At 40.9% G+C, this 55,732-nt stretch overlaps 3 protein-coding genes and 1 long non-coding RNA gene across 7 annotated transcripts; 3 read left to right on the top strand and 1 right to left on the bottom strand.

The window, feature by feature from the left end:
* Window positions 1-13,251: 13,251 nt before the first annotated feature.
* LOC112215147 (serine/arginine-rich splicing factor 3) lies at window positions 13,252-21,334 on the top strand. Its single transcript, XM_024374100.2, has 7 exons — window positions 13,252-13,350; window positions 13,773-13,826; window positions 14,030-14,240; window positions 14,374-14,520; window positions 16,204-16,242; window positions 18,761-18,847; window positions 20,863-21,334. Exons 2-7 carry the CDS (start codon window positions 13,820-13,822, stop codon window positions 20,888-20,890), a joined length of 519 nt encoding a protein of 172 aa, XP_024229868.1. The 5' UTR covers window positions 13,252-13,350; window positions 13,773-13,819; the 3' UTR covers window positions 20,891-21,334.
* A 491-nt stretch (window positions 21,335-21,825) lies between these two features.
* Window positions 21,826-32,172, top strand: LOC112215087. 3 transcript variants are annotated; one of them, XM_024374091.2, is made up of 9 exons: window positions 21,826-22,132; window positions 22,902-26,491; window positions 30,413-30,563; window positions 30,753-30,887; window positions 31,018-31,099; window positions 31,266-31,380; window positions 31,512-31,616; window positions 31,802-31,878; window positions 32,034-32,172. In XM_024374091.2, exons 2-9 carry the CDS (start codon window positions 22,910-22,912, stop codon window positions 32,122-32,124), a joined length of 4,338 nt encoding a protein of 1,445 aa, XP_024229859.1. In that variant the 5' UTR covers window positions 21,826-22,132; window positions 22,902-22,909; the 3' UTR covers window positions 32,125-32,172. The 3 variants fall into 3 exon arrangements, with proteins under 3 accessions (XP_024229859.1, XP_024229857.1, XP_024229858.1); XM_024374089.2 differs by having other exon boundaries at window positions 22,858-26,491; XM_024374090.2 differs by lacking the exon at window positions 21,826-22,132 and adding an exon at window positions 22,262-22,347 and having other exon boundaries at window positions 22,858-26,491.
* Window positions 31,478-43,581, bottom strand: LOC112215123 (ectonucleoside triphosphate diphosphohydrolase 8). 2 transcript variants are annotated; one of them, XM_024374093.2, is made up of 10 exons: window positions 43,468-43,581; window positions 42,635-42,791; window positions 41,306-41,423; window positions 40,616-40,766; window positions 39,289-39,448; window positions 35,169-35,399; window positions 34,324-34,590; window positions 33,595-33,705; window positions 33,208-33,339; window positions 31,478-32,841 (listed from the first exon to the last, which is right to left on the bottom strand). In XM_024374093.2, the coding sequence occupies exons 1-10, from the start codon at window positions 43,473-43,475 to the stop codon at window positions 32,632-32,634; spliced, it is 1,545 nt and encodes a 514-aa protein (XP_024229861.1). In that variant the 5' UTR covers window positions 43,476-43,581; the 3' UTR covers window positions 31,478-32,631. The 2 variants fall into 2 exon arrangements, with proteins under 2 accessions (XP_024229861.1, XP_024229862.1); XM_024374094.2 differs by having other exon boundaries at window positions 43,342-43,564.
* Window positions 43,582-46,604: 3,023 nt separating this feature from the next.
* Window positions 46,605-49,434, top strand: LOC112215158. Its single transcript, XR_002948204.2, has 4 exons — window positions 46,605-47,045; window positions 47,158-47,243; window positions 47,360-47,532; window positions 48,110-49,434. It is a non-coding gene; the product is annotated as an uncharacterized LOC112215158 (long non-coding RNA).
* Window positions 49,435-55,732: the final 6,298 nt, after the last annotated feature.

The following is a 55,732-nucleotide window of genomic DNA, read 5'->3' as shown; positions in this document are numbered from 1 at the left end:
CACAGCAGTGTGTGTGCAAAGTTTTAGTCTGATCCAGTGAAGAATTACATCACTACACAATATTTTGTGTGGCGCCATAGACAGCAGTGGGGTCAAACTGTAGAACCCAGTTCCTACATTTGAATGTAAAAATGGATTTTATCAGACAAAACTATGGTACATTTTATCTGGGACCCTCAGGATGACAAATCAGAGCAATATTACTGAATGTAAGTACATTATTTACCTTCAGAGGTGAATGTATCAAACCAGTTGCTGTGATAAAAGTGTTTTGGTGTTGTGCACTATCCTCAAACAATAGCATGGTATTTTTATGCTGTAACAGCCACTGTAAATTGGACACTGCAGTTAGATTAACATGAATTTAAGCTTTCTGCCGTATAAAACATGTCTATGTCCCAGAAAGTTCTAGTCACATTCCCGCACATTGAGCAACAACTATCCCGGTTTAGGGACACCGGTCCCGTAGAGGTTAATTTCTATGTAGTATTTTTCTCATGTTTAATCTAAGTATAGTTTTAAATATCTGTCTATATATACATATAGATACACATCCAGTCAAACATTTGGACACATCTACTCATTCAAGGATTTTTCTTTGCTCATTTGAGTTGTTCTTGCCATAATATGGACTTGGTCTTTTACCAAATAGGGCTATCTTCTGTATACCACCCCTAATTTGTCACAACACAACTGATTGGCTCAAACGCATTAAGAAGGAAAGAAATTCCACAAATTAAAGATTAACAAGGCACACCTCTTAATTGATATGCATTCTAGGTGACTACCTCATGAAACTGGTTGAGAGAATGCCAAGAGTATGCAAAGATGTAATCAAGACAAAGGGTGGCAACTTTGAAGAATCTCAAATATAAAATATATTTTGATTTGTTTAACACTTTTTTGGTTACTACATGATTCCATATGTGTTATTTCATAGTTTTGATGTCTTCACTATTATTCTACAATGTATAAAATAGTACAAATAAAGAAAAACCCTTCAATGAGTAGGTGTGTCCAAACTTTTGACTGGTACTATATACACAGTGCCTTCAGAACATATTCACACCCCTTTACTTTTTCCACATTTAGTTGTGTTACAGCCTGAATTTAAAATGGATTAAATTGAGATGTTTCGTCACTGGCCCACACACAATACCCCATAATGTCAAAGATGTTTACAGATTAATAAAAAAGGAAAAGCTGAAATGTCTTGCATCAATAAATATTCAACCACTTTGTTATGGCAAGCCTAAATAAGTTCAGGAGTAAACATTTGCTTAACAACTCACATAATAAGTTGCATGGACTCACTCTGTGTGCAATAATAGGATTTAACATATATGTTATTTAGCAGACACTTTTATCCAAAGCAATTTCCAATCATGCATGCATATTGGTGGTCCCGGAAATCAAACTTACATTCCTGGCATTGCAAGCACCATGCTCTACCAACTGAGCCATACATGACCGCATGATGGTTTAATGACTACCTCCTCTCTCTATCACACACATACAATTATTTGTAAGGTCCCTCAGTCGAGCAGTGAATTTCAAACACAGATTCAACCACAAAGACCAAGGAGGGTTTCCAGTGCCTCGCAAAAAAGGGCACCTATTGGTATATGGGTAAAAAATAAAAAATGGAATATTCCTTTGAGCATGGTGAAGTTATTAATTACACTTTGGATGGATTATCAATACACCCAGTCAATAGAAAGACACTCAGTTGCCGAAGAGGAAGGAAACCGCTCAGGGATTTCACCATAAGGCCAACGTTGACTTTAAAATAGTTACAGAGTTTAATGGCTGTGATAGGAGAAAACTGAAGATGGATCAACAACATTACAGTTACTCCACAATACTAACCTAATTGACAGAGTGAAAATAAGGAAGCTTGTACAGAAAACAAATATTCCAAAACAGGAACTAAAGTAAAACTGCAAAAAATGTGGCAAAGCAATTTACTTTTTGTACTGAATACAAAGTGGTATGTTTGGGGTAAATCCAATACAACACATTACTGAGTACCACTTTCCATATTTTCAAGAATATGGGTGGCTGCATCATGTTATGGGTTTGCCTGAAGACAGTGAATGTTCCTGAGTGGCAGAGTTACAGTTTTGACTTATTAAATCTACTTGAAAATCTATGACAAGACTTGAAAATGGTTGTCAAGCAATGATCAACAACCAATTTGACAGAGCGTGAAGAATTTTAAAAGAATAATGTGCAAATGTTGCACAATCCAGGTGTGGAAAGCTGTTAGAGACTTACCCAGAAAGACTCACTGCTGTAATCACTGCCAAAGGTGCTTCTACAAATGATTGACTCAAGGGTGTGAATACTTATGTAAATAAGATATTTATGTATTTCATTTTAAATGAATTTGCTACATGTTCTAAAAACATGTTTTCACTTTGACATTATGGGGTATTGTGTGTAGATGATTGAGAGAAAAAAATCAACAAAAAGTGGAATGAGTTAAGGGGTATACTGTATATATGTTGTATAGGTGAATCACAGCCCTTTTGAATGTTTACCAATTATGTGTGCCCTGTTAAATCTATTTATTTCTGATCCTGATAGGTCTTTGTTTTAATTTGCCTAAATAATGGTAAGCAGGACTAGAGGGATTAAAAAAGTATCAGCCTAATGTAAAAAAAAGAGAGAATCAATCACTGTGTTGCTCAAGCATTATAACAACATGTTAAGGCCAATGTTTTATAAACTAATGTCTAAAAGATATATCCCATCACACCATATTTTAGGAGAACCCACAAAATAAAGTAGCCCATTACCAGAGAAACCACCAAGGCATTTTTAGAAGTGACATCTGTAGGCTATTTTAAGAACTACAGATGACCTGTTACTCAACTGTACCTGACATAATATATTTGTAGCTAGTTTATACTGTTTGTAATTCATGTGAGTAAGTTGCAGTATATATATATCATGTCATGTTTCCCCTAATTTAACATTAGACTACTCATTTCAGGTGGTATTTAAATGTATATTTCACCTACATTTCATAATTTGGGAGTCTTTGGGAGTAATGATGATCTATAGGCCATGGTGGACTATAACAATATGGGTCCGTCAGTTCTGCCCGTCTAGCAATATTTAGTGTGCCAAAATCAGCTTGGTTTCTCAGCGACATAGGAAGTTGAGGATGTGTATTCCAGTTGCTACAAACCACAGACACAGTTCTTTGTTTGCCTCTGGGCAGTCTGTGAACAGGAATGTTACCAATGTTGCCAATTGACATCAGCAGTTATTGAAAAAGAAAATGGCACCTCACTATACTATACATTGATATGGCTATAGTTAAAATGACATGCCTCCATGCTTTCAAGAAACATTTGCACAACTTCCTCTGGGATTGGTTTGATGTCACTTGAGAGGGAAATTCTTGCATGAGATCATGCTATAAGGCCTCCCCCCTCTGTCATAGCCTAAGGTCAATGATCTGCTACTCTGCTGCTCAAAGTCTAGCCTGCATTCACATCGCTTCCCATATCAGATTCAATCAATGTCCTGGGAATTGTAGAACATACTTAACACACAGCAATTGACAAGAGCTATGTTTTGTTTCACTTTGTAACCATTGTCCAGTTAATTACATTATATTGTAATTTAAATGTAGTTAGTTACTCTGTTACTAATGTTAATAGGGTTATGTTTCCTTAATACACAATTCAGTGGAGGGGGTTTGTTTTAATTCTAGACTGAGAAGTAGCGGGGATGGTGATCAAAGATGTCTGTCAGACTAAAAGCCTGGTCTGGCAGAGAGCCACGAGTTATTGGATGGAACATTATGTTCTTGTTAATTATAACAGTGACATAGCACAGGTGGAAATGACTAGGCTGACCAAACCCACAGGGATGCAACCAACACTGTGTACTCTGTGGGGAAGGAGTTCTCTTACAAGAATATATAATGCAATAACCTATTGCGTTAGGTTCAGATTAACTTGCTTATTTGATACTTCATGTGTGGCATTATTACATCCTCAGTCATGACTCATTGCTTAAACCCATTTGAAGTTGTCATCACTTTTGTGATTACTAAAAGCAGCTAGGAAAGAGTGCTACTCAATATAATTTGGTTTACATTGTATCACTAAGCTACATGTTATTCTGTAATTAGTGCATTGAGGTTTCTGGAAATGACAAGTATGGTATCGTGCATTAGCTATGACTATGAATCATAATCCTCTGGCACTATTCTTATTACCCCATCCATCACAGTCAATGTCACTTAATATGTTGAAAAGTAAGTTAATCAGCATGGTCATATTCTGTTGCTCTACTAGAAAAATGCATAAGGACTTACATTTTGAATAAGTCTTTTGTGTCTATTTCACAATAAGCTGTGATCATGTGTTGACTGGTCTAGGTAAGATGCATAGACAATCAGGAAAGCCTACTTCTGTACTTCGTTTGCTTTATATCCCCCAGCTAAAAGCAGTCAAGCCAATGGATAGTCAGTCCAATGAAGTAAGTTCTTTATTGGTCCTGTCCGGGTTCTGTTTTAGCTATGCAATGCCTACTGCTGGTTTGGTTACCCAGTTGGAATGAAACTACGCCTATACACAAATGTTGACATTGCACATTGCTCACCAGAATTCATTCCAAAAAAGAACTGTGATGCTCAGATAGTTTTGGGGGGGGGGTTGGTTGAAAAAGTTTTTCCCAACACAGCAGAAATGTATTTGTGAGTATGTGAAATTGTGAATCTACATGTATTTATACAACAGTTATTACAATGAGCTCATTTAACTTTAGTTGTCCATTCAATGTACACTACATTACCAAATGTATGTGGACACCTGCTCATCGAACATCACCTTACAAAAAAATGTGCATTAATGTGGAGTTGATCCCCACTTTGCTGCTATAACAACCTCCACTCTTCTGGGAAGGCTTTCCACTAGATGTTGAAACATTGCTGAAGTGACTTGCTTCCATTCACCACAAGAGCATTAGTGAGGTCGGGCACTGATGTTGGGTGATTAGGCCTGGCTCACATTCCAATTAATTCCAAAGCTGTTTGATTGGGTTGATGCCAAGGCTCTGTGCAGGCCAGTCAAGTTCTTCCACACCAAACTCAACAAACCATTTCTTTATGGACCTTTCTTTGTGCACAGGGGCATTGTCATGCTGAAACAGGAAAGGGCCTTCTCAAAACTGTTGCCACAAAGTTGGAAGCATGTTATTATCTCAAATGTCATTGTATGCTGTAGAGTTAAGATTTCCCTTCACTTAACTAAGGGGACTGGCCCGAACCATGAAAACAGCCCCAGATCACTATTTTTCAACCACCAAACTTTACAGTTCGCACTATGCATTGGTGCAGGTAGTGTTCTCCTGGCATCCGCCAAACCCAGATCAGTCCATCGGACTGCCAGATGGCAGATGAAGAGTGATTCATCACTCCAGAGAACACATTTCCACTGCTCCAGAATCCAATGGCGATGAGCTTTACACCACTCCAGCCGACGCTTGGCATTTCGCATGGTGATCTTAGGCTTGTGTGTGGCTGCTTGGCCATGGAAACCCATTTTATGGTGCTCCCGACGTCTTGTGCTGACATTGCTTCCAAAGGCAGTTGGGAACTCAGTAGTGAGTTTTGCAACTTGGGGACAGACGATTTTTACCCGCTACGCGCTTCTGCACTCAGTGGTCCCATTCTGTGAGCTTGTTTGACCTACCACTTGGCAGCTGAGCCATTGTTGCTCCTAGACATTTCCACTTCACAACAACAGCACTTACAGTTGAACAGGGCAGCTCTAGCAGGGCAGACATTTGACAAACTGACTTGTTGGAAAGGTGGCATCCTATGACGGTGCCACGTTGAAAGTCACTTCAGTAAGGCCATTCTACTACCAATGTTTGTCTATGAAGATTGTATGGCTGTGTTCCTCGATTTTATACACCTGTTAGCAATGGGTGCATCTGAAACAGCCAAATCCACTAATTTGAAAGGTTGTCCACATACATTTGTATATATAGTCTATATTTGTGTTGACATTTTAAGGAATTCTTGTTATTATGGTATTCTTGCTGAACTATTCCTTTGTTATCGTCAGCAACAACAGATGTTTAGAAAATAATATAGCCTACGTATTCTTCTCCAGAATTCAATGCCAATATTATAAGAAAGAGTGTGTGTGTGTGTGTGTGTGTGTGTGTGTGTGTGTGTGTGTGTGTGTGTGTGTGTGTGTGTGTGTGTGTGTGTGTGTGTGTGTGTGTGTGTGTGTGTGTGTGTGTGTGTGTGTGTGTGTGTGTGTGTGTGAGAGAGTGTGTGAGAGTACAGTAACTGTAAGCACGAGGACGGGTTCATGCAAGGATACCAAGTCATCAGGAAGTGAAACAGAACAGAATGTGCTGTACTAATCTGATTGAAAAACACTGTGCCCTGAGTGGTCGGAAGAAAAAAAAAATGTTTTATTTCAGCAGGCTAAAAGAGAATACTGTGTCACAGGGGAAGAAGAGAAACAACAATAACAAAACAAAAAAGTTTAACCACAGACACAGTGTGTTGGCCCATAGGTGAGAGAAAAGCTGCCTAGTACACTCAAACATGATCACAGAATGAAAATAAAGCTGAGCAACATCATGCTCTTTGTTTGTCGAAGAGCCATCTGTGATACAGAACCTCATCAGTTTAATTTCCTGTCCTAATCCTTTTTAGCTGTGGACTTTTGGCCTACAAAGGTCAGAGGGGGTGATAGCTGAGGAACATGGAAGTTGTCTGGCTGAACCGTACTGCACTCTAATTCATACATTCCGTTAGATATTGTGTCAGAGCTTAGAACTGTAGGCCAGAGTCAATGTCTAAGCCTTGTTTTTTGAATGAATAGGTCAAGGCCAAGCACAGTGTGGCATAAATAGGGTAGATGGAAGGAGCTGGCTGTAGGAGGAGGATGAGTGAAAATAAGGAGATTTTATTTTTACCTTTATTTAACTAGGCAAGTCAGTTAAGAACAAATTCTTATTTTCAATGACGGCCTAGGAACAGTGGGTTAACTGCCTGTTTAGGGGCAGAACGACAGGTTTGTACCTTGTTAGCTCAGGGGTTTGAACTTGCAACCTTCCGGTTACTAGTCGAAAGTTCTAACCACAAGGCTACCCTGCCGCCCTGCCATAATATGTTAATTGCATTTGGAAAGTATTCAGACCCCTTGACTTTTTCCACATTTTGTTACGTTACAGAATTACTCTAAAATATAGTTTTTTAAAAAGATGTATCATCAATCTACACACAATACCCCATGACAAAGAAAATACATTTTACCTTATTTAGTACATAAGAATTCAGACCCTTTGCTATGAGTCTCGAAATTCAGCTCAGGTGGATCCTGTTTCCATAGATCATCCTTGAGATGTTTCTACAACTTTATTGGAGTCTACCTGTAGTAAATTTAATTGATTGGACAGGATTTGGAAAGGCACACACCTGCCTATATAAGGTCCCACAGTTGACAGTGCACGTCAGAGCAAAAACCAAGCCATGAGGTCGAAGGAATTGTCCGTAGAGCTCCGAGACAGGATTGTGTCGAGGCACAGATCTGGGGAAGGGTACCAAAACATTTCTGCAGCATTGAAGGTCCCCAAGAACACAGTGGCCTCCATCATTCTTAAATGGAAGAGGTTTTGAACCACCAAGACTCTCCCTGGAGCTGGACGCCAGGCCAAACTGAGCAATCGGGGAAGCAGGGCCTTGGTCTGGGAGATGCTGTGGGGATGTTTTTCAGTGGCAGGGACTGGGAGATTCATTAGGATGGAGCCAAATGTATTTTTTAAATTTTTTTATTTAACCTTTATTTAGGGAATGTACAGAGAGATCATTGATGGAAACCTGCTCCAGAGCACTAAGGACCTCAGACTGGGGGCAAAGGTTAACCTTCCAACAGGACAATGACCCTAAGCACGCAGCCAAGACAACGCAGGAGTGGCTTCCGGACAAGTCTCTGAATGTCCTTGAGTGGCCCAGCCAGAGCCCAGACTTGAAACCGATCCAACATCTCTGGAGAGACCTGAAAATAGCTATGCAGCAACGTTCCCCATCCAACCTGACAGAGCTTGAGAGGATCTGCAGAGAAGAATGTGAGAAAGTCCCCAAATACATGTGTGCCAAGCTTGTAGTGACATACCCAAGAAGACTCGATGATGTAATCACTGGCAAAGGTGCTTCAACAAAGTACTGGGTAAAAGGTCTGAATACTTGTGTCAACGTGATATTTCAATTTTTTTATTTGCAATACATTTGCAAAAATGGTTTTGCTTTGTCATTATGGGGTATTGAGTGTAAATTGATGAGGTTTTTTTTTAACATCCATTTTAGAATAAGGCTGTAACGTAACAAAATGTGGAAAAAGTCAAGGGGTCTGAATACTTTCCAAAAGCACTGTAGATATTGATTTTAGAACCTACCTATACACCACTGGTTAGCACTTCATGCTACACTGTAAAAATGAAGTGTTTTGTAACACTAAAACTAGTGGCAACTGAGCTGCATACCTTAAAGGAGATGAAACCTTAACTTTGCTAGAGTATTGAAACACATGGTTGTGAGGGCATTGTGACAGATTTGAGGTGTACTGAAACATTCATCCTGAGGTGTTCTGAAACATGTCATGGTGTGTTGTAACATCACATAAGTGTTGTGCAACACCTTGCCAGAAGCTGGGAACCCTGACCCAGAAAAGGTTGAAAACACTGGTGTTTGGATTCCTGTGTGGTGCAGAATTAGATCCCTTCTCTTTTGGTGTTGTTTCCCCCGCTCTAAAGCTTGAAAACACTGATGGTGTTTCGAATTCCGTCTAGTGTATAATTAAATCCCTTCTTCTGGAGTTTTCAAATACTGTAAATGAGAGTATCTCATCTTATTGTGTATTCCCTGCTCTTATAAACTCCTCATCAGTAATTCCAAATGGTCATATGGACAGCATTATCTTCAAACAAAGGATCCAATAATTTTGTTGTTGTGAAAATACAAATTACTACGTTTGTCCAAGATAATAATTAATGAGTACAAAATTACTTTTTCAAATGCTTTATCTTTTATTATCAAATTATCAAATGACAAAACAGTAAAAGGTCTTAAACATTTTTAGATTGATAAAGACAGTTCAAAGATCTGTAAGGCATTTATCATATTCTTTAAGATCAACAGAAATGTGGCATTATATTTCACGTTCATGGAAAAAATGCAGGCAATGACTAATGTTAGAAGTAGCACTCATACAAAACTTGTAAAAAAAACTTCAGCCCAGGGCTCAATACGACCCACCAGTCATCCATTGTGCTAATGACCTGACCTGAGTCTTTATATTCTGATAGTACACAGCATGGAAGATTGCTTAGATCTATTGAATAACAGACAGAACAGTTGCGCCGTGACTGGGAGACCCATGGGGCGGCGCACAATTTGGCCCAGCATCGTCCGGGTTAGGGCAGGGTTTGGCCTGCAGGGATGTCCTTGTCCCATGGGTCGTCCTGCAGGGATGTCCTTGTCCCATGGCACTAGCGACTCCTGTGGCGGGCCAGGCACAGTGCATGCTAACACGGTCGCCAGGTGTACAGTGTTTCCTCCGACACATTGATGCGGCTGGCTTCCGGGTTAAGTGGGCATTGTGTCAAGAATCAGTGCGGCTTGGTTGGGTTGAGTTTCGGAGGACGCACGGCTCTCGACCCTCGCCTCTCCTGAGTCCGTACAGGAGTTGCAGCGATGAGACAAGACTGTAACTACCAATTGGATACCACAAAATTGGGGAGAAGAAGGGTTTCAAAAATAAACAATAAAGCCTACTTATCTCAAGTCTGAATCGGGCCCAATGTGATCAGTGTAACAAGGGTGGTTCTGCACAATGGTTTACTCCTGAAGACGGGCAGTGTTTTGACAAGCAACAGACCTGGGATCACATCCACCTTCTCACATGAATACAGGTTACCTTATACATGTTGCCTCTGCTATAATTTACATAGCCCTAAACATTTTGATTGTACATTATTTATAATCTCACAAAGTTGCCTGGCAACAACAGGTCTATAATTAGTGCCAAAGTCTCCCATAGGAAAAGTATTAATTTCCCAGTGTCTTCTTTAATGTTAACAGAAAATTGAATTTATATTTATAATAAATATTTATGCTGTAAACCCTTCGCAATTTAGAAACATTTTATTAAATGAGAGACACAGTCTGCCAAAACATTTTGTGTTTGGATGCTACATTTTACATGCACTGAAACACAAAAACACTATTCAGATTGAAGAACCACTTTGGGTGGCTCAGAAAACTTCCATTCTGTTTTGAAATACATTCAGTGTATTATAACACTTACATTGGTTTTACATTCAAACACACTCCAAACACCAGATCTCAGCTTAGGTGCACTACTTTTCATGGTTTAACTACCCAGTGATGGTGTTTTGAGTCTTTCTATTTTAACAGTGTAGGTCTACCAGGGTGTTTGAAGTGTCAAGTTTTTATTGTCACGTGCACAAGTACAATGCCTTTTTTGCTTGCTCTTTCCCAACAATGCAGTAATCAATATCAGTGGTACTATAAAAAATACATCCAAAGTCAAGTAGAACAAAAACACACAAGAAAAAGTGCCAATACCATATTTATAATGTGCAGGGATACTGGAGTGGTAGGTTTAGATATGTATAGGGGTAAGCTGACTAAGCATTAGGATACTCTATATGATAAACAGAGTAGCAGCAGAGTATATGATGATTGTATGTGAGTGTGTGTGCATGTGTGTAGAGTCAGTATGAATGTGTGTGCGTGTTATGTGTGTGTGAGCAAATTAAGTGTGTGTGTGTGTGAGTGTGTTGGAGTGTCAGTACAAGTGAGTCTAATTGAGTGTGTAGCGTGTGCATAGAGACAGTGCAAAAAAAAACATATTTTTATTATAGAAAGATAAGTGCAGATTGTCTGTGTAGCCATTTTGTTGGCTATTTAACAGTCTTATGGCTTGGGTATACAAGCTGTTCAAGAACATGTTGGTGTCAGACTTCGCGCTCCGGTTCCACTTGCCATGCAGAAACAGAGAGAACAGTCAATGGCTTGGGTGGCTAGAGTCTTCAACAATTTTCTGGGCCTGATATAGAGGCCCTGGATGGCAGGGAGTTCGGCCCAAGTGATGTACTGGGCTGTCTGCACCACCCCCTGTAGCGCCATGCAATTGAGGGCAATGCAGTTGCCATACCAAGCAGTGATGCAGCCAGTCAAAATGCTCTCAATGGTGCAGCTGTAGAACTCTTTTCAACCTCTTGAGGGGAAATGTTGCGCCTTCTTCACGAATGTTTGCATGTGTGTGGACCATTTTATGTCCTTATAATGATTTGGACACCGAGGAACATGAAGCGCTTGATCCACTCCTCTGCAGCCCTGTCGATGGACAGTGGTCCACAATCAGCTCCTTGGTCTGAGGGAGAGGTTGTTGTCCACAGTCCACCACAGCGCCAGGTCACTGACATCCTCCCTGTAGGCGGTGCCATCGTCACCAGGGTTTCAGGCCTACCACAGTTGCATCGTCAGCAAACTTGAAGATGGTGTTGGAGTCGTGCATGGCCACGCAGTCGTGGGTGAACAGAGAGTGCAGGAGGGGACTAAGCACATACCCCTGTGGGGCCCCCGTGTTGAGGGTCAGCATGGCAGAGATGATGCTGCCTACCCTCACCACCTGGGGTTCGTCCGTCAGGAAGTCCAGGATCCAGTTGCAGAGGGAGGTGTTCAGTCCAGGGTCCCAAGCTTGTTGATGTGTTGAACACTGAGCTGTCAATGAACAGCATTCTCAAATAGGTAGTCCTCTTATCTAAGTGGGTGAGGGCAGAGTAGTGTGCATTTGAGATTGTGTCGTCTATGGATCTGTTGGGGTGGTATGCAAATTGTAATGGGTCTAGCGTGTCTGGGATGATGGAGTTGATGTGTGCCATAACCCGCCTTTCAATGCAAATCTAATCAAATTCATTTTTATTGGTCACATACATATATTTAGCAGATGTTACTGTGGGTTTAGCGAAATGCTTGTAAAAGTTGCTTAGGAGTTAGAAGCAGAGCTGCCATATCTGTCGGCTCCAACTTACTTGATGATTACAGATGTGAGTGCTACAGGGCAGTAGTCATTGTGGCAGGTGGCCTTAGGAAGGATGGTGGTCATCTTGAAACATGTGGGGATTACAGACTGGGACAAGGAGAGGATGCAAATGACTGTGAATATGCCTGCCAGCTGTTCTGCACCTGCTCTGAGAATGCCCCCTGGAATTCCGTCCAGCCCGCAGCGTTACGAGTGTTGACCTGATTAAAAACCTTAGTCACGTCGGCCTCAGAGAGCAAGATCACGCAGTCCCCTGGGTCAGCGGGGTCGCTCATGCACAGCTAGGTGTTGTTTTTGTCAAAACGCACATAAAATGCATTGAGTTCGTCTGGTAGAGAGGCATTGTTGGGCAGATCATGGCTGGGTCTTCCTTAGTAATCTATAATGGACTGTAGCCCCTGCCACAATCAGCAGGCGTCAGAGCCCACTTAATAGGATTCCACCTTGTTCCTATATTGTCCCTTTACTTGTTTGATGGATCTGCAGACGTCGTAGCAGGACTTCTTGTTCGTGTCCTCAGCTGTTACTTCAGGGTTGGCTACGATAACCCTGTGAGTGGTAGCCCTGTCCTTTAGTTTAGCGCTAATCCTCAATATTAATCCAGGGCTTTTTGATTGGGGAAGCAGCGAATCTTCACTGTGGGGATAATGTCTGCAATGTATTTGGTAATGAAGCCGGTGACACGGAGGTGGTTAGCGATGTTCTATCTAATACCACACCCCCTTGGGCCTTATTGATTATAGACTTGGTGGTTTGAGTCCTGAATGCTGATTGCCTGGCAACGTTGGTAAACAATTTATTATAGCAATAAGGCACCTCGGGGGTTTGCGATATATGGACAATATACCATGGCTAAGGGTGGTGTCCAGGCACTCCGCGTTGCGTGGTACATAAGAACAGCCCTTAGCCGTGATACAGTATATTGGCCATATAACACACCTCCTCTTGCCGTTTTGCTTAATTATACACCATGCTGAATAAACGATATATCACGTACCATGCAATGTATTCTTAAGAAGAACCATTGTATAAATAAATACATGTTATTTAGGTATCTGGTCTCGACACAGCTCTTTAAAAAAAAAAAAAAACACACTTGGTCAGGTAGTCATAATTCTCCACTCCAGTAGACGGCGATAGGCCACTGGTAAAGCACTTTACTGACCCCGAGCTGTCGAGATTATTTATTTCATTTCAACGCCATTTTCCAACACCGTGTGGAGACTACTGCTCGCAGGTAAGAATCGTCTGAGCGTGTTGGGAGACTTTGGCGCAGATATAACGAGTACAATTGTGATTAATGGATGTGGGAATGAAAACGGTTTACGATTTAAAAACATCATGCACTGTAAAATGGTTTTGCTTTAGTCGAATAGTTCGATTGAACCGTCAACAAAAGCCAGCATCTTGCTAAGCTAACCGCAATGCTCATCCACGGCTAATGGAAGCTAACAATGAGCAGCACTGCCAGATTAATACAATACATGTTTTTCCTGTCTAATTTATCCATGCACTTACTTAAAGCTGTAACTAACTAGCGATCGTATTAAGTTACATTTAAACAATCGCGTTGTTGGTAGCTAGCTAAGCACGTTAACTTGCTAGCTAACAATATAGTTAACTAATCAATGCTAATCAAGTCTCCCTCCTTTCTTCCAGATTGATATTTTTTGTCAACCCTTCAACGGAAACAAGTATCCTTCGAGATGGGAGGTAATTACCTAACGTGATATGCACCCAACGTCTTTTTCGGTCTTGTTTCTTATATGTTAAAAAAAAAAAAAAAACGATTAGTTTGGTTAGGGGCCACTTAACACAGCGTTGTCACAAATTACGTCGATGGGAGTGATGTGAATTGTGAATGACTGGATGTAGTACTTGTGGTATCTTATTTTCCTCTTTCCTTTCACTCTTAGAACCTGCTCATCTCAGAGATTGTCCTCTTGATTGTAAGGTATATGTTGGGAACTTGGGCAACAGTGGAAACAAGACTGAGTTGGAGAGGGCGTTTGGGTACTATGGCCCCCTGCGTAGTGTGTGGGTGGCGAGGAACCCCCCAGGCTTTGCCTTTGTCGAGTTTGAGGACCCCAGAGATGCAACTGATGCTGTGAGAGAATTGGATGGGAGGTAAGCCACTACTTAAATACATTATTGTCCACCAAGAATGGGAAATTCGGGTTCATTACTTGAGCAAAACAGTGAGTCATATGCTGTATTCCAGTCTAACTAGTATGCGTCTGCAATTACTTTATGTGAACAGGACTCTGTCTGGCTGCAGAGTGAGAGTTGAGTTGTCCAATGGTGAGAAACGCTCGAGGAGCCGCGGACCTCCACCCTCCTGGAGCCGTCGCCCTGGACGTGATGACTACAGCAGCAGGCGCCGTGGTAGCCCGCCTGTCAGACGCCGGTATGATACATCACCTTTCACCTAGATTTATTATCACTTATCTTTAACATGTAGGCCAACAAGTGTTTATAACCTACCTACCTTGCCAGTCAACCCCACACCCTCCCTTCCATCCCTTCCAACTGTATCATATGTCCTATCATTTCAATTTAGTGGGCTGGATTTGGCAGGTAGACACACACACCTGCACTGTCTGTAGGTTGGTTAGTGCTGTGATACATTATAACATTTTTACTATGGACACAATCAGAGCTGGGAAAGGATCATTTACTCATCTGAGGGATTGGGTCCCTTTTTCAGGTCAAAATTTAGGTGATTTCAAAAGGTTTAATTCGGGCATCATTTGTTGATCTGGGCAATACATTTAAGGTAAATTCTTTAAGATAAACATTTATCACCCATCAAATTTCGGAAGAAGGGGGCACTTGTTTGATCATTTAATTGCTATCTGGATGTCAGTTTTGTTTCATTTTCTCAGTTTCGTTTTTTGCCTTCGATCTATATTAATAAAAATGAACCCCGTTGCAGAGTCATCACCATGCCTCTTCTCACCACCCTCTGAGACAGTCAGTCAACTAGTCCTCTTACAGCATCATGTGACCACTGACCAGCGCCAGCACTGTGCCCCACCCAATCAGCTTCGCTGGTGCCGTGTCACTAGACCCAGGCATGGCCAGTCGTCATGTTCCGCTCCAGCCTATTGGTTCCTGAGCATGCAGCTCTCAGCTTCCTCCTCCTCCTCCAACCTTAACCCAATCGTCAGCGTCGCAGCCCACCTCACAATTCTGACCAGTCAGCGATTTAACTACTTTCCCCAATTATCAACACAACTACCTACAAGCAGCACAGCAGGCCCCGGCTAACCACACAAAGACAGGGAAAATCTACAACTACTGTACCCCCTCCAGCCAACCAACTCCATAACTCCAACATTTGCAACATGTGGCAAATCCTCTCTGCAAATTCTACCTCCCTCGCCATCAGTCTGACTTCCTTGCGTCATTTCTATCTTGTGTCCAAACCCCCAAAAAATAGTAAGTTGCTTTTCTCCTGCTTTTTGTAGTGTCATGCTTACCACAGGTTTGGTTTAACAGCTGCTTGACGATATGCAATTGGCAGTCATAGAAAGTGTGGCTTGAATTTAGTTTCAAACAACTTGTGAGTACAATTATTATCATTTAGAATCTCCCTCTCATAGATTACAAATAATGCTTTTGTCCTGAAACTCAAAAGTTGTGGGGTCTTGGAGCTGCCCTGGTTAGCATTAACTGTGTATTACCAATTATGAGGACCAATATAGGTAGTGATTTAAGAAATGTGCCCTTTGTTTGTACAACAAACAGTACAGGTATGTAGCTTTTAAGTCTGCATACTTGTATTTTATAGCTTCTAATTCATTGTCTCACTTTGTTTATATGCTTGTGTTCATTTAAACTTCCCCGGTCTCCTGAGTTTATAAGAGGTCTCATTTTGACCTCAGTTGGTTGTCCAGGCATTCTGTCCTCTAGCAGGGGTGCAGAGGATCCCCTGATCTGTTCCGTCTGCAGAAAGAGGAAGGCTGTGTGTGGTATTGTGTAATGATTGGAATGATGCTTCTTCGGGAATAAGGAATGTCATGTTTGACAGGTGTTATTGATGCAATAATACCCTGTATTAAAACGTTTTTTTTCCTTCTCCGTCCAGCTCTCCTAGGAGGAGGAGCTTCAGCCGCAGTCGCAGCAGGTGAGCGTAGATGCCTCTACTACATTCTCCATAGTGTTCCTCTTTGCCCAGCCTCCACACCTTAACCTGTCTGGGATATGTGGGACGGTAGCGTCCAACCTCGCCAACAGCCAATGAAAGTGCAGGGCGCCAGATTCAAAATAACAAAAATCTCATAATTAAAATTCCTCAAGCATACAAGTATTTTACACCATTTAAAGATAAATTCTCATTAATCCAGCCACAGTGTCAGATTTCAAAAAGGCTTTACAGTGAAAGCACCACAAATGATTGTTAGGTCACCACCAACTCACAGAAAAACACAGCCATTTTTCCAGCCAAAGAGAGGAGTCACAAATGGAGAGAATTAATTACTAACCTTTGGTCTTCATCAGATGACACTCATAGGACTTCATGTTACACAATACATGTATGTTTTGTGCATATTTATATAAAAAATATATAATTTTACATTTATGTTCAGTAGTTCTAAAACATGCAGTGATTTTGCAGAGAGCCACATCAATTTACAGAAATATTCATCATAAATGTTGATGAAAATACAAGTGTTACACGTGGAATTAGAGATCTAGTTCTCCTTAATGCAACTGCTGTGTCAGATTTTTTTTAAACTATGGAAAAAGCAAACCATGCAATGATCTGAGTACAGCGTTCAGACAACAAAGCAGCCAAAAAGATATCCGCCATATTGTGTAGTCAACATTAGTCAGAAATAGCATTATCAATATTCACTTACCTTTGATGATCTTCATCAGAATGCACTTCCAGGAATCCCAGTTCCACAATAAATGTTTGATAAAGCATATAATTTATGTCCAAATAGCTTCTTTTGTTAGGGTGTTTGGTAAACAAATCCAAACGCACGTGCAGGTCCAGCCGAACGTCGGATGAAAAGTTCCGTTACAGCCCGTAGAAACTTGTCAAACTAAGTATAGAATCAATCTTTAGGATGTTATCATAAATCTTCAATAATGTTCCAACTGGAGAATTCCTATGTCTGTAGAAAAGCAATGGAACGAGAGCTAACTCTCTTGTGACTGTGATGAGCCTGTGGCACTCTGTGGCACACGTCATGAGCCTGTGGCACTCTGCCAGTCACCTGGCCAATCCCCTCTCATTCGCCCCCACCTCACAGTAGAAGCCTCAAACGAAGTTCTAAAGACTGTTGATATCTAGTGGAAGCCGTGGGAAGTGCAATATGACCCCATTTACACTGTATATTGGAATGGCAAAGAGCTGTATAACTACAAGCCTCAGATTTCCCACTTCCTGGTTGGATTTTCTCAGGTTTTCACCTGCCATATGAGTTCTGTTATACTCGCAGACATAACTCAAACAATTTTAGAAATGTCAGTGTTTTCTATCCAATACTACTAATAATATGCATATATTAGCATCTGGGACAGAGTAGCAGGCAGTTTACTCTGGGCACATTATTCATCCAAGCTACTCAATACTGCCCCCCTGTCACCAAGAAGTTAACAGATTTGTGGTAGCTATCTAACTAGTAGGGATGTAAAGATTCACCAATCTGCATCGGTCCCTGATTTTAAAATACAAGTTCATATTACATTCTTTCCACCTTCCGAAAATACCTCATCTTTTGTGACTGACCACTAACGCATCCTCTCCTTTAGTGGCAAACTGCATGTAACTGTTGCCAGTCATTGATCTAGAAGTCATTTTGCATGCCGAACAACCCCAGGCAATATCAGTAGCCTAGTCAAACTGCACTGTGCCCAGCTTTACGTGCTGACCAACATGAGTTAGTTGGCCTGTTCCTGATCGTGCACATCTGCTCGGCACCTTCAGCATTCAAATGCTAAAATGGCTTTGCTAGATTGTTGTCTCTGCAAATGTTAAATGGTGTTTTACTGGAATAAACACTTATCTGGCTATACCTGCTGAACAGGGCTTACTATAGATTTGAAATTTTTTTGTTAAAGTTCACCATTGGCAATAGTTTGGGATAAAAACATTTGTACATCTTAATGTTAAGTCCCCTATTTGGTTCTGGGCTGGGCGTTTTGGTGTACAAAGCACTTTATGAGTGTTGTAGGGTCCTGTGTCTTATAGTGCAAGAAAGCCCCATCTCTCCACTCCTGCTCTACCAGCGGGGCTGAACTGAAGTGTCAGGTTTCAGATGCTACATTTGCTGAGTGACTTGTCACATTTCTGAGCCTATCTAGACTAAGGAATTATTTCCTGTCTAGTGTTGCACAGTATACCGGTTATATACCGGTTATATCACGGACCCAAAACAACATGGTACTTATGATACCAACTTTTTAGAATACCATAGTACTGTTTCATATGTTACTCCAAAAATGTTCGCCCTCCCAATCTAAAGTACCCACTGCCGCCTGTTATAAAATGTTTATACATGGCTCTGACGTGGTCAATACTAATCGATGCTCTATAGTTTAAAGTGACCACTGTTCAAATGTACAATTTCTGACCGTGTGAATACATGCGAGTACATCGGGAAACGCACTCTAATTGACTTGTTCTTCTCTAGGTCTCCGTCACGAGACAGAAGGAGAGATAGGTCTATCTCCAGAGACAGGAACCATAAACCTTCAAGATCCTTCTCAAGGTCCCGGAGGTAAGTGTGCGTTCATGACGTTAAATGGCGTCTGTTTCTTGTCTTTGTTTATCCACGGGCGTCTTCCTATATGGATAGGTGCAGTGGGGTTATTGACACCCTTGATGAAGATGCACAAAAATGTCTATAAAATTGTTGTAAATTCTATTAATACAATTGCACGTAAATAGATTTTGTTTAACAAGTAATAAAAAAATAAAAGTTGTGTCAATTATCGACAACCCTGTTTTTAATTTCCTTTCAATACCTCACCTAGTGAGGATGATGCCACTGAGCCTTTTTCAGAAATGTTTTATGAGTTAACACATTAGAAGGAATCTTAGACCGTTCCTACATACAGAGTCCTTCCAGCGCCTTTGTCTGCTCTTATGGGCTTCAGTCTGCAATTCAAACTACAGGTTTTCAATGGGTTTCAAGTCTGGAGACTGAGATGGCCATTCAAGAGCATCATGAACTTTACCCAGTACCAGGACATATTAGCCAAAAACCCAATGTGTTTGAATAAAATGATCTATATGCACTGAGTGCCTGTGACGTCACAGGCATTCAAACAGGTAGCACAGTGTTGTACGGGCTGAAGCTGCAACATAATTAGAGCACGTTCATTTCTTGTTTCTGACTGAAAAGTGCTGTTACCCAAATAGCTAATTTGTCTAGAAAAAATATTCCTTGCTCTCTTTACATGAAACATGTATGCATTGCATGCACGTCACCAGTAGGGCCTCGACTATAGCATATCATCACATCAATAAATTAGTTATAACAAAGTCCGAACATCGCAACAGCAAAATGGATGCGGAGGACGCGGGGGGGAAACTAGAAACGCAAATGTTTACTGGTTGCTCAGGAGGGAAAGAGGAAGTTGAGGTATGAAAGACATCTGACTTAATTGTAGAAACTACTGGAAATCAAGAAAAATTAGGGTGTAGGAGCAAGTGCTGCGTTTGTATTGTTTGCCAAACAGGTGCTGTTAGATGAATCTATTTCCAAAGACCATTTGGAACCATGTAAGCAACATTAAGTAAATTATAAATGTTCCAGTCTGTTCGAACAAGAAAATAAAATTTAAAAAATATATATTTTAAAGCCTTTATTACAGCAGCGACTATAAACAGTTTATTTATTGTTTAGGCTAATTATCCAAAGCTCCCTTTTTATTTCATTTTAAAGCAGATGCTTGATAGCATACGAGCCATTCATGCTTTGAAATGCAATGTGATGAAATTAACTAATAAATGATTGCTATGAAATATAGGCCTATGTAAGTTACGGTATTAAGACTAAACAGGACGCGCTCTTAGCCCTACAACACGATGGTGGTTATACAGGGCCACAACTATAAGAAGCCTGCTAACAGTTAGGCTATTGATTATGGACCTAATTAAGTTGGTATCTTCTGTAATCAGTTTTCTTAGACAATTAAGGCAAGGGCTGTTTCCTCGTCTTTTTACTCCGCTGCTGCCTCTGCCACATTGTTGGGTGGCAGGTAGCCTAGTGGTTAGCGCATTGGACTTGTAACCGAAAGGTTGCAAGATCAAATCCCCGAGCTGTCAAGGTATAAAAAAAATATTTAAAAAAACAGTTTGTTCTGCCCCTGAACAAGGCACTGTTCCTAGGCCGTCATTGAAAACAAGAATTTGTTCTAAACTGACTTGCCTAGGTAAATAAAGGTAAAATATTGTTCAACACCAATATGCTGGTTAACCTCGCTGTTATGCACATAGCAACAAAAAAATCTATTTGACTGCTCGCCTACAGAAATCTCGGTCGACCAACAGTTTTTGACCAAACAATCGCGAAGTCGACTAAATTGGGTCAGCCCTAGTTTGCACAATACTGGACGTCGCTCTGGATAAGAGCATCTTCTAAATGTAAAATGTCTTTACGCAGTCATTTTTGCTCGTCTTTATCAAGGGTGTCAATAATTTCGGACCCCACTGTATTTGTAGGGCTGTGGACATTGGATTGTAGTGCAAGTTATTATTGTTTCTGACAGATACTTGTTTTTCCCCCAGCCGCTCTAGGACCACGGAGAGAAAGTGAGTGACAGTCTGAAGTCCAACCCTGAGGATGTCTCTTGTATTGAATCAGGTTTTGGATGAGTGCGTTTCATTTTTAAATAATCTTTTAGATTTGTTTTTTCTTTCTTCCTTTTTATGAAGTGAAACGGCCGTGTCTATCCATCTTTGAAACAATTCCGTCTTTGCAAACTGTATCATTCACAAATTACTGTCTTTATTTTACCAAATGTGTCCTGTTTTAATTTGTTTAAATTTACATGACGCATTGTCAAATGAGTTAAAGGATTGATTTAGAAAATGTTTTCAGTCCACTTGGCAATTATTTCCCCCATAAATTCTGAAGTAGAATTCATACAGGAAGTAGCTGTCACACTGCATGTTGAGTAGAATGTGGTAACTCAACTACTTTGTATTTGTTTCTGTTAAACTGTTTGAAGTGATTGAATTAAACATTTGGTAACAGGTTTCCCTGGGTATAACTTTTTGGATTGTTTTGAGTTATGTTTAATTTACTTTTGATTGTGGCTCACTGAATGCTAGATTCTTGGATGGGAGATGGAGGGATTGATGTGTAAATCAAAGCTTAGTCATTAAATTGTTCTTAAGATGGAAATTTGTGACTCGGGTTGAAAATCTGAGTCAGAGATTGAATGATTTGGGTAGCTCTGTCTGCATTGCAAATGTATGTCTTTTCAATTTATTCTAAGTTGAATAACTTGCAATCCCTTAAGTCATAGTGAAATAGGGCTGGGAAACAATGACCACTGCTAATTCAGAGCTGTATTTGGTTAAACAAAATTTGACTGATATTCCCTTTCACCCATCCAGGATTTACTGTAATCATAACGCCAGTTAAACCATGAAGGGTAATAGGCCCATGTATTTACACATCACACACATCACTATTGGTTGGTAACAGTAAGAATTTTTTATTTTTTTAAAATTTCGCTGTAACGTATTCACAGTGAAGTTCTCATGACCAGAACTGCCTCAAAGCTATTAGTTTAGCAGTTTCAGGAAGGATCTTTTTTGCTCAAGGATGTTTGCGCAGTTCAGTTTGTTTCGACATAAGAGGTAGTCTCAATTACACAGGAAGTCTTTGGTCACAGTTGCTGAAATCGGAAACGGTTTCAAACAGAAGAGTTAAACCTGGCATGCAATACTAGCTAGGACTTGACATCATACAGTGTTTTTTTTGGCGACGTTTTTAAAGGATTTCCTGAACATCTCATCTGAAGGTAGAAGTCACAAGTGGATTCTGGAGGTGAGTACATAAAGTATTGTGGTTGTTGGTGGAAGGCGTATGTCAGGTTAATTTGCATTGGAAAATTTCAAAAGATTAGGTATTACACTAATGACTACAATTATTTTAAACACATTTGTGATGACATGGTTTCAGCAATGAAAACACCAGCATCTACATTTACTCATGTCTGCAAATCTCCACCTTTTTAAAAAGGACATTTGAATTTGAGAATTGTGAGTAGTCACTTTCATCTGCATTTTAAAAATGTTTTCTTATTAGTGTAACTTCAAACCAGATCCTAGGCGATAAGCCGGAGCAGTTGAAAGTCGTGAGGCAATGCGGATGTCTAGAGGGACTGTTCTGTGTGACACTCTGGGGTGTTGTTGACATTGGAAACAGGAAATTATTCATCATACAGTGTTTAAAATGGGGGGTAGTTGCAAACCTATTGTTTGCATAACTTGCATGTAATTGATAACCCCACTGTGATTATTAGCTGGTGCATTTAATGTAAATGTGTATTCGCCTTAGCTTTTGTGAATATCGTGTCTAATCTTGGCTTTGAGTTAAATAATTTTTCAGATAACAACATTTGTGTGTTAGTTATGCATTAGTTACATAACTGGGAGTGTCGGCTTAAACATCTTAGTGCCTAAACATTTGTGGTGCCTTCACAATAAGTTAATTGCATTGTATAAAAATTGCAAAGAGCATATCATAACTGGAAGCCTTTTTAATTCCAGCAAGATTTAAGGATTAACAACCTACCATCTGTGTGGTGATATAGGAAGAACCATGTCTGACAAGAAATCAAGAAAAGTGAAAATGGGGTCGTCACGAAGACGCCCTCGGAATCTAGATGAAAATGAGACTAAGAACGATGAGTCCGAAATGTCGTCAGCTCAAAGGAAAGGAGTTGATTCGGTTTCGTTAACCATACAAACAGACCTTTTCTCATCGAAGGGCTTATATTCAATAACACCACAATTCATGGAAGATGTTAATCCATCACTAAATGACCTTGCAGAGTCACAGCTGTCTCAACCTGGAAACCCATATCTGCTACAATCACCTGACACTGCAGGGAAGAGGAAGAAAATGGGGTCTACTCGTAGGAATAAAGGCAACCGAGAAGAGACCGACTTTGGGGAGAAACAGGACGAAACTGGAGACACCGAAACATCCTTAGAACTTCAGGCATCCGTTATGGAATTTGAGTCCCACAGCAACACTGAAGGGCTTCTGGGACCAAACAAAATTGAAATGGACACTGAGAGAAGTCAACGTGAGTTTCTTTTGTTTGCTTCTAACACACCCGACCAATCAGATGACAAATGTAAAGAGGAAGTTGGTGAGGATACTGAACCTAATAGTGAAGCTGTGGCTAGTTATAGGAGTGAATTGCTTCAAGATACTCCTGGAACCGACTCACTCCCCCATCTGTCTCTTGACCTTGCATTGCAAGCTGTTCAAGTATTCGCTGCTGAACCCATAGCAGAGGACTGGAAAAAACCGGAAGAGGGGAGGCAGGAAAGTGAGCATGCTGAGGCGAAGTCATCCACATTAAACATGTCTAGGCATTCATCAGATCAATACCTTGAGTCAGACACTTCAACCATCACAGAAGATTTTGAGTCATTCAGTAACACAATAGTCCTCCAAAGTGGAGAAGGTGAAGAGAAACTTCAACCTGATCTAAATGAGTCCAAAGTCCAAGATATTAACTCTATTGGACCAGGCAATCAGGAAGCATTGCACCAAAGAGATGAAGCAGAGGACTTTGTTGATCTGATAGTTGAAGAAAATATAGTACTGGCATATAGGCCTCATTTTAGACAACTAGACAATGTAGAAAGCTATCAACCTGAGCGAAGTGAGGATATTACCTCCTTTTTAAAATCAACCCCCTCGGATAGTTCTTTCGGTCACGACGAACGTGCTCACACAGGATCCAGCTTTCCAGGGAGAAGAAGAAAGATGGGTTCCACTCGCAGGGTGGAAGAACTTGGAGAGAGTAAGATACGTAAATATCGGTATCTTTATGGTGAGGGTGAAGAGGCCATCGTGGGAAAAGAACAAGTGTGTGGCATCGACGAGACTGAGTGTCAAATGTCTATGGAGCCTAAAGGCAGCGCCAGTGGAGACGAGCAGATGGGAAAGGGGAATTTCCAAACAGAGGAAGACACAGAAAACATAGAAGCGATAGGAGAGCATTTAGAGTGGGAAATGGGAACAGTGGAAGGATTCGGTGTTAAAACATTGGAAAAGCCTCTGTTATTGGAACCGGAGCATAGAGCAGATGATGAGAAAGGAGAGGATGTTCTGATTGAACCAACCCCTTTTGACCATGTCATCTCTTCATTTAGTATTGATGATCAATTGTATAACAAAGACAACAGAGCCACTGTGTTTATAGAAACTGGCCATATAGAAACTGAGAGCAACAGTGAAGCAAGCATGGCTCACATAGTTGACCCATTGTTCCAGTCCAACACTGAAGGCCTAAAATCAGGAGACCCTTTTCTCAGCGAGGAGGAAGTTGGTGATTATACGTTGCTTGGGAATGATTCTGAAGTGAGTGACTGCAGCCAAATAATATATAATCATGCTCTTACAATAGAGTCCGATGACACCTTGAGCACTGATCCCAATATCTCTCCTAGTCAACTCATCCATACTCCATGTGTGGAAATCACTAACCCCTTTCTCATTCTCAACCCACTATTACTGCAGAGTATTCAAGGGAATGAGGAGGATGCAAACACTGACTCCAATACCACAAGCGGACTGGACACATCAGTCATATTACTCAGTGAGGGGGAAGTTAGTGATCACGTGTTGCTTGTAAATGAAGTGGGTGTTGGCAGCCAAATTACGTATGATGGCGCAACTCTCACAACAGAGCCCCGCCAAACAGATGAGCCTTTGAGCACTGATCCTAATATCTCTGCTAGTCAACTCGTCCAAGCTTCATACTCCGATGAACGCACCAACTCCTTTCTCAAACCACCCTTACTGCAGAGTGTTCGGGACCAAGGTGATACTGCAGCAAACACAGACTCCAATCAGAGTTCCTCTCCAAGCAGGAGGAGAAAGATGGGGTCGACTCGCAGGCATCCTGCACAAAGAGAAGGGGGCACAGAGGAAAAACAAGAAGAAATAAAAAAAACTGAGGTGATAGAAGACAAGGGAGAGGACATGGAGTTTGAAATGTTGATGGAATCAAAGGATGGAGCTGGTAAAGAGAAGAACGAAGGAGAAAAAAGAGATGAGAAAGTCCTGACTGACCTCAGCTTTTCGGTCCGTACTTCAAATCAAAAGGGACGAATGGATGGTAACAAAATAGAAAGTAAGAGACAGTCAATCGTAAACGATGAATCCATGGCAACACAACTCATTCTTCAAAGTGAATCTGAGTTGACTGATAGTAGCCAAACTCTTCACCACCCTGATTTTCCCACTGTAGAGTCCTACCTGACCAATGACACACCGTACTCAAATCCTAATGTCTCTGGTTTGCAACACAAAGAAACATCATTGGAGGTAACACTCTGTGAATCAAGAGAAAACACTGACTCCCCTCCAGATCCCCCCTCACTGCAAAGTTTTCTTGGTCCGAAAGAAACGGCAGGCGCCCCACGGAGAAAAAGGAAGATGGGTTCCACTCGCAGGGCTCCTCGAGATAGACAAGGAGAGGAGAGAGCAGATGGAAAGGAGGATGAGAAAGAAAAAGACACAGATGTTCTAGAAGATGTAGGAGCAGTCATGATAGCAGTAGAAATTGAGTCTAGCATAGAAAAGAATGAGCTTGAGGAACTTCTAGAAAAGGTGACAGTGGGGCAGGTGACAGAGACCATAGTAGAAGGAGAATCTGCCTTAGAAAAATCTGAGTTTGTAGAACTTAAAGTTAGAGAGGCGGAGGAGATAGAAGTGAAAATAGCCGCTGAGAGCGAAAGCAACCAAACTTCCTGTGGTTTAGCAGCCCAAGAGTCAGGTGATATGGTTTGTATAGATTCTCATAGACTCACCCAAACTGCTTACATGGAACGTCTTTCAGCACCAAGCCCCAGTCTTCCTTCGAAATTATCTCTCTCTCTGAGTTCCCAATCTCACAAGGATGTTAATCAATCCAAAGCTACAGGGAAGAGAAGAAAGATGGGCTCTACCCGTAGGACACCAGGTGGACTCCACTCAGAGGAAGAAAAGCAGGAGACAGGAGACAAGGTAACGGGGGAAGAGGTTAGAGAGGAAGCCATTGGAGATCTGGACGTCAATGTTATTTCGGAACGATTTCAAGAGGAGCGCAGGGTTAAAGCTGTCAGTCTGGAGGACCAACAGGAGATGAAGAGCACAGAGAAGGAGACAATATTCATAGAGGTACTGTGGCATTCCTTACAAATGATTCTCATTCTTGAAAAATTTTATTATAAAAAAAAGAGATTTGTCACAACTAGGAATTTGATGCGTTTATTGGAAGGCTCGTTGGATTTATCTATTTTTTAACCTGTCAAGTCAGTTAAGAACTAATTCTTATTTACAATGACGGCCTACAGTGGGTTAACTGCCTGGTTCAGGGGCAGAATGACAGATTTTTACCTGGTCAGCTCGGGGATTCGATCCAGCAACGTTTCGGTTACTGGCTCAACACTCTAAACACTAGGCTACCTGCCGCCCCAGAAGAACTTGTTTGAACTTCTACCTTTTGTCTGTTTTTTTTTTTATATACTTGGAAATTGTTCATAGGCTGTAAGTCTGACCTCGGCCCTAACCTTTCAAAATGCAGTGCCTTCAGAAAGCATTCATACCCCTTGACTTTTTCCACATGTTACAGCCTGAATTAAAAATTTATTAAATAGGTATTTTTTTCCTCCCCCATCTACATGCAAGACTCCATAATAACAGTGAAAACATGGTGTAGGATTTTTTTGCACATTTTGGGGAAAATAAAATGCAGAAATATCTACAGTATTCACAACCCTGAGTCAATACATTTTAGAATTACATTTGGCAATGATTACAGCTGTGATTGTTTCTGGTTACTGACCAGACCGCTCGCAGGACTTGCAGAACGTCAAGCCTCACATTTAACCAAGTTCTATATTAGCGTCTGGCTACGCAGATTAGCACGAGCAGTGTGGTGATTGAATAACATATATCTGTACATTTATATTGCAGCGCACACGTTGCAAAATAAATGTATAAATGTTATTCAATCACCGCACCCACACTGCTCGTGCGTAGCCAGGCGCTAATATAGAACTTGGTTCTATTTGTGAGGCTTGACACGCTGCCAGTCCTGCCTCTCCCATCTCCTCATTGATTTTTAGGAGCATTTACCCACCTGGGTGATTGAAATATGAATTGAGGTCCAGTTGGTGGTGGTAATGCACCTTAAAGTTTGTTGCCAAATGTCCCCAAATGAATATAGTTGGTTCAGAGTTCGTTTTGATATTTCAACCTGCGTGTCCTGATTGCATTTCGTGTGGGTGGACGAATCAACATGTGCGCGATGGCACACGCAGACGTTCTGGTCAGCATAAGCTTTGTACACCTGGATTGTACAATATTTGCACATTCTTTTTTAAATTCTTCATGCTCTGTCAAGTTGGTGGTAAATCATTGCAAGACAGGCATTTTCAAGTCTTGCCATTAGAATTTCAAGACAATTTAAGTCAATTTTAACTACGCCACTCACTCAACATTTACTGATTTATTATTGTCTGGCTGAAAAGTGAAATTGTCTCCGTGTCTGTTGGAAAGCAGACTGAACCAGGTTTTCCCTCTAGGATTTTGCTTGGGCTTAGCTCTATTCCATTTCTTTTTATCCTAAAAAAAACCTCCTCAGTCTGTGCCGATGACAAGTATACCCATAACATGATGCAACCACCATCATGCTTGAAAATATGAAGAGTAGTAGTCAGTGATGTTGTGTTCGGATTTGTCCCAAACATAAAGCTTTGTATTCAGGATCTAAAATAATTTCTCTATCAGTTTTACTTTAGTGCCTTATTGGAATATTTTTTTTAGTCTGTACAGCCTTCCTTTTCACTCTGTCATTTAGGTTAGTATTGTGCCGTAACAATGTCGACCTTTGCCTCTCCTGAGTGCGTTGCAGCGATGGGACAAAAAAAAAGGCTTTCCATAACAGGGGTTGAATAGTTAATGATTCAAGACACTTCAGCGTTTTATTTTTTATTAATCAGTGAACATTTCTAAAAACACAATTCCACTTTCACATTGTGGAGTATTGTGTGTAAGCCAATAACACGGGAGTGGAAGAAACAGGAAGAGAGGAGGCAGGAAAGTGAGCATGCTGAGGTGGTGTCCTTCACATTTCCCAGCTCTGGGCATTTGTCAGATCATTTCTTTGAGTCAGATGCTTTGACCATCACAGAGGATTTTGAGTCATTCAATAACACAATAGAAACTTCAACCTGCTCTGTTTTAAATTCAGGGTGTAACGCAACAAAACCTAGAAAAAGTCAAAGGGTGTGAATACATTCTGAAGGCACGTACAGTGGGGCAAAAAAGTATTTAGCCAGCCACCAATTGTGCAAGTTCTCCCACTTAAAAAGATGAGGCCTGTAATTTTCATCATAGGTACACTTCAACTATGACAGACAAAATGAGAAAAAAAATCCAGAAAATCACATTGTAGGATTTTTTATGAATTTATTTGCAAATTATGGTGGAAAACAAGTATTTGGTCAATAACAAAAGTTTCTCAATACTTTGTTATATACACTTTTTTGGCAATGACAGAGGTCAAATGTTTTCTGTAAGTCTTCACAAGGTTTTCACACACTTGCTGGTATTTTGGCCCATTCCTCCATGCAGTTCTCCTCTAGAGCAGTGTCGCTTTGGGGCTGTTGCTGGGTAATGCGGACTTTCAACTCCCTCCAAAGATTTTCTATGGGGTTGAGATCTGGAGACTGGCTAGGCCACTCCAGTGGAAACCTTAATGTTTCTTACGAAGCCACTCCTTCATTGCCCGGGCAGTGTGTTTGGGATCATTGTCATGCTGAAAGACCCAGCCACGTTTCATCTTCAATGCCCTTGCTGATGGAAGGAGGTTTTCACTCAAAATCTCACGATACATGGCCCCATTCATTCTTTCCTTTACATGGATCAGTCGTCCTGGTCCCTTTGCAGAAAAACAGCCCCAAAGCATGATGTTTCCACCCCCATGCTTCACAGTGGGTATGGTGTTCTTTGGATGCAACTCAGCATTCTTTGTCCTCCAAACACGAGTTGAGTTTTTACCAAAAAGTTGTATAATTTGGTTTTATCTGACCATATGACATTCTCCCAATCTTCTTCTGGATCATCCAAATGCTCTCTAGCAAACTTCAGACGGGCCTGGACATGTACTGGCTTAAGCAGGGGGGCCAGGACATGTACTGGCTTAAGCAGGGGGACACGTCTGGCACTGCAGGATTTGAGTCCCTGGCGGCGTAGTGTGTTACTGATGGTAGGCTTTGTTACTTTGGTCCCAGCTCTCTGCAGGTCATTCACTAGGTCCCCCCGTGTGGTTCTGGGATTTTTGCTCACCGTTCTTGTGATCATTTTGACCCCACAGGGTGAGATCTTGCGTGGAGCCCCAGATTGAGGGAGATTATTAGTGGTCTTGTATGTCTTCCATTTCTTAATAATTGCTCCCACAGTTGATTTCGTCAAACCAAGCTGCTTACCTATTGCAGATTCAGTCTTCCCAGCCTGGTGCAGGTCTACAATTTTGTTTCTGGTGTCCTTTGACAGCTCTTTGGTCTTGGCCATAGTGGAGTTTGGAGTGTGACTTTTTGAGGTTGTGGACAGGTGTCTTTTATACTGATAACAAGTTCAAACAGGTGCCCTTAATACAGATAATGAGTGGAGGACAGAGGAGCCTCTTAAAGAAGTTGTTGCAGGTCTGTGAGAGCCAGAAATCTTGCTTGTTTGCTTGTTTGACCAAATACTTATTTTCCACCATAATTTGCAAATAAATTCATTAAACATCCTACAATGTGATTTTCTGGATTTTTGTTCTCATTTTGTCTGTCATAGTTGAAGTGTACCTATGATGAAAATTACAGGCCTCTCATCTTTTTAAGTGGGAGAACTTGCACAATTGGTGGCTGACTAAATACTTTTCTGCCCCACTATGTTAAACATCTAATTTGTTACATTTAAATGTTTTACGAACCGTGTATACCAGATAGTATGTAGGATATTGAACACACAACAGTATCACACATTTCACGTTGAAGAGATTAGCATATCCTTTTATTTTTGAGAGATAACGTTTTCTATTTGTCTAAGGTTGTTCCCTCAAGCACTGCTTTGAGTGGAGGAGGGTCTGAACAAGTGACTGCAGCTCCACAGCCAGGCCATGGGAATAAAAGAGTTCAAGAAAAGGCAGAGCGTATGGAGAAGAGCCCGGTCACCAGAGAGAAGAAGAAACAGCCATCTGGTAAGAATAGAACTGCAGCAGTGAAGGGGGTACACGGTGTATAAGTTTAGTCTTGAGTAAGTAAATCGACTTAGAAATAATTTGCTGGAGATGCGTTGTTGAGGCCCTTTGCTCCGCTTGACTTTGAGTGAGATCAGAGAAGTGATAGTGACTGTAATAGACCAGTCTCTCTGATCCCCTTGCCTCCAGGTACCTTAGGAAGCAATGGCTCTCGATCAAACCCCTACAACGTGGTGATGGTTGGAAACAGCAGTGTGGGCAAAACGTCCTTCATGAAGCGCTTCCAAAGTGGCGAGTTCTGTATGGACCACTATGCTACCATTGGTGAGTATCATTATCCTATTTGTATGTTTGGCACCATGCCCTTCATGTCGTGTGAAGAAACAAGCACCATGGTACAATGTTACTGTGCTGCTCATTCGTCTGGTTTCTTGTTTGTTTCTGTTCCGAACAGGTATTGATACCTGTATACAGCCTGTGACAGTGGATGGCAGCCCAGTGACTTTACAGTTATGGGACACTGCAGGTCAAGAAAGGTGACACTAGCCCTAAGTTCATCACAGTTGGTTGTTGTACATCATGCATTCAATACAGAATCTGTTCCTCTGTTCTTGAACCCATCGTGTGTGTTTTTATTTGTCAGTATATAATTACATCCATATTAGACTATTGTAACATCTTATTATTTACTGTCTTCCCCAGGTATCACAGTATCACCAGGCAGGTGTTCCACAGAGCCCAGGGTCTAGTGCTGATGTATGACATCACTTCCTCTCAGAGCTTCTGTGACATCCGCTACTGGGTCAACTGTGTTCAGGTAGGGGGCATGCCTTTCATTTTTAGAAGCAAAGAAAAACTATGTAACAACAAAAACAATTGTTTTGCAGGATTCACTGTTTTTTTCCATTGGTATCCATTGTGCTGTCATTTAACTTTTGGATTTTGTAGGAAGGGGCCCCAGATGACGTCATCGTTATACTTCTTGGGAACAAGGCCGATTGTGCTGATCTAGAACGAGAGGTTCAAGCTCGTGAAGGGGAAAACCTGGCAACGGTATGTTACTGTAACTTGAACAGCCAGAATTTGGGCAACTGGGCTGTAGGATTAACATGTGGTAAGGGATGTGTTCTAAATGGGTACTTTAAAGTTTTGTAGCTGGTGCTGAAATTGAGGTGTGTACCAACACAGGATTTAAATAATTCATAAGTACAATACTAATATTGATGTCACTCTTACAGGGTTACGGCATGCTCTTCATGGAGTGTAGTGCTGCCACAGGTGACAATGTGACTCTGTCTATGGAAACGCTGGCAAGGTAAGACATGCAGACTGGTGTTTAATGTGGAAGCTGTTGTTGGTATGCGTAGTGTGGATTTGGCTGTTGTCTGTTTTGCGTGTTGTCCTCTTCTGCTTGTGGAAAGTGACTCTCTGTGAATAGTCGAGCATATTGATTTGGTGTGTTGCTTCAAGGACGCTAAAGCAGTTGGGAGAGGAGACTCGACAAGAAGAGGGAAGCTTGGTGTTGCAGAAAGAACCCCCGAAGAAATCCGTCTGCTGCTGAAGATTGAGAGATGTACCAATCTGCAGCACAGTCGCACGCACACATTTGTGCCTCATACGCCCTTATGATTGTATTTTTATTTCTAAGTGTAATATATCAAATGCATTTAACAAATCATGTAGTAATAGTGATGTGACACTTGAAATTATCCTCCCTTTGGTACTTCCTTCAATTACTGCTTATGGGGGAAAGATATAAAATCATTGAGGTATACGTTCATACCAACACTATTCATTTATATTAGGTAGTTATATATTATAGTTGTAAGGTTTCTATTTGCATGAAAAATATCAAGCTATGCAGCTTATAAATGCCTAATAAATTCATAATGCATTCAACAACCTCCATAATTAGTCATATTGACAGAAAATATGACTATTTAACTATTACTGGGAGTTCCAGGAGCTGCCACACTCTTCCGATCCGTTCTGATCTTATTGATCGCTGCTGTTACATCACATTGCATCTCATCATCGGTGACTAGAAGACTGAGACATTCATCGATTGTCATTTGTTGCCTCGTCCGTCCTGTGGGCTCCAGAGCCACAGTAGGACCAGTACCATCAGGCTGAGGAACACGGCAAACACAATGAAGAAGACCTCCGCTGCCCACTGGCTGTGCTGCACACCCGTCACCACCAGGGGGAGCTCTGAGGGGATCAGGTTGGTCAGGTTCAACATGTAGCCCAGCGTCCAGCCAATGTCTGTGTCTGCCACCTGATAGACACCGATGATGTGTATATATAAACATATACTGTATCACAAGAGGTTGGTGCCACCTTCATTTGGGGAGGATGGGCTCGTGGTAATGGCTGGGGTAGAATAGGTGGAATGGTATTGATGCCATTCTATTTACTCCGTTCCAGCCATTATTTTGACCCGTCCTCCCCCCAGCAGCCTCCACTATCCTGTGTGTATGTATGATGCACACAGCTTCATTAGGGCAGCACATCTATTAATATTGACTGCCGCACAAAAATACTGAGTTTATTCTGTGGTATAATTTCATTAACTTTGTGTCCTGAAGTTAAATCTTTCAATATGATGTTGACGTTTTTACATATGCTGTATGGTTAAACACACCTGTCTCTGGAAGTATATGTTTCCCCAGGTCTGGTTGAACTTGTAGCCGTCTAGTAGTACTGTCATTATGTAGTTGGCTGAGGCACAGTAATCACGAAGGTACTTGTCTTTTACAGTGTACTCTTTCTTGAGCTGCCAAAAAAGTAATTACGTACGTTGTAGCAACATTGGGAATTAGATCATTACGGAGTAAAGTTTGTAGGCTACTGTGGATTGATATCTGTGCTAAAAAGAATGACATGTTATGGATGCTCATACTCATTGTTCATTCTCAATCACCTGTTTAGCATGTGATTGAGTATGATTCGATGAATCTGTGTACAGCTATACAGTTTTAAGGAAGTGTACTGGCAATGTGAAAGGTCAGCAGAGGTCTCTATATCTCACCGAGCTCCAGGTCCTTTTGCAGAAAGTGTCTATAGTGGTGGTAGCCTGAGACAGAGAGGACTGAGGTGCCAGACCAAGGAAGTCAAAGGTGTAATAGTATGCTGAGAAAGCCTGGGGAAAGGAAACAGAATGATGGTGATGATACACACTGAGTGTACAAAACATTAGGATCTCCTTCCTAATAATGAGTTGCACCCCCTTTTGCCCTCAAAACATTGTCAATCCGTCGGGGCGTGGATTCGACAAGGTGCCGAAAGCATTCCACAGCGCTCCAATGGTTCCCACAGTTGTCAAGTTGGCTGGATGTCCTTTGGGCGATAAACTATTCTTGATACACACGGTAAACAACCCAGCAGAGTTGCAGTTCTTGACACAGTCAAACCGGTGCGCCTGGTATGTACTAGCATAACCCTTTTTAAAGGCTCTTAAATGTTTTTTTGTGTTGCCTATTCACCCTCTGAATGGCACACATATACAATCGTCTTAAATCCTTCTTTAAGCTGTCTCTTCCCCTGTACTGATTTGAAGTGGATTTAACAAGTGACATCAATAAGGGATCATAGCTTTCACCTGGATTCACCTAGTCTGTCATGGAAAGTGCAGGCCTTCCTAATATTTTTGTACACTGTATATACTGTTAGACATCTTTCAAATAATTGGAGTGTTCGATTGAGCCTGCCTGGAGTGCCAGTTGAGTGGGGTTTGCATAGATATGGGATGAATACTCACAAAGAAGTTTCCACTGACAGGGGGCTGGTAGACCCCGTTGAAGCCACAGTCAGGGGCCAGGGAGCAGGCAGCCAGGTTCGTGATGTTCTTTATCTGGTTGAGACACTGAAGTGGCTCACTGGTCCCTGTGAAGGTGACCACTGAGGCTGGGTCAAAGGTCATGGGTCTGGTTACGCAGGGGGAGTCATAGAGGTCACCCAGAGTCAGGGTTAGGTTGTCACCCAGGTGGTAGCAGGGGTGGTTGACTGGGCGGGTAGACCCACTCATCTGGTAGAGGAGGAAGTTTGCTTGAATCGTACAAGAACTTACCTAAGGCACCCATGAAATGCTTCTGACTCCGACACATTCAGTCAAACTGCTTTAGGGCAATTCTTCACTGAATTGACTGAAATAAATGTATGATGTGTCTTAAAGAAGGCCTGGGTGAGGCTGAAATGTCACATACTGTATATCCCAACTTTAATGAAATCTTATTTTTTAATGAATTCTTAATTCTTTAATGAATTCTTATTTTTTATCCATATTTCAAAGGTATGCCAAACATCCTTTTCCCAAATGATCTTTCTTTGGATTTCATTTCAGGAAGATCCAAAACATATCTTTGTTTGTTCAGTATATTTCTTTAGAACACTACCACCTGTTTGCTTTTTCTTCCTGAAAACTGGTTTTATACAATATCTACATGTATGGGGAATTTACCTGGTATTAATACCAGCATTTTGCTACACCTGCAATAACATCTGCTAAGCATGTGTATGTGACCAATAAAATGTGATTTGTTTTACCTGCAACCATTCTGCAATTCATTCAAGTTTCATCGAACTGGTGACCAGACAGCTACTTACCTTGAGAAGATGAACCTGTAGCTGCCTCATGGTCTGCTCCTTGCCATAGCACAGGTAGCTGTGTGTGTACACCTCATATTGGTAACCATAGAGCTTGGGTCCCAGGGTGGAGGCAGGGTCCCGTACAGGCTGGCTGGGAGTAAAGGCTATCTGGGTGGAAGAGCCTCCCATATCCAGGGCGCCCCAGATCTTCCTTCCTTTAGGACGCACCCATCCTCCCTCAAAGCCGTGCTGCTTAGGAGAATTACAAATACTGTATGTTAGCAATAGTTTTAAACTGCAGACCTGCAATTCACCATTGTAACAGGTTATTAGTGGTAACAAATGGTACTCCTTCGGTATATCCACAAACATCTGTTAATTTTGCCTAAACAAGCTTGATACCATTGTCTGAGGAGACCAAGCCTCTGTAGTTGGAATACTTCAGTCAAGGTTAACACTTTGACTCAACCTCACAGATGGAGAAGCCACTGCCCAAGGAATGGTTTGAGGGTCGACTGTGAGCTGGCCGTCCCCGGGCCGCCCCCTCCTACCACATGTTTTTCATTTGCAGAGGCATTCCAGACAGACAAGTGATGGGCAGCGCAGGGTTTGTATATAGCTGTGGGTTTGCCTTGGCATGTTCAGTACAAAAACGTTTTGGAACATTGCAGATAGGAATGCCATGAATAGAAATGACATAATTCCTTAGAATCGGAGGCATGTTTTGTTCTACATTATTTATTTCTGTACATTGGCCAATGTCCTTCTGCTGAACGCTAACCACAATAACAATTTGCCACAATGGAATTTGCGGTTTGCCTTTAAAATGTAATTGAAAGTGATGCAAACGGACTCAAATAGTGGAATCATGCCATATTTGAACTAGAATAATGCTCAACAAAGTTGGAATGTTATTTAATTTTAAATTAAATAACAGTAATTAGTTTGACAAACAGAAAAAATTGTTTAAACCACACTGGATGTATTGGTAGGGTTTTGTAGTGTGTATTTTTAAATACTGTATTCTCAACATCTCATTCTAATATTTCTACTACTATTGTATTTTAGTTGCACTGTTTATACACTGCATATTTATTTATGTACTGGATTATTGACATGGCTCACTATCTACAATATGAATGACTGCAATGCCCTGATATTCAATGTTTCAGTACCCCTCCCTCAGAATCAAACTCAGCTAAAAAAATGTCCTCTCACTGTCAACAGTGTTTATTTTCAGCAAACTTCACATGTGTAAATATTTGTAAGAACATAACACGATTCATCAACTGAGACAAACTGAACAAGTTCCACAGACATGTGACTTACAGAAATGGAATCATGTGTCCCTGAACAAAGGGGGGATCAAAATAAAAGTAACAGTCAGTATCTGGTGTGGCCACCAGCTGCATTAAGTACTTTGCCAGTTCTTGCTGTGAGATGTTACCCCATTCTTCCACCAAGGCACCTGCAAGTTCCCTGACATTTCTGGGGGGAATGGCCCTAGCCCTCACCCTCTGATCCAACAAGTCCCAGAAGTGCTCAATGGGATTGAGATCCGGGCTCTTCGTTGGCCATTGCAGAACACTGACATTCATGTCTTGCAGGAAATCACGCACGAACGAGCAGTATGGCTGGTGGCATTGTCATGTTGGAGGGTCATGTCAGGGTGAGCCTGCAGGAAGGGTACCACATGAGGGAGGAGGATGTCTTCCCTGTTAACGCACAGCGTTGCCTGCAATGACAACCAGCTCCGTCCGATGATGCTGTAACACACCGCCTCCAGACCATGACGGACCCTCCACCTCCAAATTGATCCCGCTCTAGACTACAGGCCTCAGCGTAACGCACATTCCTTCAACGATAAACGAGAATCCGACCATCACCCCTGGTGAGACACAACCGCAACTCGTCTGCAAAGAGCACTTTTTGCCAGTCCTGTCTGATCCAGCGACGGTGGATTTGTGCCCATATGCGACGTTGTTGCCGGTGATGTCTGGTGAGGACCTGTCCTCAGTCCAGCCTGCCTCAGCCTATTGCGGACAGTCTGAGCACTGATGGAGGGATTGTGCGTTCCTGGTGTAACTCGGGTAGTTGTTGCCATCCTGTACCTGTCCCGCAGGTGTGATGTTCGGATGTACCGATCCTGTGCAGGTGTTGTTACACGTGGTCTGCCACTGCAAGGACGATCAGCTGACCGTCCTGTCGCCCTGTAGCTCCGTCTGTAAGCTGTTAGTGTCTTAACGACTGTCCCACAGGTGCATGTTCATTAATTATTTATGGTTAATTGAACAAGCATGGGAAACAGTGTTTAAACCCTTTACAATGAAGATCTGTGAAGTGATTTGGATTTTTACAAATTATCTTTGAAAGACAGTGTCCTGAAAGGGCCGTTTCTTTTTTTGCTGAGATTAGGTTCAGTTCAGTCGTCCTTTCTTCTGACTGAAGGAAACCTAATGATTGGCACTCCCCATCATCACACAGTGCTACAATGATGGGTTGTTTTCGATTCCTTAAGAAGTATACAGTATCTTGTTTAAATTCATCTGGTGTAGATGTACAGATTGCATTTGGATTACTGTTACAGTGCTATTTGGGTTAATTGGATTAATTACGCCATTTCTTAAATCAAAAACTAGAAAGATTTTTTTTTTTATAGCTAGGTATTACTGAACTGCTGGAGCTAGGAACACAAGCATTTCACTGCACCTGCAATAACGTTACACATCTGTGTACACAACCAGTAAACTATGATTTGATTTAGACTGCATAATTGCATTGGGGGCTTACTTATATTCACTGTACAGTCTTACCCTGTTTCACGGGTGCACAATCCATAGGTATCATGCTTCTCAGTGACACCCACTATGTAGAGTTTACACAAATATTAGCATCTTAGCTCTTATTGCCCACAGCCAAACCTGTCCCGTTCTGTGTGCCGCAACGAGAGGTATTTGCATAGATGGGCCTTTGTGTGTGTGTGTGTGTGTGTGTGTGTGTGTGTGTAACCTATTCTCAGTGGTGGAAAAGTACCCAATTGTCATACCTTTTAATAGAAAATTACTTGAGTGAAAGTCACCTAGTACAATACTACTTGGGTAAAAGTCTAAAAGTATTTGGTTTTAAATGTACAGAAGTATCAAAAGTCAATTTAATTGAAAAAAATATACTTAAAAGCTCTTTAAGGATCCGTCCCCTTTTATTAAATTTTTGACAGCCAAATCTATCTGCCTAAATCTCAGGCCCTGAAGCAAGCATATGCATATTCTTGGTGCCATGTGAAAGGAAACACTTAAGTTTGTGGGAATGTATGAGAATGTAACATGAGATCTGGTAAAAGATCAACATTATTTTGTATTTTTTTGTGCCTTTGAAATGCAAGAGAAAGGCCGTAATGTATTATTCCAGCCCAGGTGCAATTTAGATTTTGTATGTGCAAGGTTTGCCTAATTTGTTTATGAATAACCTTTCATGTTCAAAATTGTGCACTCTCCTCAAATAATAGCATGGTATTGTTTAACTGTAATGGCTACTGTAAATTAGACCAGTGCAGTTAGATTAACAAGAATTTAAGCTTTCTGCCAATATCATATATGTCTATGTCCTGGGAAATGTTCTTGTTACTTACAACCTCATGCTAATCACATTAGACTGTTAGCTCAACTGTCCCATGGAAGGGACACCAATCCCAAAGATGTTTTAAGTATCAAAAGTACAAGTATAAATAATTTCAAATGGCTTATATTAAGCAAACCAGACATCACAATTTTCTTGTTTTTAAAAATTGCGGACAGCCAGGGGCACACAACATCATTTACAAACAAAGCATTTATGTTTAGTGAGTCCTCCAGATCTGAGGCAGTAGGGATGACCAGGGATGTTCTCTTGATAAGCGCATGAATTGGGCCATTTTCCTGTCCTGCTAAGCATTCAAAATGTAATGAGTACTTTTGGGTGTCAGGGAAAATGTATGGAGTAAAAAGTGCATAATTTTCTTTAGGAATGTAGTAAAGTGAAAGTTTTCAAAAAATATGAGTAAAGTACAGATACCCCAAAAAACAACTTAAGTAGTATTTTAATGAAGTTTTTTTATTTAAGTACTTTACACCACTGCCTATTCTATAGGCCCTATACACACCTTAATGAAGCCCTCTTGTAGATAGTTGGTGGTGATCCATCCGTAAGCCCCTTCCTCCATCCCAGAGAGAATCCGTGCCCCCCGAAAGTCAAAAGGATACCCCTGGATCACCTTGGTTACTTGCTCCAAAACCTGATCCGACTGGGTCTGATTCTGTAGCCTGAGGAGAGGACAATATTCAGTCACTCTCGCAGGACAATGGAAGTCAATTTCAGAAATGCTTCTTTATTATAAAAAAAACAAGTTTTGCAGCCTGGAAGAGCACACAGTACCCAGTCATACTGTACAGGAGGTTAAATAGTCACCACATAGATAAGTGGGATGTTTTCCTCAACCTGGTCTTAGAGCATTTCATATTATTCTGAAAATCCAAGAGACTATTTAGTACCATATGTTAAGCTTCAGGGTGGTTGGTCGGGTGGGTGTATAACTTGAACATCTACCAACCCTGGATAGCAATCCAAAGGTTGAGTTCAAATCTCATCCGACAACTTTAGCATTTTAACAACATTTCAACTACTTAACTTTTTTGCTACTTTGCGACTACTTAGCATGTTAGCTAACACTTCTCCTAACCTTAACCCTTTTAGCTAACCCTAACCTTTACCCTTTTAGCTAAGCCTTCCCCTAACTCTAAACTTAAACCATTAACCTAACTCCTAAATGTAACCTTAACCTTAACCCTTTTAGTTAACCCTTCCCCTAACCATTTTAGCTAACCCTTTACCTAACCCTAACCTTTACCCTTTTAGCTAACCCTTCACCTAACCCTAACCCTTTTAGTTAACCCTTCACTTAACCCTAACCTTTACCCTTTTAGCTAACCCTTCTCCTAACCTTAACCCTTTTAGTTAACCCTTTACCTAACCCTAACCTTTACCCTTTTAGCTAACCCTTCACCTAACCCTAACCCTTTTAGCTAAGCCTTCCCCTAACTCTAAACTTAAACCGTTAACCTAACTCCTAAACGTAACCGTAACCCCTAGCCCTGCAAATGTTAGCCACCTAGCTAGAATTCGTAACATATATATTACATTTTGCAAATTCATAACGTAGTGTAAGTTCTGCAAATTTGTAACATATAATACAAATTGTATTTCGTAACATATCATACAAAATTGGTGATGGACATCCACAAATGAATACATACCATACGAAACATAACATATCATACTAAATGGAGTGTCCACGGAATTACGCACAGAATAATACGAAATGCCCTGAGACCAGGTTGGTTTCCCAGCGCATTTATTCATAAAGTCTGATTATTGGGATGTAGTAAATGGAAATGATTACATCAAGATAAAATGATTTCGTCTTGACTTACTGCAAGAGTCGCATGCCAGCGGTAGCACCAAGGTACACAGGAGTTTCCCTCAGCTGGTTGGCAGGGATGACTGCCAGTGTACTGTCCAGGCACTTCCTTAGACTCAGCCCTGCAGCAGGGGGGTCCCGGGCATAGCTAGAGATGCCATATCCTATGGAAGAGCAAGGGATAGGGGTGTGAGACACTAAAGGCATACACTGTATGTTTTGATATGACAACCATTACTAAGTGATAAATTATGATTTGTCTTGGCCTTGAGATCAAGCTGCCATCAAAATAGGTATAAGATGGCTGAGGGGCGTATTGTAACTTCTAAAGTACTGTTCCCCAGGCGCCGAAGACATGGATGTCGATTATGGCCGCCCCCCGCACCTCTCTGATTCAGAGGGGTTGGGTTAAATACAGAAGACACATTTCAGATGAATGCATTCAGTTGTGCAACTGACTAGGTATCCTCCTTTCCCTTTCTAGGAGCAAATCCTAACTATTCTTCCATTGACATCAACTATTGTTGCCAAATCCCAGATGAGTAACTCCAGGTTGGGGGAGGTCACTGGAATTGTGCAACACTAACGTGTTGACACATGACAAAGTGAAAATTTGAGTTATGTGTAAGTTAGGATTTACCCATAAGAATGAGTAAAATAATAGAGTAGTAATAATGGTTCACAGACAGCCCTTGGCACTGACCATCAACATCACAGACCAGCATCTGTGACACCACCCCAGTGTTGTTTTCTTTGTTTCCAGGCCAACGGTACATGTAGAGAGAAGTGTGTGTGGATCCAGCGTCAAACACCATCCCGTACTGAAGGACACACAGACAGAGAAGTCAAATACCATTCCATATTGGGGAATCCTGTGTGTATGGGAGAGCCTCTGTGTTTGATACAGAGAGGGATACATACAGGGAGAGAGCTAAACTAAAGTTAACATTGTCCTTACTGGGAGAATAAAAATAAAAAAATTGAGTTCAGACCGTTAGTGATGATAGGAATTGTATTTGTACACTCCCCTTTTGATGTTGAAAACCATCCCATATTGGAAGCTTTACAGGGGCCCTGTCTTATCCCATGAGATACACTACCGTTCAAAAGTTTGGGGTCACTTAGAAATGTCCTTGTTTTTTAAAGAAAAGCATATTTTTTATGGAATATCTACATAGATGTACAGACGCCCATTATCAGCAACCATTACTCCTGTGTTCTATTGGCACATTGTGTTAGCTAATCACATTTTATCATTTTAAAAGGCTAATTGATCATTAAACTGTCGTCCTGATTAAAGAAGCAATAAAACCGGCCTTCTTTAGACTAGTTGAGTTTCTGGAGCATCAGCATTTGTGTGTTCGATTACAGGCTCAAAATGACCAGAAATTAAGAACTTTCTTCTGAAACTCATGTCTATTCTTGTTCTGAAAAATGAAGGCTATTCCATGCGATCATGGCCAAGAAACTGAAGATCTGGTACAGCTCCATTTACTAATCCCTAAACAGAACAGCGCAAACTGGCTGTAACCAGAATATAAAGAGTGGTGGGAGCCCCCGGTGCACAACTGAGCAAGAGCACAAGTACATTAGTGTCTAGTTTTAGAAACAGATACCACACAAGTACTCAACTGGCAGCTTCATTAAATAGTACCAGCAAAACACATCTCAACATCAACAGTGAAGAGGTGACTCTGCGTTGCTGGCCTTCTAGACATTTCAATGACAAAGACATTTCTAAGTGACCCCAAACTTTTGAACTGTAAATGTATGTACTTTATAAAATAACATTGAAATCTGAGATATGATGAAAACAATGTGATATCCAGAAGGGACAAGGGTGGAATTGTGGAGGGGAAAATGTTGGAATGGAATTCCCAAAGTTAAAGGATTTAAAACTTTTTAAGGTGAATTCTGGAATTTTACATGGGTGATTTCCCATAGTGAATTTACATAAATTCTGCCCCTGATAAGGGTTGTGAAGTCAATTACAGCAGTCACATCACAGATAACAGTTGTAATTTCTCATCACCTGCATGCGATGGGGGAGATCCACTGAGTGGTGCTGAACTAATGTGAGGATTAGAGCGATGACGGCCATGCTTCCCATCACTACCACCACCGCAGCCATTGCTGCCTGTTTCACCATTGACATCTTCATTCCAAACACACCTGTAAACCAACTCTCCCTGACACACGCACACACAACAAAGCAAATTACACGTTGGAGTTCTTTTTATTGCCACCAATGCAGAAGATAACATCCATTTCACCATTGACATCTTCGAACACCTGTAAGCCCGCTCTCCCTGACACACATACACACAGAGAGAGCCAATGTCACCCTAATAGACAATTTGTTTAGAACCAATCAACCTTTGATTATCAAAAACATATGACCCTGGAGTTGTTTCATGCCATCAATGTGAACATTGTAGAGTTAATGTATTTCTTCATTAATAGACCAGATGTCTGCTTTGTCTTATCTCATATCCTCATATCACATACAGTATTTGTCTTGGTTTACTGCATATTGCTTTTATAGATATAGATGTTTAAATGATGCCTTGCATACTGAACAGATAATGCAGCCTTTAATATAATCATGAAAGACAAATAGGAGCAGTGACTGACTAGTAGTCAACCATTAACAGAGAAAACTATTAAAACAAGCGATGACGATAGATGTTTTCCACTTAATCCTCCACGGTTCAACATGGTCAAAACAACTGGACTTACCGACAAGGAAGTTTCTTCTCTGTGATCTCTACTCCCTGACCCCAAGGTCAAACTAGAACCATATGCGTTATCTTAGAAATGATCTGAATTGACTAAATGTTCAGTCTGGTAAGATCTTACACTGACCAGAGCATAGGGGTTCCACCTTTCTCTTGTGCTCTCACTCACACACTCTCTCTCCCATTCACTTGCTCTCTCTCTCTCTCTCTCTGTTTCCGTCTCTCTCACCTCCCCTTAATAAACTCACATTCTCCCTCCTCCTCCCAAGATCTGATGTAAAGTTGAATGTGTCATCTTTATTCCTCACGTGGTAGGCTGAACTGTAATGTTAAAGCTCACAAATACTCACAAATGATATTACATTGATCATGTGGACCTTTGAAGTGTGTGATGTCTCATGTTTGGCCACTCAACACGTAATTGAAATGACATTTGCATACAAAGTTGCAAAGTTGGTTGGCCCTCTTTGATGTCGCTGTAAGTTGATACATTGCTATGTTTTCATTTATAAAGCCCATTTACAAAAGTCACACTGTACCTAACATCATTACTCAAATTTAGACGTACTGTATGAGCTACCACAACCGGTCACAGGGATGGCTAACTCTGGAAATTCCTTTGGTCTTTACTGAGTTAGGTAAAGTAGGACAATCTTCAACACTTTGTGTTTTGGTGTGTGTTTTGGTGCCTCGAGGGCAATTCAGAAAGCTGATTGAGGACCTTATTACGGATGACTGTGTTTGTTTCTTATGACCGTGTTTTTCTTTCTTTCTGCTTGCATTTTGTATTTTGATTTCTGTATTTTATGTCATTTCTGTAATTCAAGGCTCATCTGTAAATGAGATCTTGGTCTCGGTATGACTCCCTGATGAAGGTAAAGGTTCAATAAAATAAATACAGGGAAGGAGAGTGGTTCCAAAAACGCTATCTTATCTTCACTATCCCACTGAAACCAGACCAGACCCTAACTAAATTCAATTTGTACCTTTATAAATACACACACAATATGTGTATGTAACTTTAAATAGACAAAATTAATTTACTATAGTTCCATAGTTTGTGCAGTTACTCAATAGGGTGGGGTTCCATGGGAAAGTTATGATATTTCCAAATATTTCATGTTTCATCACATAATATTATTTGTTGACGGTGTGATTGTTGATAGTGTGCATTGCATGTTTTGTTTCAGAAATGAGTGTAACGAATGAAACGTGTTTCTGAGCCAAGGACATTGACAGCCTTCATGGATCACACAACAAACTGTGATAGAAGTGGCACAGACAGCACACTGTTGTGTGCTATGACAGAATGAGTTATTTGTAGCCACTAGCTCCTGTACACTGATAATACTTATATAAGTATTATTCAAGGATGTACTCTAAGACATATATACTTGTACTGAGAATGCCGTGGGTGATACATTTTTTAAACCTGAGCCCAAATTTGATGTGTCACTGACAGGGCCCTTCAGTCCCCATACCAATGTTAAAATGTGTCATTCAATTTACATTGATAAACACTCCTATACTGTAAGTGGTATAGAGATATACACTATCGAAAACAAAAGTATGTGGACAACCCTTCAAATTAGTGGATTTGGCTATGTCACCAACACGCGTTGCCGACAAGTTTTAGAAAATCGAGCACACAGCCATGCAATCTCCATAGACAAACCTTGGCAGAAGAATAGCCTTGCTGAAGAACTCAGTGACTTTCACCATGGCAGTCATAGGATGCCACATTTCCAACAAGTCAGTTCGTCAGATTTCTGCCCTGCTAGAGCTTCCCCGGTCAACTGTAAGCGCTGTTATTGTGAAGTGGAAACATTTAGGAGCAACAACAGCTCAGCCGCAAAGTGGTAAGCCACACAAGCTCACAGAATAGGACCGCCAAGTGTTGAAGCGTGTGGTGCGTAAAAATCGTCTGTCCTTGGTTACAGCACTCACTACTGAGTTCCAAACTGCCCTTGGAAGCAACGTCAGCACAAAAACTGTTCATCGGGAGCTTCATGAAATGGGTTTCCATGGTCGAGCAGCCGCACACAAGCCTAAGATCACCCTGCACAATGCCAAGCGTCGGCTGGAGTGGTGTAAAGCTCGCCGCCATTGGACTCTGGAGCAGTAGAAATGCGTTCTCTGTAGTGATGAATCACGCTTCACCATCTGGCAGTCCAACGGATGAATCTGGGTCTGGCAGATGCCAGTTGAACGCTAACTGCCTGAATGCATAGTGCCAACTGTAAAGTTTGGTGGAGGAGGAATAATGTTCCGGGGCTGTTTTTCATGGTTTGGGTTAGGCCCCTTAGTTCCAGTGAATGGAAATCTTAATGCTACAGCATACAACATTCTAGACGATTCTGTGCTTCCAACTTTGTGTCAACAGTTTGGGGAATGCCCTTTCCGGTTTCAGCACGACAATGTCTCTGTGCACAAAGCGAGGTCCATACTGAAATGGTTTGTCAAGATCGGTTTGGAAGAACTTGACCTGCATGCACAGAGCCCTGACATCAACCCCCATTGAACACCTTTGGGATGAATTGGAATGCTGAATTTGAGCCAGGCCTAATCACCCAACATCAGTGCTCGACCTCACTAATGCTCTTGTGGCTGAATGGAAGCAAGTCCCTGCAGCAATGTTCCAACATCTAGTGGAAAGCCTTCCCAGAAGAGTGGAGACTGTTATAGTAGTGAAGGGGGGACAAACTCTGTATTAATGCCCATGATTTTGGAATGAGATGTTCAACGAGCAGATGTCCACATACTTTTGGTTATGTAGTGTATCAATGTTAGATAACTTCCTCTAGCAGTTGCTGCATTTTTCCACATCTCCATGGCAATGACCCTCTGGACTCCGAGCACCTGTGTGAGCAGCCTCTCATATGTCTTTTCTCCACACTCACTATGGCACCATGACTAGTTCCCCTACAAAGGCTTACCTCTGTCCTGCGCCTCCCACACAAAGACTGCAGCCCGTCACAGTCAATTATGAATTTACGTTCTGCATTGATAACGGTTGGCTGTGAATAAAAACGACCAATAATTACAGATCTGTCTCTGTTTACAGAATACCGGTGCTTCATTCAATTGTTCAGAATCACAAAAACATGGTAATTGCCCAAGCATACACACAGGCATTCATGCACATGTACACACACACACACACACACAGTCAAACACGCAAATTTGCTTTATAGATGGAGCGATCGATTACACATCTTTTTGTTGTTGTGATTCCTTTTTTTTCATTAGATAACCATTTAAATACTTAACTACTTGCAGTTATTCCTTATCAATCACCAAATCTCAGGACATTACCTGAAGCTGCATGGAACATGACCACTAAAGTTCTACAGAACTAGGGTTGGGAAAGTTACCAGATTTTTGCAACCTTCCATGACAGAACATTAATAGGCTACTGGAAGCTAGTGACGTCGACTCCAAAATAATGAATTCCATTCTACCACTGAAGTTCCACAGAATATTACTAGATTCATGACGATAGACCAACACAACTGAAGTAGGCTAGAACAATTGTTTCCCTCTTCCCTTTGAATAAAGCATTGAGCAACGCTTCCAGTCTTTGGTTCCACGGAAGCTCAATGGGACATGGTTTTGCTGAAACTAAGGAAAAAGAGAAATTGCCACGTCCACGTGCATCAGGTCACAGGTTGATATTTGTGGATACAATGTCACATATAGCACTGGGTAGGCTTATGTCTCTGTATCATTTTAATAGTTTTGTACTAACTATTAATTGATTGATTCTTGTGTTTCATTCTTGATAGCTCTAATAGAAAATTGCTTTACTTGGGTTTAGGTTGCATTAAATACTCCAGCACGTTTAGGTGGTGGGCCATAGCAAGCTATCTGATTTAGCTTCTGAGATGGTGGCTCTCTGTCGAGGTAGGAGCTGGTTTTAACACGTTGTGTATATTTATTTCTTCGGAGTACATTTCTGTCTGTTGGCAATGTCAATTGTTGCCATTTTTTTCTTAAATACTTACTTTTATGTTCGCTAGCTGGACATGCAAAAACCCGCCAAGTACTGACCTGTAAAGCAATCAAAACTTGTGTACTATCCATGGTACTATCTCTGCTGATCACCTCTGCCAATTATGTTATCCATACTTACGGTAGTAGAAAGCTGGTTCCAGCTCGAGAGAGAGATCTCCGTCCGACAAACTGCTGTCAGGTAAAGTATTTTTTTTGTAATCTATCTATTTAGTTATAGAAAAGTTCTAGTTTACAGCTTGCATTGATGGTAAATATAGCTATCTATTTAGTTATATTTAGTTCTATAACTATTTAGTTATATTTACCGTCAATACAAGCTGTAAAATGACCCTCAACATACTGTAGATAGCTGCAACCTTAGTAATGTAGCTAGCTTGCTGGTTAGCTAGCAAGCTACAACAAGTAGATATACTGCTAGCCAGCAGGAGCAGATGGCTTTAATCACTAGCTAGCGTGTCATTCCTGGACAAGGAGGGTTTTAGTTATTAGTTTATTCCAAGTAATAGTTAAAGACTACAAAAATCTATAGGACAAGTAGTGTAAAGGTAACACAGTCATCAAGGCAGGACCCACTAATGTATTTTATCCTGGCAAATAAGAGGTGCCACATTTGTCCCTGTCCATAGCTGGAGTAGGATGATCACGGAGCACCCTGCCTCAGACTGTCAGGATGTTCATTTCCTTGCATACAAGCTACATTCCTTTGCTGTGATGATTTATTTGATTCATTCTTGTCCCTCACTTTTGTCTCACAGGGTCTATTCAGCTCTCCTGTGTCCTGCTCCCAGAGATCAAACAAGTGTTATTCGCCAAGCATGAGCTGATTCCCTCCCCTGTGAGGAGAACCATCCTACTGCAGTTTGGACTAGCCCTGCTTTCTCTATTTAGACATTGGGACCACATGCTGTATGTCTTTGCCTGTTGTCTTTCTTTGTGGGTTTTGGATTTTGTCTTATACAGTATAGTGCATTTTAGTGTTGAAAAACACCTACTACAGATACACGTGCTTGTTTGAGCATCTTTATTCATTATTGTCTCTCACTTTTGTCTCCCATTATCTATTCACCAAGAAGTCCTGCAGTTTGAATCAGCCCTGACATCACTATTTAGACATTGAGACCACATGTGCATTTGTCTGTTGTCTTGTCTTTGTGAGTTTTGTCTCACACAATCTAGTGCATTTTAGAGTCGATTAACACCAACTGCAGATATACGTGCTTGTTTGAGCAGCTTGAAGACTAAATTCAATGTATAATCAGTTTACAAGTGACCAACATATGATTTTACTATTGTAACATTCTATTGTCCCCGTCAGAAGCCCGGGCTTTTGCCATAGACGGTAGAGTTCTCGTCTCTGGACCACAACAAGCTTTAGAATGCATTCTGATAAGGCACTTGTCTCTCTACATCGGTCAGCTACATTGTTGACCAGGATGGGAACCTTTCGATATGCCTATGAGGGGCTTGGCACACAAATGGGGGAATACTGAAGCATGTGTTGATGATAGTTCTACTGTCTACATCACAGGCCCAGGCTTTTGGCATAGACTGTAAAAGCTCAAATTTATGAACTGCAACATTGTAAGATTGTTCCCTCCACGGAACTTGATATACCTTGATTTGTAGGCTACACTATATTTAGATACTTCAAATACTGCCTGAGACACTTGTTGAAAAAAAAAAGACTGCCTGAGATAGACACCTTTGCTATGTGTTGCCGTACTCAACAAATGGTGAAACGCTGTTAGAGATTGTGTTCTTTTCTCAAATACATATGCATGGATTGTACAATATGCAAAACATGCTAAGCCAATCTTTGTATTCAGTCTTTTAGTATACTATAAATATGCTGTCATCACACTTCAATGCACTTATTAACAGTGACCTTTAAATTCATCGTTTTTTCGGTCTTTTATTATACTATAAATATACTATAATCAACCTTCAACACACGTAATAGCAGTGTGCTTTAAAATAACGTTTTTTTCAGTCTTTTAGTATACTATAGATATGCGATCAACATTCAACACATTTATTAAAAGTGTACTTTAATGTGTATAGTTTTTCAGTATTTTAGTATACTATACATATACTATCATCAACATTTAACACACTTGTTAAAAGTGTACTTAAATTAATTGTTTTTCAGTCTTTTAGTATACTAAAAATATACTATCATCACCCTTCAATAGATGTCGTTCCCATAGCAACGATTAAAACATTCCCTAACCAGAAACCGTGGATTGATGGCAGCATTCGTGTGAAACTGAAGGCACGAACCACTGCTTTTAATCAGGGCAAGGTGTCTGGTAACATGGCTGAATACAAACAGTGCAGCTATTCCCTCCGCAAGGCTATCAAACAAGCTAAGCGCCAGTACAGAGACAAAGTAGAATCTCAATTCAACGGCTCAGACACAAGAGGTATGTGGCAGGGTCTACAGTCAATCACGGACTACAGGAAGAAACCCAGCCCAGTCACGGACCAGGATGTCTTGCTCCCAGGCAGACTAAATAACTTTTTGCCCGCTTTGAGGACAATACAGTGCCACTGACACGGCCTGCAACGAAAACATGCGGTCTCTCCTTCACTGCAGCCGAAGTGAGTAAGACATTTAAACGTGTTAACCCTCGCAAGGCTGCAGGCCCAGACGGCATCCCCAGCCGCGCCCTCAGAGCATGCGCAGACCAGCTGGCCGGTGTGTTTACGGACATATTCAATCAATCCCTATACCAGTCTGCTGTTCCCACATGCTTCAAGAGGGCCGCCATTGTTCCTGTTCCCAAGAAAGCTAAGGTAACTGAGCTAAACGACTACCGCCCCGTAGCACTCACATCCGTCATCATGAAGTGCTTTGAGAGACTAGTCAAGGACCATATCACCTCCACCCTACCTGACACCCTTGACCCACTCCAATTTGCTTACCGCCCAATCTCAACCACACTGCACACTGCCCTAACCCATCTGGACAAGAGGAATACCTATGTGAGAATGCTGTTCATCGACTACAGCTCGGCATTCAACACCATAGTACCCTCAAATCATCAAGCTCGAGACCCTGGGTCTCGACCCCGCCCTGTGCAACTGGGTACTGGACTTCCTGACGGGCCGCCCCCAGGTGGTGAGGGTAGGCAACAACATCTCCTCCCCGCTGATCCTCAACACTGGGGCCCCACAAGGGTGCGTTCTGAGCCCTCTCCTGTACTCCCTGTTCACCCACGACTGCGTGGCCATGCACGCCTCCAACTCAATCATCAAGTTTGCGGACGACACAACAGTGGTAGGCTTGATTACCAACAACGACGAGACGGCCTACAGGGAGGAGGTGAGGGCCCTCGGAGTGTGGTGTCAGGAAAATAACCTCACACTCAACGTCAACAAAACTAAGGAGATGATTGTGGACTTCAGGAAACAGCAGAGGGAACACCCCCATCCACATCGATGGAACAGTAGTGGAGAGGGTAGCAAGTTTTAAGTTCCTCGGCATACACATCACAGACAAACTGAATTGGTCCACTCACACAGACAGCATCGTGAGGAAGGCGCAGCAGCGCCTCTTCAACCTCAGGAGGCTGAAGAAATTCGGCTTGTCACCAAAAGCACTCACAAACTTCTACAGATGCACAATCGAGAGCATCCTGGCGGGCTGTATCACCGCCTGGTATGGCAACTGCACCGCCCTCAACCGTAAGGCTCTCCAGAGGGTAGTGAGGTCTGCACAACGCATCACCGGGGGCAAACTACCTGCCCTCCAGGACACCTACACCACCCGATGCTACAGGAAGGCCATAAAGATCATCAAGGACATCAACCACCCGAGCCACTGCCTGTTCACCCCGCTGCCATCCAGAAGGCGAGGCAGTACAGGTGCATCAAAGCTGGGACCGAGAGACTGAAAAACAGCTTCTATCTCAAGGCCATCAGACTGTTAAACAGCCACCACTAACATTGAGTGGCTACTGCCAACACACTGTCAATGACACTGACTCTACTCCAGCCACTTTAATCATGGGAATCGATGGGAAATTATGTAAATATATCACTAGCCACTTTAAACAATGCTACCTTATATAATGTTACTTACCCTACATTGTTCATCTCATATGCATACGTTGATACTGTACTCTATATCATCGACTGCATCCTTATGTAATACATGTATCACTAGCCACTTTAACTATGCCACTTGGTTTACATACTTATCTCATATGTATATACTGTACTCGATATCATCTACTGTATCTTGCCTATGCTGCTCTGTACCATCACTCATTCATATATCCTTATGTACATATTCTTTATCCCCTTACACTGTGTATGACAGTAGTTTTTTTTGGAATTGTTAGTTAGATTACTTGCTCATTATTACTGCATTGTCGGAACTAGAAGCACAGGCATTTCGCTACACTCGCATTAACATCTGCTAACCATGTGTATGTGACAAATAAAATTTGATTTGATTTGATTTGAGTTGAATACATTTATTAAAAGTGTACTTTAAATGAATTGTTTTCCTGTCTAAGTATCCTTATGTTCATTGTCATTAAACTTAAACACACATTAAAATTATTCTTCAATTTCAAATGCTTTAATTGTAATTTAGTATTGTCATTCAAAATACACATGGAGTTGTTTTATATTTAAATAATTTATACAGTAGCACTCAAAAGTTTGGACACAACTACTCATTCAAGGGTTTTTCTTTATTTTTTACTATTTTCTACATTGTAGAATAATAGTGAAGACATCAAAACTATGAAATAACACATATGGAATCATGTAGTAACCAAAAAAGTGTTAAACAAATCAAAATATGTTTTATATTTGAGATTCTTCAAAGTAGCCACCTTTTGCCTTGATGACAGCTCTTAGCATTCTCTAAGCAAGCTTCATGACTACATGATTCCATATGTGTTATTTCATAGTTTTGATGTCTTCACTATTATTCTACAATGTAGAAAATAGTAAAAAATAAAGAAAAACCCTTGGATGAGTAGGTGTGTCCAAACTTTTGACTGGTACTGTTTATTTTTTATGAAACTCTGTGGGTGATTAAGTATACATACCCCTTGGATTTTTACACAATTTATTGTGTTACAAAGTGGGGTTAAAATGTATTTCATTGTAATTTCAAACAATGTCAACAATTTATTCAAAATACTATAATGTCAAAGTGGAATAATTGTTTATTTTTGGGGTATCAATAAAAAAGTAGATCATGGGCTAATAGTGGACTAAAATTCATAGAGGCTTACCCAAGAATACTAACCTCTGTAATCACTGCCAAATGTGTTTCTAACATGTATTGACTGAGAGAGCTGAATACGTACGCAACGACTACACTACCGTTCAAAAGTTTGGGGTCACATAGAAATGTCCTTGTTTTTGAAAGAAAAGCACATTTTTTATGTCCATTAAAATAACATCAAATTAATCAGTAAATGACTACTGTAGCTGGAAACAGTTGATTTTTTAAAATGGAATATCTACAGAGGCCCATTATCAGTAACCATCACTCCTGTGTTCCAATGGCACGTTGTGTTAGCTAATCAAATTTGTATCATTTTAAAAGGCTAATTGATCATTAGAAAACCCCTTTGAAATTATGTTAGCACAGCTGAAAACTGTTGTTCTGACTAAAGAAGCAATAAAACTGGCCTTCTTTAGACTAGTTGAGCATCTGGAGCATCAGCATTTGTGGGTTTGATTACAGGCTCAAAATGGCCAGAAACAAAGCTTTCTTCTGAAACTCGTCAGTCTATTCTTGTTCTGAGAAATGAAGGATATTCCATGCGAGCAATTACCAAGAAACTGAAGATCTCGTACAACACTCTGTACTACAGAACAGAAGAGAACAGTACAGAACAGCGCAAATTGCCTCTAGCCAGAAAGAGGAGTGTGAGTCCCCGATGCACAACTGAGCAAGAGGACAAGTACATTAGAGTGTCTAGTTTGAGAAACAGACACCTCACAAGTGCTCAACTGGCAGCTTCATTAAATAGCACGAGAAAAACACCAGTCTCAACGTCAACAGTGAAGAGGCGACTCCACGATGCTGGCCTTCTAGGCAGAGTTCCTCTGTCCAGTGTCTGTTATTTTTCCCATCTTAATCTTTTTATTGGCCAGTCTGAGATATGGCTTTTTCTTTGCAACTCTGCCTAGAAGGCCAGCATCCCGTAGTCGCCTCTTCACTGTTGATGGTGAGACTGGTGTTTTGCGGGGACTATTTTTTGCCAACCTACGTTGTGAATGTTTAAATGATGTATTCGACAAGAAAAATACAATAATTTGTGTGTTATTAGTTTAAGCACACTGTGTTTGTCTACTGTTGTGACTAAGATGAATATCATATCAGATCAAATTGTATGTCTAATTTATGCAGAAATCCAGGTAATTCCAAAGGGTTCACATACTTTTTCTTGCCACTGTACATAAATTGTACTTAAGGTGTTTTCAAGGTATATTTATTTTGCTCTTTATCAAATATACTAAGAATATACTTCAGTACAAAAAAAGTGTCCCCATTTTTATAATTTAAAATGTATTTAATATACTTAAATGCTAATAAAATATAAATAAAATATTTACTGAAATATATTAATGAAGTATGATTTAAGTATATTAAAATATACATGTTTTTTTTTACCTGGGATGTCTCATAATAGAATAATAAATGGATTGGCAAGATTTTGGCACCATCAACTTTTAGAAGGTTAGTAGGAACGTTGATAATTTAAACCACCTAAATATTCTCACACTCACTGAACATTTAGTATTTGAAACTCAAACATTTATTTCCCAACCGCTTTTTCTATGATCTTACAGGCTCTTTATCATTCTCCATACTTTATATTCCAACACATCCAAGATTATGCATGCCCTCCATGGTATTGGGAAGCTGCTTTTTGAGAAAGTATCTGGTTTAGAAATCACACTCTGGTTATCTTATTGCAGAGCACATTGTACAACTGTTTATAGAAAATATTGTATTGCAAGATATGCTGTATGTTTAGGCTATGCCATATGTATTGGCTAATATGCATACGCAGTGGTTGTTTTTAAAGGTCCCGCACAGTCATTCTATTTTCTAAGTAAAAATAGCCTTTGAATGACCAAAACATCACCCATAATATTTGTACGCTATATTATGGGGGATTTTTACCATTTCATCTTTAATTATCAGGAAGCCTGAAAGAACAGGCTGAGTGGGTGAGAAAGTTATATTCATCAGCTCGCCTTAACTGACAGCTCTTTGAAATGCCCTTGTGGTCATTGCAGGTAACACGGTAACCGATGGGACAAGGCATTGATGATAAGGTAAACAATGGGTCTGATGTCATTCCAACCTGGACTCAGGGGTAACATAGTAAATGTAAATCCGGGACACTCCAATTAGTATGATATGTTACATTTCGTATGGTATGTATTCATTTGTGGATGTCAATCATCCATTTCGTACAATATGTTATGAATTGCAATTCGTACGGTATGTTAAGAATTTGTCAAACGTATATAGTTACAAAACAATAGCAATGCAATTGTGTCTTGCTGCTGTTTGTCTCATATCCAACAGTCCATGGTTGACCATGAGAGAATTTTGCAGAGAAAATGGGTTGAGGCATACTATTTAGGCTTGGAATGACCCGCCTGGTGTCATCGTAAACATAGTAAATCAGGGACATAGTAAACGTAAATCCAGGACATCTAAATTAGTATGATATGTTAAGTTTGATATGGTTACATAAAACAGAAGGTTACGTAAGGCAACAGAAGTATGATGATTGTTTGGTGGTGGATGGGTAGGTATGTAACGCAAATGTCTAGCAACCCAAAGGTTGTGTGTTGAAATCTCATCATGAGCAATTTTAGCAATATAGCTCATTTGTAACAACTTACTTCATTTTAGCTACTTTGTGACTACTTAGCATGTTAGCTAACCCTTCCATTAAACCTACCACTTTAACCTAACTCCTATCCTTAAACCTAACCTTAATCCCTAATTCTAACCCCTAGCCTAGCTAATGTTAGCATTAGTAAACCTAGCCACTTATTTAACATTAGCCACAACAATTAGGAAATAGTAACATATACTATGTTATTTTTATTGTATGCTTTATTTTTTCCTCAGTATCAAATCAAATCAAATCAAATTTATTTATATAGCCCTTCGTACATCAGCTGATATCTCAAAGTGCTGTACAGAAACCCAGCCTAAAACCCCAAACAGCAAGCAATGCAGGTGTAGAAGCACGGTGGCTAGGAAAAACTCCCTAGAAAGGCCAAAACCTAGGAAGAAACCTAGAGAGGAACCAGGCTATGTGGGGTGGCCAGTCCTCTTCTGGCTGTGCCGGGTGGAGATTATAACAGAACATGGCCAA

The sequence above is a fragment of the Oncorhynchus tshawytscha genome, linkage group LG02 (assembly GCF_018296145.1).
Source record: "Oncorhynchus tshawytscha isolate Ot180627B linkage group LG02, Otsh_v2.0, whole genome shotgun sequence".
NCBI lineage: Eukaryota > Metazoa > Chordata > Actinopteri > Salmoniformes > Salmonidae > Oncorhynchus > Oncorhynchus tshawytscha.
Note: the sequence above shows the minus strand (reverse complement) of the source record. Positions and strands in the feature narration are given on the sequence as shown.

What these genes read in the sequence shown, in the direction of transcription:
- LOC112215087 (XM_024374091.2), top strand. Translation starts at nt 22,910, where the DNA reads ATGTCTGACAAGAAATCAAGAAAAGTGAAAATGGGGTCGTCACGAAGA. An exon ending in GGACCACTATGCTACCATTG is followed by an intron (nt 30,888 to 31,017) that starts GTGAGTATCATT and finishes TGTTCCGAACAG; the next exon opens with GTATTGATACCTGTATACAG. An exon ending in TCTATGGAAACGCTGGCAAG is followed by an intron (nt 31,879 to 32,033) that starts GTAAGACATGCA and finishes TGTTGCTTCAAG; the next exon opens with GACGCTAAAGCAGTTGGGAG.
- LOC112215147 (XM_024374100.2), top strand. An exon ending in GTGAGAGAATTGGATGGGAG is followed by an intron (nt 14,241 to 14,373) that starts GTAAGCCACTAC and finishes TTATGTGAACAG; the next exon opens with GACTCTGTCTGGCTGCAGAG. An exon ending in TTCAGCCGCAGTCGCAGCAG is followed by an intron (nt 16,243 to 18,760) that starts GTGAGCGTAGAT and finishes GTTCTTCTCTAG; the next exon opens with GTCTCCGTCACGAGACAGAA.
- LOC112215123 (XM_024374093.2), bottom strand. An exon ending in GCTGGCATGCGACTCTTGCA is followed by an intron (nt 39,449 to 40,615) that starts GTAAGTCAAGAC and finishes TCCTCTCCTCAG; the next exon opens with GCTACAGAATCAGACCCAGT. An exon ending in TACAGGTTCATCTTCTCAAG is followed by an intron (nt 34,591 to 35,168) that starts GTAAGTAGCTGT and finishes CTCCTCTACCAG; the next exon opens with ATGAGTGGGTCTACCCGCCC.